Source organism: Diabrotica virgifera, chromosome 9, assembly GCF_917563875.1.
Source record: "Diabrotica virgifera virgifera chromosome 9, PGI_DIABVI_V3a".
Taxonomy (NCBI): Eukaryota; Metazoa; Arthropoda; class Insecta; order Coleoptera; family Chrysomelidae; genus Diabrotica; species Diabrotica virgifera.
In genome coordinates, this window is record NC_065451.1 from 162,912,466 (window position 1) to 162,984,554 (window position 72,089).

The 72,089-nt window shown below is 34.1% G+C and overlaps 1 protein-coding gene across 1 annotated transcript; it reads left to right on the plus strand.

The window, feature by feature from the left end:
* Positions 1 to 27,468: 27,468 nt before the first annotated feature.
* On the plus strand, positions 27,469 to 44,061 carry LOC126891565 (uncharacterized). The gene is made up of 3 exons (XM_050660741.1): positions 27,469 to 27,601; positions 28,980 to 30,364; positions 43,939 to 44,061. Exons 1-3 carry the CDS (start codon positions 27,469 to 27,471, stop codon positions 44,059 to 44,061), a joined length of 1,641 nt encoding a protein of 546 aa, XP_050516698.1.
* Positions 44,062 to 72,089: the final 28,028 nt, after the last annotated feature.

A 72,089-nucleotide genomic window follows, 5' to 3' on the forward strand; every position in this document is an offset into this window, starting at 1 on the left:
AACAATAAAAAAACAATGGCCAAATCACACATCGGCCAATATCTCTTTTTATATAATAATAAATATCTCTTTTTTTGAAATTTGAAGGTTTTTTAACATTTTACCGTGCGCGAATGGGCTATACATGGTAGCCAGGCATTATCTTATCTAGTAAAAGATTTTGTTTGGCCGATTGATCTAATATCTAATTGCACACCCTGCAAAAAGTAGGACGTTTAGTCTTTACGATATGGATAAGGAAAAACAATTGAGTGGTTGTCCGTAACAGTGAATATGGTATTCGTATTATATTTTTATCACCTTATAGGCGACATACTTCTTTAAAAGTTTCAATGCGATATTGTTATACACACAACACAAGAAGATTATTTTATGAAAGGTTGCTATTCTCAAAATCTAGACAATTGCTCAATTGTAATTAATTTCGGAGCGAAGGCGTCGTCTAATATTAGGAAAGAATGAAATATTTTATTTTTACATTGTATAATAATTTATTATGACCTCTGAGTACGTATCCAATAAATAAGTGTTCATATTTTTAATTCGGTATGTATGTTCATCGTATTGTTCATAATGCGGATAAATCCATTTTTCCAAATTTTTGTTACATATTTTTTTGTATCTCATAGTCTCTAAGCATATACCCGAACTAATATACAGGGTGTAACAAAAATACAGGTCCTAAATTAAATGACCTATTCTAGGACCAAAAATAGTTCTAATGAACCTAACTTACCTTAGTACAAATATGCATATAAAAAAGTTACAGCCCTTTGAAGTTACAAAATGAAAATCGATTTTTTCCAATATATCGAAAACTATTAGAGATTCTTTATTGCAAATGGACATGTGGCATTTTTATGGCAGGAATATCTTAAAGAAAAATTATAGTGAACTTTGTGCACCCCATAAAAATGTTATGGGGGTTTTATTCCCTTAAACCCACCCAAACTTTTGTGTACGTTCCAATTAAATTATTATTGTGATACCATTAGTTAAATTCAATATTTTTAAAACTTTTTTGGTTCTTAGTATTTTTTCGACAAGGCAGTTTTTATCGAGTGGCGGCTTCTTTTCTACTATGTTTACGTAGAGATTTTATGGGGGTTTGGTTCCTTTAAACCTCCCAAATGGTTGTGTACGTTCCAATTAAACTATTACTGCGATACCATTAGTTAAACACAGTGTTTTTAAAAATTTTTGCTTCTGTGTATTTTTTCGATAAGGCACATTTTATCGAGATGTGACTTCTTTTTTAATATGGTTTAAAATATACCTAAATATGTAAATCATAAATAAATTTTCCTATTATTATCAAGTCTCCATAATCGTACTTTAGCCATATCACAGATGAACATAACATATATGTGGCCATATACAAATGTGTAGTGGATTTGACAAATAATATGCAAAATATTTCGACAAAATACTGACTTTTCGAAAAAGTACCAAGAGGCAAAGAAGTTTTTAAAGCATTGTGTTTAACTAATGGTACTACAATTATAATCAAATTGAAACGTACAAAAAATTTTGGGGGGGGGTTAAAGGAACCAAACCCCCATAAAATTTTTATCGGGTGTCTAAATTTCACTATAATTTTTTCTTAAGATACTACTGCCTTAAGAATGCCACATGTTCATTTTCAATAAAAAATCTCCACTAGTTTTCGATATATTGGAAAAAATCAATTTTCATTTTGTAACTTCAAAGGGCTGTAACTTTTTTTATGTGCACATTTGTACTAAGGTAAGTTAGGTTAAATCGAACTATTTTTGATCCCAAAATATGTGATTAAATTTATGACCTGTATTTTTGTTACACCCTGTATTATTCCATAAAACGACACTCAAACTGCAAGACGCAAGAGTCTCGCAGGCTTGGTCTTGTTCTTGCTCAAGTCTTGCACGGTCAGTCTTGGTCTTGGTCTTGCTAAAATAAGGCGGTCTTGGTCTTGGTCTTGGTCTTGCTAAAACGCAAGAACAAGACCAAGACTGCAAGACCAAGACTGATATTGGGCAATACTAAATAAAACTATCTACAGAACTTTGATTAGACCCTTAGTAACCTATGGTTGTGTGTGAAATATGGGTAATTACGAAAAGGGATAAAGCTCAACTTAGGATACTAGAGAGAAAAATACTGAGAAAAGTATATGGTCCGGTGTAAGAGGAAGACGGCACATGGAGAATCAGGAGAAACAACGAGGTTAATGAATTTAATGAAAGTTAAGATATTGTACGATTTGTGAAAAGTCAAAGACTGTTAAGGCGAAAAAAAGGAAAGCCTAGAATGAGATGGTTAAATGACGTAGAAGATGACCTGAAAACCATGAACATAAGACAATGGAGCAAAAGGGCACAAGAGAGATCTGAATGATGAAAGAACATAGCCAGACAGACGACATCCAGGGTTATGATGCCAAAAGAAGAAGAAGAAGAATACCACATTTATAATATATTGTTGCAAGAAGTATATGAACGCGCCTTAAAATAATAAGTGAGAGTTCGGTCATAACACATAACTTACAGTGACTTGTATTTTACTTTACCGCTTATTCGGCTGTAATCCTGTATTTTCTTTTATTGTCAGTGCTCATTTGTTAATTATTACAACATCAATAGATCTAACAATAAAAAACTGAAAACGTTTGTTTTCTATACTTCCACAAAATTTATTATAACTAAGTGACTACAGCTGTTTTGGCGGAGTGCCTTTCTCAAGTAATCTCCGCCGAAACAGCTGTAGTCACTTAGATATAATAAATTTTGTGGAAGTATAGAAAACAAACGTTTTCAGTTTTTTATTGTTAGATAAAATGAACTTCCATCAAGTAACGGTCGAATCCATCAATTACATCAATAGATCTTAGAATCAGTCTACTTTAATGTTAATATATTTTGGTATACTTCCCATTATCTTAAAATATATATTTTCAATTATTTATTATGCTATATTATGAGAAATGCTCACATTTGGAATATTTATGTGTTTGATCCTCCCTCTACAAGTAATATCCTATGACGTAGCAGGACCCTATCTCCTCCCTGCCATATTTTCCTTTATAGCAAAAGACCCTTTTACATACAAGACAAATTCCTAGCGAGAACTTTAGCCATTTATTGATTTTTTGTAACAAATTCCATGGCGCCACGGCGTTGAAACGATCGCATCGAATTATGGGAGAGACGCCGAGCGTCCCCACCTCACCATCACGACGCCTACTGAGATGTGGTCGGAAAGTCAATTTAGTTTTTTTTTCTCTCTGGCATGCTCTTGTTTGAATGCGGCATTTGGGTCAATGCTGAGTGATATCGTTTACACTTTAGGTGCTTGTATATATAAATTGTGAGATGCAATTATCTACAACGAGAAAATGTGCACATTTTCTATGTTTGAGTGAGTTTTCTTGCTGTAATATTAAACACTAACAAAAAAAAACAAATTTCGCCGTTAAAGCATCACTCAATTTACATCACACCTTCTTAGTAGTCTACAAAAATATATATTAAGCTATATTCTCTGCTAAAAACGAAGGGGGTAGACACAAACATAAGGAAAATGCTATGAAAAAGAAACAGATTGCTAGAGAACAAGCAAATTAATTTACGTTATAGAAATGGATGAATTACTTTGAACACCTTCTGTACAATAGAGTCATATTCATATAGGGAGTTATTCATATAGGCAGGCGCAATTCAAAATAGGGGGGGGGGGCAGACTTACCTCAAACAAATATTATATTTAAGATTTAGCCATACGACTCACACTTACTCTAAGGATAAAATACACTATATAATCCCAGATACTTACGGTATCAAAAGGATTGATAGACAATTCACGACTATTAATCTCACTGGTCGTTCTTTACCATAAAGATTAACCTTTCTACCATCAATGGGTAGGTACGCATAAATTATCTAGTAAAATTCAAATTTTTATATCTTTATTGTATCGCAAATTTGAAACGTGACTGTTCATGAGATAAGGTTTATACCCATTGTAATGTATATGCATTTTAAAATATCAGTTTTGTTATTCTTTGAATTGAGAAAAATATTTCCGTTGTTTATGGTTCCACCGGTACCCAAACAAATGCGCCTGCAGATTGTGTTTCAGAGAAGGGTGATTTATTAGATTTTATGGCTTCTTTCAATTCTTTGGAAGCGGTTGTGGTGTAATTTAGGGTGGTACTGATGGCTTAAAGCTTAGAGTTAACAGAAAAAAATAATAAATAATAAAAAAATACTTATAGACTAAATACAATAGGGGGTCCATGGACCCGTTGACCCCCCTGTATACGCGCCTGAATATAGGTAATGTCAGTTATATGGACTGTATGTCTTTAAGTTGCTGATTCAAGTGGATTTTAGAGAGGAAGTATGAAAATACAGACAACATTATAAGTTCGTAAAAATTTTACCCAAAATCACTGTTTGGTCACTGTTCACTCTGGTCTCGATCCAACACATATGCCGGTTTCACACGCGGTTTAACTGTTTTTAGCGAATTAACGGTTTGTCTATATCGGATTAGCGTCTTATAAAGGAGAGATGTATCGCTAACGAAAGCTAACACAAGAGAGAGATATTTGTACTTTTTGCATTTGCTGGTCAACAGTGTAAGAGTAACAATAGAGGAAGAGATAGAATCGGGCGTTGCGATATCTAAGCATATTGTCTGTACATAGGTTTGGAGTCGGGCGTAGTCAGTAGTAGAATATTAGTAAGGGTTGTATTAAGATATAGTTTAAAATTGTAGATGAAAAGTATTGAAATCATACAACGAAATATCAATGCTTGAAAAGTATTATGGAAGGCAATCATCGAGCTCGCCGTACCCAAGAAACTATCTGCGGTAACACAAATGTATGTAAGTAACTCCTTTGCACAAATTAAAATAGGGGGAAAATATCAAATGCCTGCGTAAATTCTGAATTGAGACAGGGAGATCCGTTGTCCCCATTGCTGTTTAACCTGGCCTTAAAATATGTCATGCGAAAAATATATCCAAAAATCAAACCAGACATAAAATAAATGAAGACAAAACAAAATACATGATCGTCTCAAAACAAGAACGACGGCGAATAAGGCAAAACATTGCTCTAAACAGTCTAAACGATCACAACTTCGAAGTGGTTAAACAAATTAAATATCTAGGAACAACAATCACAAATGACAACAAATTAGAGCGATAAGTTGAAACGAGAATAATGGCACGAAACAGATCTTTCTTTGCAATGCAACATCTAATGAAGTCAAAACTTCTTTCACGGGGTGCAAAAATCCAGATATATAAGACCATACTACGACCAGCAGTCGCGTATGGAAGCGAAACATGAACGCTAACAAAAAGAGAAGTAAATATATTGCTGGTGTGGGAACGTAAAATCCTTTGAATGATATATCGCCCTTGCAGAGACAGCGTGATAAACGAATGGAGGCGCAGATACAATAACGGGCTAGAGTCTCTATCCCGAAAAGAAAATCTAGTCAGATATATAAAGGCCAATAGACTCAGATGGGCAGGGCATGTGATACGCAGTAACGACAATCGCCTTATAAACAATGTGTTCTGGGACAGGCCAGATGGAAAAAGGTCTGTAGGGCGGCCTAGAAAAAGTTGGAAAGATACAGTCAAAGAAGATCTAAATGGGAGTGCGACCATGGGAATTAGTGGCACAGGACCCACAAACATAGAAGGCAATAGTAAACGCGGCAAAGACTCACGAAGAGTTGTAGCGCCATTGATGATAGTGATGATGATGAAATATCAAGTATCAGAAAATATTATATATAAGCAAATCAACATCAGAGAACCGCGCGCGCTTCGATACCAGCGCAACCCCACTCATTTCCACTTGTACTCCGAGACATCCAAGTAGGGCAGCTGTGAGTGTATTTAAGGAGAGAACCGAAGAAGAACAATCAGTCTTAAGTAAGACGATAAAGGCATAGAGCGCATCACGCTGAGCCTAAGATTTTTGCATTCGATTAGGGTACCACATGGAATCTTATTACCCAGGATTCCATTGTAAAGAGCATTTGGCTACGATAGTTGTGCCCTCATCGCGCATCAGCGTGCTATGGGGGGGGGGGAAGGGATGGCCTGGGGCATTGGGGCGAGGTGGGGTGATCCCTGTTTATACTCCGGTCAAAATACCTCGCCCCAATGAATTGTTACACCCGAATGTACTCTTTCGAGAGGGTGGACATTCCCACAGGTCGGGTTGAATCAAATTGCTTGCTTGCTTGAACAATCAGTCTCGTGGCGATCAAGTTCTAGACTCCCTGGCTAACCAGTGTAGTGAGCAGGTAGGCCAATCTTTAGTGAAGAGATGAGCTGCTCGTAATTCAACAGGATCCGTGTAAGCGTGGAGTGAACCATTACAGCCATCTCCGATTCGGGGTTGTAGGTTTGTCTATATGTTTATTTTGATATTGGGAGTATTTGTACTTACACTGGTCCCCACCTCACCATCACGACGACCAGGCTCGGGTACAGGGGGGTCAACGGGTCCATGGACCGCCCTATTGTATTTAGTATATAAGTATTTTTTTATTATTTATTATTTTTTCTGTTAACTCTAAACTTTAAGCCATCAGTACAACACTAAATTACACGACAACAGCTTCCAAAGAATTGAAAGAAGCAATAAAATCTAATAAAACACCCTTCTCTTGTTTGGGTACCGGTAGAACCATAAACAACGGACATATTTTCTCAATTCAAAGAATAACAAAAATGATATTTTAAAATGCAAATACATTACACTGGGTATAAACCTTATCTCATGAAAAGTCACGTTTCAAATTTGCCATACAATCAAGATAAAAATTTGTATTTTACTAGATAATCAATGCGTACCTACCCATTGATGGTAGAAAGGTTATTCTTTATGGTAAAGAGCGACCAGTGAGATTAATAGTCGTGAATTGTCTATCAATCCTTTTGAAACCGTAGGTATCTGGGATTATATAGTGTATTTTATCCTTAGAGTAAGTGTGAGTCGTATGGCTAAATCTGGAAAATATAATATTTGAACAGTGTTGCCACTCACAGGTCTTGGACAAAATTTCGGGAGACTGCCCCTATTTTTTCGGTAGAAATCGTCAAATTTCTGTAGATTTCATTTTTTGCTTCTTTTGCTATCACATTGCAAAAAAATGATACCTTAGGTACGAGTATTCAAAAATAAACTACATTCATCAACATATAATGATCAATAATCACCATTCATCATAAAAATAATTTAAAGTTCAACATCGGTATACCTTAAAAAAAATGTATTTTCTCGGCTTTATAGGTATTATTGACCAATTTTCTTCACTTTTTTTTTAATCGAGTAACTCGAGTAGATCCGTCTAACTAACGCAATACTAAATATCAAGGATGCTTTAGTTTTGTTTTAAGGAATTAATTTATTTATAATAAAATAAAACTACATGTTTTTTTCTGTTGTAGACTTTTTAAAAAAACTTACCACACGTGTACCTATTGACGTTCAAAATACAAATATTCTTATTTGGGGCCGTTCAAGTATTACGTAACGCAGGTTGGGGGGTCAAAAATATTCAAAAGTCGCGTTACGTAATACTTGAACGCTGTATAATTGTTTAAACAAGTTAAAAATTTTTGTTATAATAAATAATAGTTATAAGTTATTAACATTTATAAATTACTGTATTTCAAATTAGAAACTATTAACATCTAAAATATTTATTTGAAACATTTTTCTCTAAAATCTACAAGGAATGTTTTATAGACAAAAACATGATTTTTTACACTTTATAATCGTTTAAATATTTAAAAACAAAACAATATCGGACATTGAAGCAATTGACAACGAGAAAAAATTTTTAATGCTCTTTAGTTATGTCGAAATACTGTAAGTTAAAAAGGTGCAAAATAAATTTCTTTTTTTTTTAGATTTTAATATAAATTTAGTTTGGAATTATCTTCTATATCAAAATAAGCCACAATCCTTCAGTATTCACTATTCAGATTCAGGTAGATACATTTTACTCTGGTCATAAAATTGATATCGGTAAATCCGTATCTGCTGGTTCGCACATTGTGTCACCAGCTAGTAAAAAAGCAATTCAAGAATTCTTGAAAATTGACTAAACTCTGTTGCCAAATCTATCCGGTAATATCATAATATATTAATAATTCTAAAAAATTTACGCGGGTTCAAAAGTCACCAAATATAGTTTTTAGCGATTTTCAGTGAAACGGTAGGTTTTATCATAAAATTAGTGTTAACAAAGAATGTAGATTAGATAGTTATCTATAAAAAATGTCTTATTACTTTTTTTCCTAAGAGCCACCGTTTTTAAGATACAACGATGCAAAAAGTTGTAATCGTCCTAATATGCGCACACGTTTCCACACCACCTTTGAGGTAGTGTACTTAGCGCGATTTTTAACGTGATTTCCCCAGTAGACCTATTCCACGGATCTGTTATGATTCTAAAAATAAAATAAAAATTTTATTTTTAATTCAGTTGCAATGCGAAAGCAAAACAATCTTACTTTTCAATTAGAATACGGAGCGCACTCCAGTCCCTTGAATCGCTATTTTCGGCTTTTATTGGAGCCTCATTGGAAAGAACGTAGGCTTGTTCTCCAGTCATCTTTTTTCATCTTTTTTGATCTGTTATGATTCTGTTTAATTTGAAGCTATTGGATAATTGATATTGGCAAGGGTTAAAAATGCTAAAAGTTATAAACAGCGGTATAAATTAAAAAAAAAAAGGGAAATTTATCCAACTGGTTCATAATTTTCTAATACTTCTACTTCCTCTTCTCCTTGTTCTTCTTCTTCTTCCTAGCCTTCTAGTTCTTCTTCTTGTTCATCCTGAGTGCAAGTAAATTGCCCCAATAATGACACATCGCATGGCTTCTCGATAGAATCAAATGAATCCTCAATTGTTGGTGATTCAACATTGGAGCACGACCGATTTTGACAATTAGTGCATGCTACCGAACAAAATAGTCCAACTTTTTTGCAACCACATTTAGCGCTACTTACATCCCTTTTTACAGTTGCAAAAAATTGTGTTCAGGAGTTTTTCCGGCGCAGGTGGGAGTAAAGTTTGAATTGGTTCTAATGAACTGTCGACTAATTTCCATCCCCAGCCTTTTGGATCTGCCTGATAACCAAGCCACACTTGAACTTGGTAATATAGCCGAAAAATATGGTGATGAGCCGCCGCTGAGGTTGGAGGAAGACAGGAGCGTCATTTGAAATTTTGATTGGGGGGGGGGGTGGTAAGCATTATATAGGGTGAGGCAGATAAAGGGCCTATTAGAAATATCTCGAGAACTAAAGGTAACTGAATTATGAAAATTGGAATAATGAGGTTTTGAAGACTGATCTATTTAATGAAAATATTTTCATCTACTTGGTACTTCCGGTTATACCGGAAGTTGCTTATAACTTCGCTTTTTTAAATGGGACACCCTGTATATTTTGACATTTTTGGATTTTCCTCGATTTCTCCTTTCTTAAAATATAATGTTTTGTAACATTATACAGGGTAGGTTAAAAGTTAATTACGTTTGCTTATTAATTTTGTAGCAAAATTCACACCCTGTAGGATTGTAGTAGTTTGACATAATATACTCTATTTACGTTCAAATGATTTTTAATATAGTCTACTATTGTTAACAATTATTAGTATAGCTAAATTTTTAATTTTAGTATACAGGGTGGATCTAAACTCGGCTAAACTGTGGATCTAAACTGTGCTTAATTGTTAATCGCACCAACAATCTTAACTTCGATGGTATTTTGACAGTTCAACCATTATTGTCAATTTTAAGTATCAGTCTAGATTAATATGTATTTATTTCCAAAAAATTATTTGTGATTGAATATTTTCATGGCCAACCTAATACAATTTCACATATTTTGTGTTGCAATTAATGTTTTGCTTGAATTACCAATAACTCACAAATTAAAGCAGTTAGGTATAGGGAGTGCTTAAGTAATTAATATGTACCATAAAAGAACATTTCATTACAATGCTAAAATACAGGGTGTTCTATTTAAGAAAACTCAGAAAATACTCATTCCGAGTTTCGACCAACCCTGTATACTAAAACGAAAAATTTAACTATACCAAAAATTCCTAACAATAGTAGACTATATTAGAAATCATTTGAACATCAATAGAGTTTATTATGTCAAACTACAGGGTGTGAATGTTGCTACGAAATTAATAAGAAAACGTAATTATCTTTTATCCTACCTTGTATAATATTATAAAAACCTTATATTTAAAGAAAGAAAAAATCGAGGAAATCCAAAAATGTAAAAATACACAGGGTGTCCCATTTAAAAAAACGAAGTTACAATCAACTTCCGGTATAACCGGAAGTAGCAAAGAGACCAAAATATTTTCATTACATAGTTCACACCTCAAAACCCCTGTAAAACAATTTTCATAAATTTCTTATCTTTAGTTCTCGAGATATTTCTAATAGGCACTTTATCTGCCTCACCCTGTATATACAATACATTATGTACGATGAAATGATGAACATTGATGTATTTTTTGTAAATTCCAGTCATTTTCAGGGTCAGGGGGGGCAAATGCCCCCTGACCCTGTCAAATGACGCCCATGGAGGAAGACAAAATAATTGCAATTGTTTTTATTTCGAGTATTTTTAAAGAAACATGCATATCGAAACTTATCTAAGCACGTAGTTTTTTTAGTCGCTCCATACATAGAGAGAAGAAAGCTAATTCCGTTGGAAATAACTTCTTGTGGAGTGGAATTAGTTTTTTTTTAAACTTCAGCACATTCAAGTAATATAATTGGCTTAACACGTATTTTTACTCCGGAGTAGTACTCAAGACTAATTAATACCTCGATGGTGTCATCTACCTGAAGGATTTCGCCACCCAGGAAGATAACGGTGTAATTTGCGTAATAGTAAACAAACTAAATTTGCATAAAGTTTATTGTATATTGAAATGTTTATTAGTACTTAGCAATAAACATTTTGCCTAGAAAGTTGCCATTTCATTATTATGTTCAAACCCTCCTGAGAAAAGAATAGGTAGGTTGATTAGATTAGCAGACGTACCGATAGAACGTGTTTATTCCGACAAAACTCATCTTTACAAATTGAATAAGACGCATAAGTAAGAAGAATTATTATAAGTTAATAGTTTGGCATATCATTTTACTATTTTTGTTGGGAATAAGCCGTAAAATTGAAATAATTATTCTTATTATTTTCGCGTTTTCACTTTGTAAAGATTTTTTTGTTGGCACTGTAATATAATACAGCTTATACATTGCATCACTCGGTAGACCGCAAGCTGTATTGTAGAAACATTATCATATTTATGATATGTTATATCATTATGTGTAATATAAGTTAAGTTGGTCGATATAATATTATGTTTAATTGTATTACAGCTTCAGTGATGTATATGTTACAGTTCAAGTTGATTCTCAGTTAGAGTTGACTCCAACTAGTTGGAGTCAACTCCAACTGAAACGAGCAGTAAAAGTTGATTTTAAAAATTTAAATCAACTTTTACTAGTTGGAGTTGACTCTTCCTGGATCGATTCAGTAAATGTTGATTATACGAGAATCTCAAGTGCATTTTTGATGAGTGTGCGTTTCTTTGTTTGGACCGTTTCAACTACTTATTAGTATAGTCTATAACGTCGCCCCCGTTAGGTAAATTATTCTGATTCGATTTTTTGCACAAACTTACACAGGGTGTCACGCGGTACCGCGGTCGAAAAATTGTTTAACCAATTTCAGTAAAGTCAGTCAGTAAAGGGACTCTTTATCGAACGAGTCTGATATTACGAGCAGAGGAACAGACGCGTTCGATAAAGAGTATTGAGGTGGTGCGTACAAAATTGTATCGTCAATCATAAAAAACATTAACACTTACTTACAACTTTGAGGAAATTTTTTTAATTTTAGACGAAATAAAAAATTCGTATGACAGTAATGACAGATGACTTTTGCATGATGGCCGGTTTTGATGTTTAATCGATAGTTATCAATATTGTATACCTACCTAATTACTAAATCTGTAAAGTTTTGATTGATTTTGTATGAATATAATTGCGAAACACTACAGAATTTTACTTTTTGACATAAATTTTATTAATAATAAGATAAATTTTGTACAATATTTTTAATAATTAAAGTAAATAAATTTTAATTTCACTCAAATAAATAATCGATTGCTGCCATTGACCACTTACATTCAATCTCGGTTAATTTGATTAATTATCGCGGCAGGTAAAGTAACATTCTTCTTTCAATACAACAAAGTCTTACTTTACTGCCGAAAATGAGGACAAATGAGTACAATAAGGAATGATTTTAGTGACGTTTGGCGATAAACAATGATTTTAAACAAATTCGCAAAAATACACACACCGACAAAATTAGCCGAACACCTTAAAAATGGGACATGTTTGATGTCTCGAGTTTCCTAAATCACTGATCCGATTTGAGTGATTCTTTTAGTAGGTTATAGCCTCATTATTTAAGAATATCGTTGTAGTAATATTGTTGCTAGACAGGTAAATATCATTTTATACCGGGTGTACAAATCATGCTGTGTTTTTTTCTTAAAGTTTGGAACACCCTGTGGAATATTCTAGCACGTGTAAAATATTAAAATTAATACTCGACTGTAGATTTAGGCTTTCTTAACATTTTTCTTTTTGATTCATTTACTTATGTGAGATAATAAAAAGTTATGTGCGTTAACAACTATCCATGTTTTTCAGCAATAAACCTCATAGTAGGGGAGGAAACTATACTAAATTTGCAGTTACTCGAGCTTTATGGGAACCTATTGGATTGTGAAGAGTATGTGCTAAAATCAGAAAAAGGTTAAGTTACATTTTCCATAAAGTGGGGGACTTTTCATTTTTTAATTTAATTTTCCATTTGAAACAATCATTTTTCTCCGATTATAGCGCTATCTATCCATAATTAGAAAAAATGTGTCGAATAAAAGTTGCTTATTTTTACGGAAAGAATCCAAATCTGCAATAAAAATTGGGGGCTCCTATTTAGGATTTTAAATTAAATCCCCCACCCCACCTCCGTAGAGTTTCGTGACAACCCACGGAGAGGGGAGGGGGGTAAATTAAAAATTTTAAATACGAACCCTGCGATATTTCGCGAAATGATATCAGATCGTAAAACTGCAAAATACACCTATTCAATATTTTTCAAAAATCTACCGAATGGCACCAAACAAGACCCCGACGGAGGTGGGCTGGGGAGTTACTTTAAAATCTTAAATAGGAAACATCTTTACAAACTGCAAATTTAGCATACTTTCCTCCCCTACTATGAGGATTTATTGATAAAAAACATGGCTAGTTGTTAAAGCACATAACTTTTTTATATTCCAACATAAGCAAATGAATCAAAAAAGAAAATGTTAAGAAAGCCCAAGTCTACAATCGATTTTTAATTTATTTTAAAATATTATATATACTAGAATATTCCACAGGGTGTTCCGAACTTTAAGAAAAAAAAAACAGTATGATTGTAACACCCGGTATAAAATGACATGTACCTGTCTAGCAACAATATTATTACACCGATATTCTTCACTAATAAGGCTATAACTTACTAAAAGAATCACTCAAATCGGACAACAGGTTTAGGAAATTCGAGACATCAAACATGTCCCATTTTTAAGGTGTTCGGCTAATTTTGCCGGTGTGTGTAATTTTTTCACTTCGTACAATTTTTTTTTAGATCCGTTGGGCCTATTTTTCTCTAAAATTGACTGTTATCGAGTTATTAGCCACTTAAAATTTGAAAAACGCCAAAATAAGCATTTTCAAGGTTTGATAACTCGGTTAAAGATAATTATTGTGAAAGTCGAGCGAGCGGCCGTGGAGTAACGGCATAATCGCTGGCCTCATACGCCAGTGCACGTGGGTTCGAGCCCTGCTAAAGTCATAAAGTCATTTTCATTTCCAATAATGGAAATGGGCTAGTGTACATCGACACTAGTTACTTGAAACATTGTTAAAGATGTAATTGGCGCCGGAACTGTCCGAAAGGCAAAAATGCCATACGATACTATATATTATAAAAATTAGAAACTAAAAAAAATCAAAGATTAAACCTATCTCTATAAGATCCTGAAGAAATTTTTGTCATTATTTCATTAATAAGATATTAGTTTTAATTATCAACAATGAGCGCTAACCGTGTATCGAGGCGGCCGTCAATGTGAGTGCGAGTGAGATTCACCATTGGACGGCTGGAATGGTGCATCTCTTTAGCACTCACCATTGACGGCCGCCTAATACGCACTTAGCGCTCATTGTTAATAATTAAAGATAAAGCTTAGTAATAAAATAGTGACAAAAAGTTCTGCTGGATCTTGTAGAGGGGGCTATAAACTTTGATTTGGTCACTTTCTGACTTTCATAATAATGGATTTTAACCCAGTTATTAAGCCTTGAAAATGGCTATTTTCGCATTTTTCAAATTTTAAATCGCGTATAACTCGACAACAATCAATTTTAGAGAAAATCACAAAATACCTTTTTTTTGCTCAGAATAACCCAAATGATCTAAAAAAATTGTTCGAAGTAAAAAAATTATTTTTGTGAATTTGTCTAAAAAAAATTGTTTAAACAATTTATCGATCAAGGTACTGCCTGGCACCCAGTAGATTTGTTATAAGGACCTCTTTTTGAGTAAGTTTGTGCAGAAAATTCGAATCGGAGTAATTTACCCAACGATGGCGACGCTACAGCCTAGACTAATTTGAACATAGAATCGGCTGTTTGTGTGAAGTAGAATCAACTTTTACTAAATGGCATTGGGAAGAGTATACTTTTCCTAGTTGGAGTCTACTTTTACTAGTAAATGTTGAATATAAATCTTCATTTTATATTTATAATCAACTTTTACTGAAACCAGACGTTAGAGTCGACTCCAACTAGTTGGAGTCAACTCCAACTGGATAATCAACTTGAACTGTAACATATATACGTGGTGTACTAATACATATTATGACGATTAGCACTCTTTCAACCCTTTGAATCATTGTATCTCAAAAGCGGTGTCTCTTACGAAAAAAAAGTATTAAGATATTTTTTATAGATAATTATCTAAACTACATTTTTTGTTAGAACTAATTTTATGATAAAACTTACCGTTTCGCTGAAAATCGCTAGAAACCATATTTGGTGACCTTTGACCCCGCGTAAATTTTTTAGCTCGGGTCGGATTTATGAGGACTTTTTAGATTTCATTTATGATGGCATTTTGAACAATCCTGCCAATTTTCAGCTTGATGGTAATTATTGTAACCTCACTCCTATTTTTGAGTCTAACTAGACCGGTCTAATTATCAGAGACGATATAAGAAATTACACAAGAAAATGCATAGTGTCATACGGCCTTTATGTTCTTCATCAGACTATGTACTTCGTCATTTCTATAGTTTGTTTCTGTGCATAGTCGACTGTCTTTTACCGTCATAATTTATGGATTGGCACATTTCATTGATTGACTTTCGTTGTTTTAGACAACAATGGCACTTCATACCATAAAGATTGTCTGTAAAATATATTAAAAGAAAGCAAGTTTTATGGTTATGTACTGTTAACAATAAAACGATCCTGCCAATAGTGCCAATTGTACCGCAACAAAACAGTATTATAAAGTGCGTCCTTCCTCGATAATTTATAGCCATTGTGAATTGTCACCATTCATAAAAGCAAAGCGTCTCTGACAATAAATATTACTGGGAGTTAAAAATAAAATGAGAAAAAAACTATTAACGTTTAGTGGGTCGGTGACACATTGTGATCCAATGTTATGGGTCAGAGACCCCTAATATTTTTCAATATTTCAACGATCACGGACAATTAGCCGCGGCACTCGAGCTAATTAGATCAATTCTTCTTTATCAAAAAGAGATACAAACAATATGATCGGCGACGCCATGCTGCACTAGGCCTCACCTTCCATGCATGCAGTCATAGGCGTATAAGACAGATTTTATTACGTGTATATTGTGTCTACATAACAATGATATAATGAATGTTAAAAACTCTAAAAAAAGAATGTGTGTGTACTTTGTACGCACGTAAGAAGTTATACTTCTCTTATATAATTTCAAAGAAATAAATATACTTAACAGGTTATTTGTACTTTATTTAAATATTAAACTAACTTTCTTACCTACCACTTTTAAAAAATATATGAGTCGTCCGGGATTTGAAACCGGGACCCCTCGATCTTCGATCACACGCTCGACCACTGAGCTATATGCCCTTTGCTTTGACAGGTTACAAGATTTCTCATACATACTGACAAATTTAATGGACCAAGTGAAGTATACAAAAATACTTTAAATATACTTACTATTATTATAAAATATTTTATTCCCGAGGAAGACAAATCCAAAGACACAAAAATTATAATAAATAATACATTTACTAAAAACACTAATATATCCTTTTAATGACTTATTTGAGCTGACAGCGCTGATACATACATATCTTGAAAGATTAGCAATGAACTACATACTGTCTGTGTGCGCATGCGTCCGGCATTATAAAATTTCACTCTCGATCGTAAAGAAGTATAACTTCAATAAGCAAAAAGTTAAGCTTAAGGATAGATATTAATCCCTGGTGTTTATTTTGAGCTCACTTTCTGTACGTACTAAGAGTAAAACTAGAATTTTATTTTCCATCAAAACGAAAATACATTTTTGCGCCACGTAATATTCATATCAGCTCTTCTGTAACTGGAATATTGTGTGCCCCACACATGTCTACCAAGTTTAGCTGTTTTTCCTCTACTCTCGTTAGAAAGACAAGAGGTAAATTTATGTAAGTAAGTGAAATTAGTACATAATTGAAAGTCAGTACTTAAATTGGCACTTGGAAATAATGGTTAAACAATTTTTAAAAAGAATTATGTTTTTGATAATAATGAAGGTTTTTCGTTTTTATTCAATACTAGCTGAACCGGCGAACCTCGTACCTCCTTAGAAATATATAATGTATCAAAATTCAATAACAAAGTATAACAGAAAACCAAAAAAAATTGCCTAAAAATATTACGTATTGTAGCAAAAGAATGAGTCACTGGCCGCAAGTAGCAGCTCCGAACGGTTTGATCTCGAGAATTTTCTGGTAGAATAACGATATATGTGGAATCGGAGGAGAAAGACGCGCGGTGGTTGGAAGGTCACACGATAGCCAGAGAGCTGGCTTAGCCTGGAATGATCGAGAATAACGGCTAGAGTATATAACGATACGAATTTTGTAAATAGAGTTAGTTGATAATATAAATTCGATCTGTAACTTGTATAAATAAATTCTTATAAACGAACCGAGAGTATTATTTTAAACAGTAATTACGCTACAGTATAAAGGATGAGTTTTATTCTTTCTGCTAAGTAATATTTTTTTGCAGTGCGCAAATATTGGCGGTGTGCAAGTACTTGGAGGGGATATGAGAAACGATCGTGCGTAAATATCGGAGAAATCTTGAAACTTTCTGAAATAATTCATATTGTCAATTGGAATTGTCAAATTGACGTATATTTCATACCTAATGTCATTGAAGAAGAAAAATTATATGTTGCTCCACAATATTGATATGATATATTATATGCAAATTGTATTTTGCTTGCAGTACTGCATTAATAATTAATTTTATTTACTACATATAATTATTTACTTTTTAATAATATAACCTCAGTCTTAGTTTTTCTTCTTATAACTTTTTTGGGCTGTTGCCTTGACAATTATCCAGCAACCAGGACTAACGTAATTGGCCAATACAATTAAAAGGGCGAATAAAGTTGCTTAGCGTAGAAACCAGGTGTCGCTTTTCCGAACTTGCACGGTCCCAATACAACGATGGCGGTTTTCCAACGCACAATTAATTTTCCATGTAAGGTCATCATATCGCAGTGGCTGTAAGGTCATCATATCATAAAATGCATAATTTACGATTCTATAAGGTACATACAGACAAACATTCATTTTTATTGATACTTATAGAAGAGATAAGTATTTAGATTACTATTAAAAATGGGGGTTAGTGACAGAAAAGCGAAAATTTATGGTTGAATGTACATTCTGGTTTTACATCATATTTATAAAATTAAGAAAATACAGTTTGTCCAAAAAAAAATTTAAAAAAATGTCGGGGGGCAACCTCTTTTTCCACTTGGGTTGGTAGTGCCAACTCAGAAACCTTCCCGGATTCATGCACAGCAACCTTGCTTAAGGTCATCACATGATCAAATGCATAGTTTGTGAGTATATATAAGGTACATACAGACCAACATTCATTTTTATTTACATTCCGTCTAATTTACTTACCTTTGCACAATTGCACATCATTATCTATGCCAGAGATTTAGTTGGCATAGTTGCCAAAGTATAAAAAAATCCTGAATCCATTTTAAATCAAATAGATCACATAATTATTGTAAACGTGGATTATACAACAAAACAAATTAGTATTCAATGTAAATAAATAAAAACTTAAGAAATAGAGAACAAGAATTAAGTTGTAATCTTACGTTAAAGTAAATAATAAAAACAGTAAATATAATAAAACAAATACTATATAAACAAATATGAAGTGTCATCACCGCAACTGTCAAATAAATGTTACCAATTTATTCTAAAATGTCTTCTTCGTTCGATTACAGTTTCAGTGTGTTCCGAACAAATGTGCTTCATAAAAACGCTTTATAATCCATTTATACAAATTAAATGAAGCATATTATTGCGTATTTCTTTAGGTTAACATTAATAAAAATCTTCAAATATTATTTCTACGAGTATATAATAAAATATGTCTAGTGGCTGTTATTCCAGTGTACTCGGCAAAGTGATTCTAAAAAAGAACACACCTACCGCCTAAATATTTCGTGTTGGTATCATGTGAGATCACAGGCTATGACGTGGATGACGTGCAACGGTAAGTGAATAAGACGAAGTATATATAATGTTCTTTTCATGAGCATTTTTCAGTGCGTCACAGTTTTTCGATTTCTCTCTAACGCATTAAATTGTATGTGATAGAAAAAAAACGCACGTCTCTGATTACATTTCGTCGGTGACATTTATAACATTTAATCTAGTTGTCAATAGATGGCGCTAATAATATAATATTGAATAATATTATATTATTCTATATAAAAAAAATTTAATCTGTACAATTTATAAGACTACACAAATAAAAAAAAATACCATTTTATAAATGCAATAAACAAAATTGATTTGTTTTTATACCAAATTGCAAATAAAACGTGACAACTGTCAGATGTAACTAAAATGTCATGTCAGAATAAATGTCATAAATGTGTATTTATCACGGACTAACCTTTTTTTCTATCATTTGTGACGCACTGAAAAATGCTCATGAAAAGAACCATAGATTGCTAATGGTAGAAGAAATCAAGCAGGGATTTTTGCAGTTACTCGAGCGTCTAGCGTGTCATAAAATCAGATGCGGAGAAACCTTGTACCCTGCAAATGTACCCTACCATATATGGTCTCTTAATACAGGGAAGGTCGTTAAGGGGGGCCTGAAAAAATCGATCCTTAGAAAAAGTCAAAATCGTCAGATTAAGATAAGGTAAGTAAAGTACATGCAAAAGAGTGTAACTTTCAAAAATCTGACGGTTTGAGCGGGGCGTAAGGAAATGGGCGAGTCACAAAGTTTCACAAAAAAAGTGAATATTTCGCAAAATGAACGTCAAATCAAAAAACTGAAAAATACATGTTCAATATTTTTTAAAAATCTATCGAATGATACCAACCACGACCCCCACGGAGAAGGGTAACTTTAAAATTTTAAATAGGAACCTGATGATATGTCGTGAAATGAACATCAAATCAAAAAATGAAAAATACGTATTCAATATTTATCAAAAGTCTATCGAATGATACCAAACACGACCCACTACGGAGAAGGGTGGGGGGCAACTTTAAAATTTTTAATACGAACTCGGCTAAAAAATACGGTTCAAAAGTTTTTTAAAAATCTATCGAATGATATCAAATACAACCAACACGGTGGTTGGGTGGGACGGGGAGGGGGTTACTTTAGAATCTTAAATTAAAGCCCCCATTTTTTATTGCAGGTTAAAATTTTATTTAAAAATTAAATTAAAAAATGGAAAGTGCCCACTAAATTGAAAAACTTAGCTTAAGTTTTTTTGGTTTTAGGACCTAATCTTCACAACCCAATAGATCCCCATAACGCTCAAGTAACTGCAAATTTAGCATACTTGCCTCCCCTAAGTACTATAAAGTTTTTAATGGATTATTTTACGGGGGATTACAAATTGTGCCAGAAGTATTAAGGTCGATACTCACTATACCTTTCGTTTATTTTCCATATCCGTGGCATTTCGTTTCCATAAAATATTATTAAATACAAATCATATTATATCTCTTAACACCAGTGGCGTGCTGGCCATATACATGAATCGGTGCAATCACCGAGAGGCCGCGGCTCATTGAGGCCGGTCAAATAAGTTTTTTTCACAAAAAATTTTGGATGTAACAATTTTTTTTTTTTAATTCCAATCGAATGATATTAACAACAAAAATATTTTATAGTGTTCGAGCCATTTGAATAATATTGCATTAATTCCAGTTGTCTGTTTTATACACACCCTGTATTTCAAAACAGTTAAAATTAAGACGTTCAATTGAGCCATGAATGAGTATTATTCGGCTGATAATATAAACACAGACTTTTACACAAAATACGATTCAGCAATTGTATATATTTTTTTAGATTTGTGTTTCTAGGAAATGTTCATTAAGTATTTTTGGATGTTTTCGGTTTTGCTGAGTGGACAGAACCAGGCGATGTATAGCGGTTATCCTGAAATTAGCGAGGATGGATCCATTAGAAATATATTTATATTTAATATAGATTTTATAATATTTTATATTAATGGAAAAAGGAAAAACAACTTAAAACAATCTGCTATGCAGACGATGCAATATGTACTAATGTCTCACAGTGAAGATGATTTACAACGTATCTCTCTCTCTCTCTCTTGTTGTTTCCCCATTACTGATGATCGTGGTTTCTTCCAATATTCCTAACAATTTTATTCCATTGGTCTCTATCTTCAGCTGCTCTAAGAGCTTTGCAGAATGACTTTCCAGCTGAATTCTTAATTTGGTCGGACCATCTAGTTGGTGATCTTCTCCCGGAACGTTTCCAGATACAATTAATATCTCCAAACTAACGTCACCTCTGTGAACCACGTGACCGAATAATTGCAGAATTCGTTAAAAACATATTGTGGACAGACTTTTTTTTAATTTCGAGTTGGTTTAGAATGGAAACTTTTGTCCTATGAGCTGTCCAAGGTATGCGCAGCATTTTTCTCCAGCACCAGATCTCAAAGGCATCCGCTCTCAAAAGCACCACACTTAGACTCAAAGAGTTCAAGTCTCTGCCCCGTATAGAAATATTGAGAATACAAGGGCATTCACCAGTCTCAGCTTGATATTTTGAGAGGTAGATCTGTCTTTCCAAACTTTAGTTAGGCGACTCATCGCATTTTTTGCAATACCAATACGTCTCCTAACTTTTGCTTCACAACTTACTAGAGTCACATTGAAAAAACAGACAGAGTCATGTTTATGCAAATAGAAGAAGAAGAAGAAGAAGAAGAAGAAGAAGAAGAAGAAGAAGAAGAAGAAGAAGAAGAAGAAGAAGAAGTATTTTTGTCTTATAAATAAGAAATAAAAAATAATGTGTGTGTACTTTGTACGCACGTAAGAAGTTATACTTCTATTATATGATTTCAACGAAATTAATATACTTTAAACAGTTTATTTATATTTTATTTAAATATTAAACTACTTTTAATACTTACTACTTTTCAAAAATTTTTATTAAAACAGTACCAAAAATTAAAAAAATAAAAGAATAAAACACACACAAACACATTGAAAAATGCCACAAATGATTTCTGATCAATAATTGTCGGAAAATTTTTAAACTATTTATAAAAACAATTATATAATAAATATACTTACAATCATAAAATGTATAAAAAAACAAAAAAATAAAAGTTTCTTTTGGGGTTCGAACCCGCTTATGTTTGCGCAGTTAGTATTGGAATTCATTCATCTTACACTTCTACCCCGGAATGGGACGTTTCATCGCCGTCCGTTTCATCGCCAGTTAGTCAGTTGATTTTGTATTATGGGAGATGACGCGACAGGACGTTAAATTCAGTTCAAAACTTATGACAATTAAAAAGATAAAAAATATTATTATATTTACTGTTCTACTTTCCCTAAATTTTTGTACAGAAATTTTGGGCCCTTTTCGAATTTAAGAAACAGTTTCTCTTGGTTGGAAATGTTGACCGTGAAATTTAAAAGATTATCATCATAATATATTTTATATTATAAAAGTTTAAAAGTCTATTGAAAGATTAAGTATGGCAACGGGAATGGTCATATCTCGCATTTCCTTCTTCTTCTTAAGGTGCCGAGACCGCTTGTCGATCGTTGGCTCTCATGTTGCCCAGCATATTAACAATCATTGTCCTATTTACAGCCGCACGAAATAGTTCAGTGCTAGTTTTCCCAAACCATTGGCGTAGGTTTTTAAGCCAAGAAGTTGTACGGCGGCCCACACTTCTTTTTCCCATTATTTTACCTTGCATGACAAGGTGAAGTATGTCATATTTTTCTGGGTGACGCATTATATGACCAAAGTATTCCAATTTGCGCCTTTTAACCGTGTTCACTACTTCGCAACTTTTATTCAAACGTGGCAAAACCCTTTTGTTTGTGACTCTTTCTACCCAACTGATCTTCAGAATACGGCGGTAGACCCACATCTCAAATGCTTCTAGGTTTTTTAAAAGCGATTCTGTCAGGGTCCATGCTTCAACCCCGTAAAGTAGTACTGGGAATATATAACATCGAACCATTCTTATGCGAAGTTCCAAATTTAGATCATGACTGCACAGGATTTTCTTAAATTTCATAAAACTTGTTCTTGCTTTGGCAATTCTACTTTTTATTTCTGTACTAGGGTTCCAGCTTTCATTAATATGAGTACCCAGATATACAAGATTACTTACTCGTTCAATTGAGTCATTGCCGATTGTTATGTTATAGTTATTATTATTTACGGCTGCCTGTTTACTAATAACCATAAACTTTGTTTTTCTTGCGTTGAGTTTGAGTCCATATATCTCGCAGAATGCCACCATTCGGTTCAATAACGCTTGAAGATGTTCAATTGATCCAGTCAGCAACAAGGTGTCATCTGCGTATCTGATATTGTTCATAAGCATTAATGTGTTCCATTAATGAGTATTCCCTCTTTTGCGTTCTCCAACACTTCATTTAAGATTGTTTCAGTGTAAAGATTAAACAACATTGGTGACAATATACAGCCTTGTCGAACTCCACGCTTGATTTTTACTTCTTCAGAGCACTGAAGAGCAGTCTGGCCCCAATACAAATTTGCAATTATTCTAATGTCCCTACCGTCCAGACCGGTAGTTTTGAGAATATGTAGCATTTTTTCATGGCGAACTTTATCAAAGGCCTTTTCAAAATCAATCACGCACATGAAAACGTCATGATTTACATCTTGGGTTGCGAATAGTGCATCACGCGTTCCAAGGCCACAGCGAAAACCGAATTGAGTACTTGAGATTCTTTCCTCAATTTTTCTATATGTTCTTTGATGAATTATTCTGAGAAACGTTTTCAATACATGACTCATTATTAGGCTGATGGTGCGATAGTCGCTGCATTTTGTGGCTCTGTGTTTTTTTGGTATTACAACAAATGAGGATTTAAGCCAATCTTTAGGAATTTTTCCGCTTTCGTAGATTAAGTTGAATAATTTCGTAAGTATCTTAATGCCCTCGGCACCTAAAAGCTTTAGTGTTTCTACGTAAATCCCATCTGGTCCGATCATCTTGCCATTTTTTGCGTTCTTTATAGCGTATTGCACTTCTTTCTTAGTTATTGGAGGACCGCTTATGTCATTTAGCGTTTCTAGTTCGCTTCTTTCATCATCGAATAATTCCTTTATATATTATGTCCATCGTATTAGTTGACCTTCGATATCGATTATAATTTTTCCGTTTTTATCTTCGATTAGTGGAGGATTACATTTTTTATTCAGTCCTGCAACTTCTTTCAGTTTTTTGTGCATATTGAATGCGTCATAGATACGCTCGTAGTTCTCAATTTCTTTACATTGTTGTTTATGCCACTCTGATTTAGCTGATCTTATTTTTCTTCGAATCATACTGTTTAGCTTTTTGTATTCTGTCAGATTAGCATTCTTATATTTTCTTCTTGCATCCATTAAATTCAATATCTCCTCCGTCATCCACTGTTGCTTATTTCTACGTTGATTTTCCATTAGATGGTCTTCTTGGACAATTTCCAATGTTTCTTTGCATGACTCCCATAATTGTTCTTCTGAATTTTTATTTCCCAATTTCTGAAACTGATCTTCTAATTTATCGGTTACTATTTCTTTCACTTCCGCATTTGAAAGTTTATCTTTGCTGATCCTAGGAGATATTTTGGGTTTTTTAATCTTTTTAAATTTAAGTAATACTTTAGCTGCTAGTAAGTTGTGGTTGGAGGGTACATCCGCTCCTGGATATGTTTTGGAGGATAAGATAGCATTTCTATATCTTTTTGATATACAGATATAATCAATTTGATTTCTTACTATTCTTCCACAAGTGTCCATAGGAGATTTCCAGGTGTAGAGTCGTCGCTTAGGCAAGTCAAAAAAAGTGTTGGATATTACTAATTGCTTTTCTACGCAAAATCTAATCATTCTATCTCCACGGTCGTTTCTCGTTCGCATTTCCTGGAATTCCTAATTAATACTAAAAATAAATAATAAATGTACCTGTCGAAAATTCGGAAATATATCAGATAGCGATTAACTGACTGGCGATGAATCGGCCGGCGATGAACTGGCGGCATCGAAACGGCGGCGGTGAACTGGCGGCGATGAAACATCCTAGACCCCTTCTACCCACGGAGGCACATTCATTATGTGGGAAGATCGACGAACTAAACGGTTTAAACTTTTGACAGTACTGAATTTAACCAAATTATTTTGATTTTTGTAGAATATTGAAATATTAAAATACAACAAAACGTAGAGTAAGAAAACAATATATTAGGTGAATATTGACAGACATTTTAATGGTAATCAAATTATGTAACTCAAAGCATTACATGCTATTTTGATAGGTTCATTTTAAATTTTCCTAATAGGTAGGTACCTATGTAATTTTTATTAGGATACTGAAACATTTACAATTATTACGTACCTGTTGCTTTTAAAAACTATTTAAAAAGTCACTACAATTATAAACTTGCTTTTTTCTCTGCCATCACAACAATGAAAACTAATATACACAACATTTGTTGATCCATAATCTCCAACAATTATTGACAGATGATTTTAACACCCAATACGATCCCGTATAAGGTATGAGCGACTAAATAGACTGTCACATAACGATAATTGACTAATATACTGTCGTGTGCGCATGCGCCAGTGAATGTAAAAAATTCACCCTCGTCCCTAAAGAAGTATACACATAGTTTCAAAAGTTATGTATCACCCCTCGTATTCACGATGTTTGCGCTTTTATAAATCCGTATCTTTATCACATATTTAATGGGCCTTTTTTTTATAAAAAATATACCTTTTTTGGCTTTTTATTTTATTTGAATACCCATTTAATTGACCTGGTTTTGCCAAGGTGTAAAAATTTGAAAAATTTATTCTGGTGACATTTTTGAAAACGTGATCAAAAATGAATCGTACTTTAATTTCTGAGGTGGACCGTATACCAATTATCGATTTTGTTGAAGAAGGCCATTCACAGCGGTTCGTGGCAGAAATAGTGAGTGTTTCTCAGAGTGATGTCTCACGGATATGAAATAGGCTCCTGGAGACAAACTCGATACGGAATAGAGCTCAGTGTGGTAGACCCCGAGTTACCAATGATCGACAGAATAAATATATCAGAATTTCCATCTGTAGAAATTCTACGGATGAAAATTCTTCTATGTCTCTACCAGCCCTCCAAAGAGAATTCAGACATTCTACAGGAGTCGGAGTATTGTTGGCTACAATAAGAAGAAGAATTTAAGACTTAGGTTTGAGGAGTCGTCGACCAATAAGAGTTCCTCAGCTACAACCTAGACATGCTTTGGACCGCCTCCAGTGGGCTCAAGAACACATACAGCTCCCCCAACAGTTTTGGAGTTTTGTGCTTTTTTCAGACGAGACCAGAATCTGTTTAAATAGTGATAACCGGCGAATTCGTGTGTGGCGAGAGTCAACAAGAGCTGCACAACTAGCCACACACGAATTCGACGGTTATCACTATTTAAACAGATTCTGGTCTCGTCTGAAAAAAGCACAAAATTCCAAAACTGTTGGGGGAGCTGTATGTGTTCTTGAGCCCACTGGAGGCGGTCCAAAACATGTCTAGGTTGTAGCTGAGGAACTCTTATTGGTCGACGACTCCTCAAACCTGAGTCTAAAATTCTTCTTCTTGTTGTAGCCAACGATACTCCGACTCCTGTAGCGTGCCTGAATTCTCTTTGGAGGGCTGGTACAGACATAGAAGAATTTCTACGGATGTAAATTCTAATATATCTATTCTGTCGATCATTGGTAACTCGGGGTCTACCAGACCGAGTTCTATTCCGTATCGAGTTTGTCTCCAGGAACCTATTCCATATCCGTGAGACATCACTCTGAGAAACACCCACTCTTTCCGACACGAACCGCTGTGAATGGCCTTTTTCAACTAAATCGATAATTCTTATACGGTTCAACTCAGAAATTAAAGCACGATTCATTTTTAATCACGTTTTCAAAAATTTCACCAGAATAAACTTTTCAAATGTTTACACCTTGGCAAAACCAGGTCAATTAAATGAGTATTCAAATAAAATAAAAAATCAAAAAAGGTATATTTTTTATAAGAAAGGCCCATTAAATATGTGATAAAGATACGGATTTATAAAAGCGTAAACATCGTGAACACGAGGGGTGATGCATAACTTTTGAAACTATGTGTAACTTCAATAAAAATTCTGATAATAGAAAATAAAATAAGGATGGGAGGCCGCTTTTCTATAAAATCACCGGGCCGCTTGCAAAGTTTCAGCACGCCACTGCTTAACACACACACACACACAGACTTGCCGTTCCGTTTACCTACCACTCCCGAAGCCTTGCGTTCAATATCGACCACGTATTCGGCGAGGTCTCGGGTACCCTTTTCGCGGTTCAGGGTTCAGTCCCGTATTTTTTCTGCGACCAGCTGTGACTTGTCGGGTAGGGTATGGATAGTGGGAATACTGTTACATAGCGGTTCAGTCGAAGTTGTTGAGATAGATATGAACGACGAAAAATTGATTAAACTTGTCAGGCAGAATAATGCCTTATATGATTCCGAAAGTAAAAAATATTGTGACAATTCATTTAAAGACAATATTTGGTCGGCTATTGCCAAGGAACTTGATGCCACTGGTAAGTAAATTTTAAATTATTTGCTTGTTTGTTTATATTTCTAACGCAAAATCTCAATAGAGTGCGGCAGATTCGTGCAAATATTATAAGAATTGTGCATTTAATGATAGAAGCATATAATTTGGACCACACATATTACACATATCAAGGTTCAAAATTAGATTCGAGGCCATCTCAGATTTTACCTTTTACAAAATTGGCGGGCATTCAAAATGGCGACGATACATATGTGACTAAAAGCACGATACCTTTTGAACGAAAAGTCCAACTTCAACCAAATTTGGTATACGGGTTCTATTTTTTGGTGTATAAGATTGAGCTCTTGAACCGGAAGAATCGGTGTACCAGAAGGTGTGTTTTTCCTGATTTTTTATGTAAAAATATGTTGTTCTTTTGTCAATTTTTTCACCCTGTATATGTTAATTCTTCAAAAAGTTAATACCGCCATTGAAAAAAGCGTAAAAATATTTTTTAGGAAATATTTTGAACTTTTTAGTTATGTTAATTACCATTTAATAAATGCATAACTTATCTTAACATGTAGCTATGTGCGGCAGATTCGGGCAAATATTATAAGAATTATTGTGAATTTAATAGTAGAAGCATATAATTTGGACCGCATATGCTACACATACAAATGTTCAAATTTAGATATGAGGACACTTCAGATTTTGCCTTTTACAAAAATGGCGGGCGTTCAAAATGGCGTCTATACATATGTGACTAATAGCACGATAACTTTTGAACTAAAAGTCCGATTTCAACTAAAGGTATTGTTATGACAGTTCCGTAGATTGTTCCTACATAGAAAGAGTCCCTCGACGTGAAAGAAGAAGTAGTCACGTACGAGAATGTTCTGGATGTCATGGAATAACCCAGAAATATCTGGTGACGTCTAGAACGTCAGAAAACTATATAAACATTGTGTTTGACATTTGATAGTTCAGTTGTATTTTGAGATTTTGAGTATTTAAAGTTGTCAGTTTGTTCAAGTTGTTAACGTATTGTAATATTGTATTGGAGTTTAAATAAAGTATTGTAAAGAACTTGTAACATTGGTGACAGCGGTGGGATAAGAAGACATTAAGTAATTTGTATATGGTCAATACAAGATCTACTAAATTCGAGAAACAAATGGATACATCCGGACCACCAGAATGGTTTTTAAAAATGGAAGAGTTGAAAGAGAAACGTAGGCAAGCAGAGAAAGAAAATGAAGAGAAACGTAGGCAAGAAGAGAAAGAAAATGAAGAGAAACGTAGGCAAGCAGAGAAAGAAAATGAAGAGAAACGTAGGCAAGAAGAGGAGGAGAGGCGTAGACAAGTAGAGGTAGAAATAATAAATAGTTTGTCACAAATTCAAGAAAATTTTACATTAGAGGTAAGTCAAATTAATAGTAGAATTGACACATTACAAGAAAAACAAAACTATTTAGATAATAAACTAGAACAGCAACAAAATGATTTAAAGCAACAACAAGATAATTTAAAATCTAGTTTAGAAAGACAAATAGTTATGTTAGAACGAAAAATTGATGCCCAAGCTTCTTTATCTCGTATTGTTTCAGTAACGAATGTCGAATCTGAAACAGCCCCTTCATCTTCACATCCCCTAAATCTTCTTGAATCAGGCACAATCAGAAATAGCAAAATTTTGAAACCACCCACCTTCGATGGCCAAACAGCATGGGAAACGTATCGTTTCCAATTTGAAGCTGCAGCAAGAGCAAATGGCTGGACTGAGAGAGAAATGGCAGCTTCCTTGGTGGTGTCGCTTCGAGGCCAGGCAGCAACCGTCCTTCAATTTCTTCCTCAGGATTCACCTAGTTATGACTCACTTGTTCAAGCTTTAGAAACAAGATATGGCCAACAACATCTGAAGCAGGTTTTTCAAAGTCAGCTGAAAGTTCGATATCAAAAACATAATGAGAGCCTGCAAGAATTTGAAGCCGATATTAAAAGATTATTACATTTGGCATATCCTCAGGCACCAAGAGATTTTCTGGAACAAATCGGTATACAGGCTTTTATAGATGGACTGCATGATATCGAAATGCAACAGGCTCTGCGATTACAACACCACAAAATGCTAGATAAAGCACTAATCTCAGCTCAGGAGTACGAAGCGGCGAAAAATATTTCTAGATCTCTTCCACAATTAAAAGAAATAAGATTTACAGAAAATAAGCAAGTCACTACCACAGATAATGAACAACTAGTTTTATCCCAGATATTAAGCTTACTACAAAATATCCAACAAAAACCTCGAAATGAAAACAGAAGATGTTTTAACTGCGGAAGAATGGGACATCTAAAATCCAATTGCAGAAGCCGATCCCAAGCACGAAAAGAAGAATACAAGAATGAGATCAGAAGGTCGCCAAGTTCGACATCCAGAAGCCTGTCGCAAAGTCTCACTAGAAATGATGGTAGATGGTCACTAAGAAACAGATTTCCTACAACTGACCATAGAAAGGAAGAAAATACACTGGAATTTGAAGTTAGCCATTTGAAGGAACAACTAGCGATTAGTAAAAATAAAATAGATAGATTAAGAGAACAGGTGACAATATTGCAAGAAGAGTGTAAGGTAATTCAAAATAATGCAAAAACTACACAGTCCAATCTAGAAAACGAATGTCAAAAACTGATGAAAGAGAAGAATGTGTTAAATAAACAATTGCAAGAATACCAAAATGCATTAAATGAATTACAAGTTCAAAGCCAACGTCAGCTAGCACAAAAAGAGAATGTAACCGAAGAAGTTAGTCTGCGGATGACCACAGTTGAACAGCAAGAAGATAATGACCAGATTTCTCTGGAAAACATTAAGAAGAGTCAAAAGAAAGATAACGAATTAAGAGTTATACGAGATTGGCTTAAAAATGGAGTAAGACCTCTTTGGCAGGAAATATCTAAATATAGTCGAACTATAAAGGCGTACTGGGCTCAATGGGAATCCTTGCATCTTTCGAATGGTTTGTTATATCGGAAGTGGGAAAGTTCCGATGGAGTACGTATAGTTCAACAGGTGGTACTGCCAAAATCACACATTAAAAGTGTGTTGGAAGATCTTCATAGCAGCCTGTCTGGAGGACAGTTTGGAGTAAAAAGAACACTGGCCAGAGTTCGAGACAGATTTTATTGGATCAATTGTCGCCCAGATGTAGAAGAATGGTGTAAGAAATGCGATTTATGTAACGGAAGAAAAGGCCCTAGAACAAGAAGTCGTGGTAAAATGGCACAATATCTTTCCGGAGAGCCTTTTGAACGACTTGCAGTAGATATTCTCGGTCCACTCCCGCTGACAGAGAGAGGAAACAAGTACTTAATGGTTGCAATGGATTATGTTTCAAAATGGCCTGAAATTGCACCTCTTCGTAATCAAGAAGCGACGACTGTAGCGGAAGCATTCATAACACACGTCGTATCAAGACATGGAGTTCCTTTAGAGTTGCATTCTGATCAGGGACGAAATTTTGAATCCGAATTATGGCAAGAACTAATGAAAATCTTGGGTATTAAGAAAACTCGAACTACGCCTCTCCACCCACAATCAGACGGAATGATCGAAAGACATAATAGAACTATTTGTCAATACCTCTCAATGTTTGTTGCTGATAATCAAAAAGATTGGGATACCCTAATACCTCTATTCCTGTTAGCCTACAGAAGTTCTGAACATGAAGCAACCGGTTATTCTCCATCAATGATGATCACCGGAAGAGAAATGAAGCTTCCTCAAGATCTTATTTTCGGAAAATTGCCTACCTGTGAAGAAGAACCTTCATCCCTGACGTACCTAGAAAGCTCAAGAGAAAAACTGGAAAAAGTCCACGAATTTGCTCGTAAAAGTTTGAAGCTTCAAAGTGATAAAGCCAAGTCCAGGTTCGATGTGCAAGCTACTGGGACAATTTTCGAAAGGGGTGACCCAGTATGGCTATACAATCCCACACGCAAGAAAGGACTTTGTCCGAAACTTCAACGAAACTGGGAAGGCCCGTACACCGTCTTAAAGAAAATAAATGATCTAGTCTACCGCATCCAGTTTTCAGCGAGAAGTAAACCCAAGGTAGTTCACATTGAGAGATTAGCCCCATATCATGGAACTGATCCACCCTGTTGGCTTCAACCAGACCCTGATAGACCAGTTATTCGAGGCGAATAACTATAAAGGAGGGAGCAGTGTTATGACAGTTCCGTAGATTGTTCCTACATAGAAAGAGTCCCTCGACGTGAAAGAAGAAGTAGTCACGTACGAGAATGTTCTGGATGTCATGGAATAACCCAGAAATGTCTGGTGACGTCTAAAACGTCAGAAAACTATATAAACATTGTGTTTGACATTTGATAGTTCAGTTGTATTTTGAGATTTTGAGTATTTAAAGTTGTCAGTTTGTTCAAGTTGTTAACGTATTGTAATATTGTATTGGAGTTTAAATAAAGTATTGTAAAGAACTTGTAACAGTATATAGGTTTCTTTTTTGACGTAAAAGATCAAGGTCTTAGACCGGAAGAATCGGTTTACCAGAAGTTGTGTTTTTCGTGTTTTTTTTTTATGTAAAAATATGTTGTTTATTTTTTTAATTCTTTCGCCCTGTATATATTAATTTTTCAAAAAGGTAATACCGGCGTTGAAAAGAGCGTAAAAATATTTTTTAGGAAATATTTCAAACTCTTTAGTAATGTTAATTACCAATTAATAAATGCATAACGTATCTTCAGATGTATGGTATGTTAAACAGTAAATGGTTAAGTTCAATTAGTTACCACTATAAACAGCCCGGATTAACCGATAATAGTATAAAAGGTCCGGTTTCAGGTAAAATTTATTTTAGGCTTTATTATGGGGGTACCGTCTAGTCAGTGTTAATTGCAAAAGACAAACTCTGTCTACCTCGGTGGCTTATCTCTCCGGGTGGGTCTTAACAATGTGCCAGGTCAGATAAATTTAATAATATTTACGACCGCGCTAATTGAACTCAAACCATTTACTGTTGAACAAACCATACCTATGAACCTATGTGCGGCAGATTCGTGCAAATAATATAAGATTTATTGTGCATTTAATGGTAGAATCATATAATTTGGACAACACACACTACATATACAAAGATTCAAATTTAGATATGAGGCCATCTCATATTTTGTCTTTTACAAAAATGGCGGGCATTCAAATGAATCTGCTGCACATAGGTACATGTGAAGATACGTTATGCATTTATTAAATGGTAATTAACATAACTAAAAAGTTCAAAATATTTCCTTAAAAATATTTTTACTCTCTTTTCAATTTCGGTATTATTTTTTGAAAAATTAATATATACAGGGTGAAAGAATTGAAACAAAAACAACATATTTTTAAATAAAAAAACAGTAAACACACAACTTCTGGTAAGCCGATTCTTCCGGTTCAAGACCTCGATATTATTCATCAAAAAAGAACATTGATGCCAAATTTTTGGCTGATGCAGACTTTTCGTTTAAAAGTTATCGCGCTATTAATCACATATATATAGTCGCCATTTTGAATGCTCGTCATTTCTGTAAAGGGCAAAATCTGAGATGGTCTTATATCTAAATTCGAACCTTTATATGTGTAGTATATGTGGTCCAAATTATATGCTTCCACCATTAAATGCACAATAACTCTTATAATATTTGCACGAGTCTGTCGCACATAAGTACATGTGAAGATACGTTATGCATTTATTAAATGGTAATTAACATTACTAAAAAGTTCAAAATATTTCCTAAAAAATATTTTTATGCTCTTTTCATTGGCGTTATTACCTTTTTGAGGAATTAATATATACAGGGTGAAAGAATTAAAAAAACAACATATTTTTACATAAAAACCACGAAAAACACAACTTTTGGTAAACCGATTCTTCCGATTCAATACCTTGATCTTATACATCAAAAAAGAACCTATATACCAAATTTGGTTGAAATTGGACTATTCGTTCAAAAGTTATCGTGCTATTAGTCACATATGTATAGTCGCCATTTTGAATTTTTGCCATTTTTGTAAAAGGCAAAATCTGAGATGGCCTTGTATCTAAATTTGAACCTTTATATGTGTAGTATATGTGGTCCAAATCATATGCTTCTATCCAGGCCCGGCCCTAGGGATTTTGCCTCCCTGGACAAGATCGGCGACCGCCGCCCCTCCCCCTTGATATACCCAAAAACTCAAAAATTTCACCATGGCTCTTAACTTGCTGAAATCTATCACTTAACGCATTAACGGTTGTGTCTATTATTTTTAAATAGAATTCAACTTTATATCGTGTATCTGGATCTATATCCATACTTTCATCTTCAGCCTCCTTTTCGGATTCTCAATTTCTAACTTTGATGAGCCCTTTTGCGTCTGTCAAATAGCCCTGGAATTTTAAATCACTTCCGAGAGACTTCAAATGGATTTCCGATTTTTCTAATAAACTGATAGCTTGATACGCTCCCATATCAATACTCTGCATATGCGACTACGTTGATGTGAAGTTAAATGTCATGCCATATTACCACAGAGCAAATAAAAGTAAAATCACGGATTTGATTTGCCAAACAGCTTGCCTCATGAGCAACCATTTTATCGTTGTTTTTATTCACAGTGATTTCTACAAGAGCATCGTAAATTGCTTCAATTTGCTCTCCAATGGGAGTAATTGCATCAATTATTCTACTTTTCCATATCTACATGTAGTTTCGGACAAATGTTTCAATGTTAGGTTAGAAATATGATTTTTCAGCATAGTCCAATGATGACTATTAGATGCTGAGAAAAAGTTGTAAATTTTGTCACTAAGGAAAAGAAAGAAACTGGAAACTGTGAGGCTTTAGCAGCATCGTTCACGACTAAATCAAGTGAATGGCTAGAAAATGGGACAAACAGTGCTCTAGGATTCATTTTCAAAATTCTGTTTTGAGCTCCCAACTTCTTCTCTTCCATGCTTGCCCCATTATCATACCCTTGTCCTCTTATATCTTCCAAAGGTATTCTTAGTTCATTCTGGGACTCCGTAAGTCCCAAGCCAGTGGTTTCCACTACATGCACAAATCCAAGAAAATTTTCTTCAATTTTAACACTTTGTGAACAAGAACCCAATTCGACAAAATGTACAACAATAGTCATCTGTTTCACCCCAGTGATATCAGATATACAATCTAAAATTATACTTTAATGCTTTGCTGATTTCAAAAAGTTTAAAATTTTATTTTTGATTTGGTCATAGAGGAGCTGAATAATTTCGTTTTGAATACGTTTTCCCAAGTAGTGATGCTGCTTGTTACTCCCATTAGTTATTCTCCTAATGTGCTCTTGTAACACAGAATCAAAATTTTTAAAAAGTTCAAAAAGCTTAAAAAATTTACCATTGTTGTGATGAAAATGTTTATCAGAATCGCCCCTCATTTGGATGACACTGATGTGCTAAGAACTGTATTATTGATATAAGTCGTTTTATTACATTTTTCCGATGACCAGTTTCTGAATTTAGAACTTTTTGTGTTTCTTCATCTATGATTTTGCCCTATTCTAGTCTAATTGCTAGTTCTACCCACTGTCGCTGTGACTGTAGATGCTGGAGACTTAGCGTGGCTGGACAAAGCTTCAGCCATATGTTTCTAATTATTATACCAATTTTCAGTAAAGTTAATTTTAAGTGGATTTCAGTGAATTTAGTTTAGTTCTGATCCTACTATTCTGATACGATGAAGAAGAAGACGGTGTTGTCGATTTTCCGTCGAATTGCAATTCTGAACCTTGCAATTGTTATTATTTCACTTACTTAATTTTCGTTTTTACAGTTGCATTTTTGCCGCTCTTGTTCATAATATTGATTTTTTATAATATTAAAAACATAAGTTATTATTTGTTCAATTTCAAAAATTGGCTGTCATCTAAAATTTTCCGCCCCTGAATTTTCCGCCCTGGGCAGCCGCCCAGTTCGCCCACCCCTGGGGCCGGGCCTGCTTCTATCATTAAATGCACAATTGTTTCACATATCGGCTGCACTAGTAACTATGATAGGGTAAGGAAATGTATATTGGTGACACAAGTAATTTGGTGATAATTTTTAATCAGATTACCACGCAGTTTTCTATGCAAGCACATTCATGACAAAGCGCTAGTAAGTTGTTACGAGTGTAAAGGATCGTTTAAACACAGCGATAAATCAAACAACTTATCAAGGTCAATCGAGTTGTTGCAACTTATCATTGTGTGTAAACGGTGCATCGCACAACTTATCAAAGTTGGAGTTGGGTTGAAGGTGGTATCGCATTGAATCGCAGCGTCTAAACAGCGTTTCAACTTGTCATCACAACTAGTTGCTGTGACTTGTCGTTGTGTTTAAACGACGCTTAAAGCGTCGTTTAAACACAACGATAAGTCACAGCAACTAGTTGTGATGACAAGTTGAAACGCTGTTTAGACGCTGCGATTCAATGCGATACCACCTTCAACCCAACTCCAACTTTGATAAGTTGTGCGATGCACCGTTTACACACAATGATAAGTTGCAACAACTCGATTGACCTTGATAAGTTGTTTGATTTATCGCTGTGTTTAAACGACCCTTAAAAGCAGGACAAACATATTACGATTTCGTAATGCGGGCACTCGCTTTTAGTAAACAGACTGTTTTGACCGTTGCGTTGTGCGACAGTCGACAGTGGAGCCATTTCTTATTGAATATGAGAGACGGTTACATATTTATTGGAATAATTTCTGTTTTCTTTATAAAACTTTATAAAACCATTCAATAAACCAATTACCAATAAAAAAAAGCTTCATTGAATTCGTGATTTAGCCAAGGTAAGTTATATTCCTTAAATTGCTGTTGTTTCACCAAATTTTCTAACCACTATCACCAATATACCTTACCGTGTCACCAACTTACCTAACATAAGTTTGTATGTCAATGTGACATTTAATATCATTATTAATAATTTTTTGTTAAATTAACTCTTCTAAACATTTACTTCAAATAATAAGTAACATAATAAAGCAAAACTTATTTCTTGCTTAGTTGTCAAATTCCTATATTATTAGTATTTTTCAATTTTATCCCCAATATACCTTTCCTTGCCCTACTGGATGTCTCGGAAGAAGTTATTTTTGTCTACACAACTGAATATGAAAGTTGTTTCCACTCTAATTTAAAGTAGATTGAGAAAACCAGACTTATAGTAGGGGAGGCCAGTACATTAAATTTGCAGTTACTTGGGCGTTATGGGGACCTATTGGGTTGTGAAGCCTCAGAGAAGCTGCAAACGTGCCCAGATACGTCGCCGAACGGTTCTTATTTAGAGACCTAAAACAAATAAGAGTACTGGATATTATGGAAGAAAAAGCCAGAACAAAATTTGCTGAGCTAGAAGACCACCCAAACCGAATCTTGCAAGAGATATTAAGGTATGATGTGTACCATAGATGGAAACATAGGAGACCCAAATAACAAATATTAGTAAATATATAATAAAGGCTAGATAATCGTAGCTCTATCAAAAGAAGACAACTTGCTCACCTTTGGCATCTCATTATATTTATTAATGTTGATTTTTATAATTTTCAGACATCCCTCAAAAAAAATATACAAAAAACTTCAAAACGGCTTCAGCCACTAAACAAATCAATAAAATATTAACAATAGGCGAAAGCCACAAAAAAATATTAGTAACAAAACCCAAAAAACGGGCATGAGGGGCCCACATCCTCGAGCGCCGAGTCGCCGAACTGGACATAGCCCAGAGCGGGGACTCGGCGCCCGAGCAAGGATCGAAGATAAGTCACTAGAGATAGCGGGAATAGAGCGCCTCACGCTGGCCTGCATTGATCGGGGTAGGATTTCATATGGGAGTCCGTGTACCAAAGACTCCCATATGATAAGCACTTTGCTGATTGAGAGCCCCTATAGCGCATCAGAGTGCTATCGGGGGGTAAGTGGATGGTCTGGAGCATTGAAGCGGGGTGGAGTGATTCCTGCTTACGGGAGTTAATCCTCCTCGCCCCAATGAATTGTATCACCCGAATGTCATTCTCTAGGGGTGAGCAAGTCTCTCAGGCTGGGTTAAATCACTATGCTTGCTTGCTTGCTTGGGTTGTGAAGATTAGGTCCTAAAACCAAAGAAAGTTAAGTTTTCCAATTTAGTGGGACCTTTCCATTTTTTAATTTAATTTTTCATTTGAAAAAAGTCTCGAATAAAAGTTACTTCTTTTCACGTAAGGAATCCAAATCTGCAATAAAATATGAGGGCTCCTATTTAAGATTTTAAAGTAATCCCCCACTCTACCTCCGTGGGTGGTCGTGTTTGATGTCCTTCGATAGATTTTTAATAGTTATTTATGATATGCGTGTTTATTCGATTTTTTTGCCGGTGCGGCGCGCTCTGTGCCGCATTTTCGGATAAAGTGCCAACAAACGCATTTTCGGATTTTAAATCGCTTATAACTTTAAAACTATCAACTTTTGAGAAAAATGTCAAGAAACTTATTTTATTTACAATGTCCCAAAGAATCTAGAAAAAATATTTTTCGGAGGAAAATAGGAGATTTTTGAAATAGAGCGAGCCGCACCGGTAAAAAAATCGGATGAACATGCATAATTTAACAATTACAAAACAACGGTTTAAATTAAGGTTAGACGCGATCACTCTTCAGAATCTTGAAGCTGAATGTTTAAACTTCAATTTAAGTATCTGGCAACCTCAAAAATATTAATTTAAATATGTTTTTAAGCCTCGAAAATGCATATTTTCGCATTTTTCAGATTTTAAATGGCCTATAACTCGAAAACTATCAATTTTTGAGAAAATTTACAAGATACCTTTCTTGTTTAGAATGACCCACAAAACTTAAAAATATATCTTCCGGAGCAAAAAAAGTGATCTTTTGTATTTGTTTAAAAAAATTGTTTAAACAATTTCTGCCCAAAAATTCCGACCGGCACCCTTCAGATTTATTTAAAGGGGACATTTTTGAATAGGAATCCACAAAGAAACCGAATCAGAAATTTTTCCAGACGGGAGCGGTCTCACCACATGGACTAATGCAGTAATGGGTTAAGAGACAATATATGGTAGCGGTACATTTACAGGGTACAAGGTTTCTCCCCATGTGATTTTCTGACACGTTCGAGTAACTGCAAAAATCCCCGCTTGTTCCCCTAGAATTACTCTACGCTTAAGTATTATGTTTATATGGGATTGAGCCACAAATATTGGTGTAATAAAATTTAAATTTCTTAATTATGTTTGACGTTTCGACTTCCACTCCGCAAGTAGTTCCCAAAAATAAAAAAGAAATTATCTAAGTTTGAAAATTCTAGGAAAGATTTTCATACCGTGATTTTTTTAGATCTCCGGAATTTTCAAACTTAATTAATTTTTCATTTTTGAAAACGATTTCAGGAGTGAAAATCGAAACGTTAAATAAATTTCAGGATTTTTATTTTTAAATTATGATTTTTTGACATAATATGTCAAAATATCCTTGGACTATCCACTAGTTATTCTCAAATTTTCAAGCAAATCGATCCATTCTGTAAAAATTGCGAGGTTTTGTCCTATTTTAAGCTTCATTACTTGGACTAATTGTCATTTCTGATAATATAAAATACAAGTTGTGGTAGGGGAGCCCAAGCTGGGATTTTTGCAGTTACTCGAGCACGTCAGATTATCATATGGGGAGACACATGGTACCCTGCATATGTACCTCTACCATATATTGACTCTTAACACAAGGAACTTCGTTAAGGGGGGCCCGAAAAAAAACTATATCCTTAAAAATACTCGAAATTGTCAGATTAAGATAAGGTTAGGTAATTACATGCAAAAGAGAGTAAATTTAAAAAATCTGAAGATTTGAGCGGGGCGTACGGAAATGGGTGAGTCACAAAGTTTCACAAGAAAAAAGCGAGTATTTCGCGAAATGAACGTCAGAGCGAAAAACTAAAAGATTCGTGTTCAGTATTTTTCAAAAATTTATCGAATGGTACTAAACATAATCCCCCACGGAGAGGAGTGGTGGTAAATTTAAAATTTTAATCAAAAATGAATAACCATTTTCAATTTCGTTGCAAAAAGAAAATACAGCCGCATCATATTCTAGTCCAATCAGAGAGTGCATCAAGCACCTCTACCGGTTTCTAAACTTATTAGTCTTTCATCAGGAGGCACATAATATGCTGCTCTCTCTGATCCAACCAAAACAAGCCCCGGCGTGCAGTCACGGATTGCAACGAACGAAATGGCATAGATGCCCTAGCGGCAACTGCTAGTAAAAAACTAAGTTTTCAATCTAATGGCATATAAATGGCATGTTTTTTTTTTAATTTTAAATACAAACCCCGAGATATTTCGCAAAATGAACATCAGATCGAAAAACTGCAAAATACACTTTCAAGATGCTTTTGAAAAATCTTTCGAATGGTACCAAACACGACCCCCACGGAGGTCGGGTGGGTGGTTACTTTACAATCTTAAATGGAACCCCCAAATTTTTGTTACAGACTTGGATTCTTTACTTAAAAATAAGCAACTTTTATTCGAGTCATTTTTTAGAATTATGGATAGATGGCGCTATAATCGGAAAAAACGATTGTTGGAAATGGAAAATTAAATTAAAAAATGGAAAGGTCCCACTAAAATGGAAAATTTTACTAAACTTTTTTTGGTTTTAGGACCTAATAATCACAACCCAATAGGTCCCCATAACGCTCGAGTGACTGCAAATTTAGCATACGTTGCCCACCTACCCTACCATTGTGAGAACAATTATTTTGTCAGCATAATATTGTGATTCAGCATTCATTCTCTTATTATAAATTTGAAATTTTTGTATACCCACCGAAAGCATTTTCAGAACATTTTCGATCACGTGACAATCTATAATTAAAGATTTTTTTCGTTACATCATCTCTTTGCTGAACCGAAGAATATGGTCTTAATAAATTTGGTTTTAAAGGAAACGCCTCATCTCCTACTATGACAGAGGGCATGAGCTGATCTGAGCCTGGAAACTTTTTTAGGTCAGGAATATTAAAATCACCTTTTTCTATCTTCTTCTTCTTTAAGTGCCATCTCCGCGACGGAGGTCGCCAATCATCATAGCTATTCGTATTTTAAAGACGGCTGCTCTGAAAAGTTCATTTTTTGATGTACATCCGTACCACTCTCTCAGGTTGCGCAGCCACGATATTCTGCGTCTCCCTATGCTTCTCTTTCCTTGAATCTTTCCCTGCATAATCAATTGGAGCAAGCTGTATCTCTCTCCACGTGTAATATGTCCGAGATATTCCAATTTTCTTATTTTGATGGTATTTAGGATTTCCATTTCTTTATTCATCTTTCTCAGAACCTCTTTGTTTGTGACGTGTTCTCTCCACGATATTTTCAGAATTCTTCTGTACACCCACAGCTCGAATGATTCTAGTTTTTTCATTGATGCAGCATTCAAGGTCCAAGCTTCCATTCCATAAAACAAAGTCGAGAAAACGTAGCACCTAGCCAACCTAACTCTTAGCTCCAACTTCCAATCTCTTGTGCAGAGCACTTTTCTCATTTTGTTAAAATTTGCTCTAGCCTTTTCTATTCTGACTTTGATTTCCTGTAAGTAATCTCCTGTGAAGTTGATCGTTGTTCCAAGGTATGCATATTGGTCGACTTGTTCGAAATTGGCTCTGTTTATGAAGAGATTTTCGTTATTTCTTTGAGTTTTCGATATTCTCATAAACTTAGTCTTCTTGTCATTCATTGTTAGCCCGTATTCTTGTCCAAACTCTGCTATTCTGGTCACCAGCCTCTGAAGATCCCCAATATTTTCAGCTAAGATAACAGTGTCATCCGCATATCTAATGTTGTTAATGGGACCTCCATTTACCTTTATTCTAGCTGTTTCACCCTCAAGAGCATTTTTCAAGATCTCCTCTGAGTAGGCATTAAAAAGAATTGGCGACAACACGCATCCCTGTGTTACTCCACGTCTGATTTCAATTTCCTCTTTCTATAGACTTTCCTAAATTAGAATGAGCGAAAATCCTCCGTCACTCTTTGTCTATTTTTATCATACGATCCGATATCAACAATCGAACAAGTTTTTTTATAATTAAAAAACTGGGAGCCGGAATTAGCAGGAGCTTTTATTACAACGTGTTTCCCATCAATTGTCCATTAGGAAAATTCCAAATATTCCAATAGTCGTTTGCACTCTTCTTCTGCTTCTCCAGTCATCAGTTGTTAGTGGTGGAATTGTTTTCCGTAACATAGTTTGGACTATTGCTTCACAAACGTCTTTAACGATTGAACATACTGTTGAATGTCCCAATATATTGCTGAATGCTATTGTTCGAAAGGAATCTCCAGTTGCTAAAAACCTGAAATAAAAAGTATATACTAAAACGCTCATAAATAAGAAACACTAAATGTTGTCTAACAATAAAACACTAAAAACGTTTATTTTCTATACTTCCACAAAATTTATTACAACTATGTGACTACAGCTGTTTCGGCAGAGTGCCTTTCTCAAGTGATTTAGATTACTATGGGTTTGTCTTTTTAAAGTCTTTAACTGAAGAGATTGAAGAGCTGTTTGTCTCGAGTTGGTCATTCAGAATTATATCTTTATTTTCATTTTATTAATTTCCATAGATTCTAATAAAGATAGTTTAAGGCCTTTATTTTGAATATGCAGAATTTGAAACTGTTCATTAAAGGAATGATTATGATCTAGAAGGTGAAGTGCGTATGTTGAAGTGTCTGTTTTTCTATTGTTGAAAGCCCTTTTGTGTTCTGCTATCCGTTTGTCAAAGGTTCTGCCAGTTTGACCGATGTAAGTTTTCGGACAGTTTATACACCACAAGTTAGTTTATAAACACCACTCTGTAGTTGTTTTCTCTTTCGGCTCTTATTGTTCTTAATATATTTGCTTAAGTTGTTGTTAGTTTTGAAAGCTGGTGTTATTTCTTTCTTTTTTATGTATCTGGCTATTTTTGTTGTTATCTTGCCAGTATATGTGATGGAGCAGAAAGTACTGGGTTCTTTCTGTGGTGGTGAATAGACTAATTTCAGGGCTTTCTTATGGAGTTTTTGGTTTAAAATTTTATTAATTGTTTGTTCGTTATAGTCATTGTTTACTGCTATTTGTTTAATGATGTTCAGTTTTATTTCGGAGTTATTTTTTGACATGGGAATTTCTGTCAGTCTATTTATCATGTTATGGTAGGCGGCTAATTTGTGTTATGTATAGTTGTGTCAGTATTGGTAGGTTTATGATATACGGAGAACTCATGTTTGTTGTGTAGTCTGGTAATTGTTACATCTAGAAAGTTTATGGACTTATTCTGTTCTGTTTCTATTGTAAACTCAATATTACTATGAAGTGAATGAATGTAGGTATGATAGAAATTGGTCAAGTTGCCTGTTAGTTCCTATAAAGCATACTAGTATATCATCCACGTATCTCCACCAATATAAAAACTGTTTAAATACGGGATGTTTAGAAATTGTTGTTTCAAGCTAGTGCATAAATATATCTGATAGCTATGGGCTTAGAGGATTACCCATAATAAATCCTGCACTGTTTTTGTGTGAGTTTGTGTATATTTGATTATTGAATTCAAAATAGTCTTGATTTATGCAAATTTCAAGAAGGTGTAAAATTTTAGATGCAATGATCGGATTTCTACTATTATGGTCTAAAAGATTTTTAACTATACCAAAAGTTTCTGTAGGAGGAACACTAGGAAAAAGATTTTTTACGTTAAATGAGATTAGTCTTGAAAATGCTGTATTTTATTAACTAGTTCTAGTGTATTTTTTACGGTGAATTTAGGTGAAAATTTAGTGTATTCTGTAATAATATCTGACAGTTTTTTTGAAAGTTTATATGATGGAGCTGTATAAAAAGAAACTACAGGCCTTATTGCGTAATACAGGCGTATATAAACATACGCACTTCACCTTCTAGATCATAATCATTCTTTTAATGAACAGTTTCAAATTCTGCATATTCAAAATAAAGGCCTTAAACTATCTTTATTAGAATCTATGGGAATTAATAAATTGTAAAATACAGATATAATTCTGAATGACTAACTCGAGACAAACAGCTCTCCACTCCTCAACCTCTTCAGTTAAAGACTTTAAAAAGCCAAACCCATAGTAATCTAAATCACTTGAGAAAGGCACTCTTCCGAAACACCTGTAGTCACATAGTTGTAATAAATTTTGTGGAAGTATAGAAAACAAACGTTTTCAATGTTTTATTGTTAGATAAAATGAACTTCCATCAAGTAACGGTCGAATCTATCAATTACTAAATGTTGTCATTTGTAGGGTCTGCATGTAAAGCAAGATGGTATCAGCTTCGAGATCAATGGAGAAAAAGTAAAAACAAAACTACAAAATCTGGGAAAGCTAGTCAACAAACAAAAAAATGGCGATATGACGTTGAAATGAGTTTTTTGGAACCATACGTACGTCAAAGAGACAAAGTCAGTAATATCGAAGATTCTTCAGATGGTACAAGTCGAATGAATTCTTCGCTCCAAACATTATCATCCATAAGTGAAACTGAATCGACTCCAATAAAGAAGCCAAATATAATTTCCAACAAAAAAGCTTCAAAAGTAACAAACCAGGAGGCTTCTGCAAATTCAGAACAGATAAAATATTTTATTCGAAAACAAGAAACTGAAGATAATCGTGGGGTTTCAACACCGGAGGCAACTGATGCATTTTTTCAGAGCATTGCTGCCAAAGTCAAAATGTTTACTCCATATCATCGGAATATCGCAGAAAGCAAAATTTTCAACCTAGTTCAACGACTAGAATTAGAACAAATTTTGGAAACGCAAAGTCAACCATTACCTCTATCATTTTTACATCAAAATGATAGTGGAGAGTGTGCTACCCTAATGATGCCATCATCACCTTCACCATCAATTTCGGTAGGGTCTTATCCCCCAACATTTTCTCATGATGATGATAACTCATGTTAATTGTTGTTTATAGTTATAATAATAATATGTGAAAATATTTTTATAAAAATAATATACTTACCTTTAACACGCACAGTTTCTGCTTTAATCGATTCCCTGAATCTAGTATCCCTTCCTGTTATTAGTTTTTCAATAGACGAAAGTCTACAGTATTTATAGTACCAAAATATACAGCAACTCGAAAGAAGCCAAAGACATCTAAACTTGAAGAAACGTATTCGAATGTATCAATTTTCTCCATGATAAAACCTGCCAAAACCTTCATCGACAATCACGAACCACCATTTCCGCTGAACAGTGATCAATTATTCCTCCTCCTAGAAAACATAGCTGGCTTATCGAACCCCATAATCCCAATCAATGATTCATTTCTGATTTTAGAGGTCTCAGTAACATGTTAAAGGAAATCCGTCTCTACTTAAAAGAAAGATCGATAAAAACAAGGCTGACTAACTTGAATAAAAAAATACTTGCTCATCTTGGAGAGGTGGGCTCCGGTATAGAAAGTGATGCATCACAGTCATCATAGATCAGCAGCTGGTTTCTATCCATTGTTATATTCTTTTTTTTTACATTCAACTCGTCCAGTGAAGGTATTGGTTGTGCATTTGTAACTCCAACGTCTACTTTTCAATTTAAACTACCGCCTAGTTCAAGCGTTTTCACCGTTGAACTATTTGCTCTGTATCGCGCCCTAAAACATGCAAACCTTTCAAATATTTCAAAGCCTCTGTTTCTCACCGACTTGCTCAGCTCTCTTCTCGCAATCCAGCATCTGTATCCTAAATAGAGAAACTAATATAAATTGAACTAAAAATTGCCCAAGAGAACAACACAACTCCGAAATTTATACGGATCCCATCACATATAGCAGTGGTGCTCAGAATTATACTGCGTGGGATCTACCACATCAACTGCAAGCGTCCATCGATCGACTGCTAGTAAAAAAAAAACAATTTTGAAAAGAAAAAACTTCATTGCACATTTCTATTTGATAAAAAGTTGTAACTTCAGAGAGTTGTAATTTTAAAGTCATGTTTTTCATCTTAATTTTATTTGAATGTTAATACATGGCACAGCATATCGTCCACAAGTTTTTCATATGATAGTACGTAACTACCGAGGGCCAAACCAAGCATAATGAGAGATGTTCGTCAGTTAGCTGATTACGATACTTTAATTTCACTACAACCTACATTTGGGAAAATGGAGACTCATACAAGTACGTTGATGCAAAGAATGCTGTGAGCTGTAGAGGTACTTGCCTCAAAGATGGATATTTGTAAGACGATATGAAAGATCAAAATGTATCGGTCGCTCTGACCTTAAGGTGTATATCCGAAATTATTTTCAGTACCTCATTTTGTTCGGAAGTGATCTCCGTATTGAGAGTAATGGATACTTCAATGACAAATAATTGTTCCACGTATTCACAAGAAAATGGATTAGACAAGAATGTTGCAATATCTGTCACTTTTTGTAATCAGCGAAGCATCTTTCAAACTCGCTATGAACTAACTACTTGCAGCTCCGCGATCGACTTCAAACCCTTTGGCGATCGACAGGTCGATCGCGATCGACTCTTTGAGCACCGCTGACATAAAGGTACTATCGGCAATGAAGGGACAGACAGAAGTTCTCGTAATGCAGCAACAAGTGCGAAATCCGAATTAGTGCGCGAGTGTGTATCTAAAGATCTCAAAAAGTTTTTTTAAACAAAAGTGATCAGTCAGTGGCAACGCGAATGGTTTCTATCACAATCTCAACTAAAATCGATAAAACCAGATACACGACAGAGGAAAACAAGTGCTAGTTCGAGGATTATTCAAACGGTTCTAACGCGCCTACGTATAGGGACGCCAAGATTAGAACACTCATAGTATTTACTTTCGGCCAGTGAACGTCCCATGTGCGACCTATGTGCTACGCCTCTTACCGTCACCCATCTGTTAATTGATTATCCATAATATCAAAGTGAACGTTCAATGAAAAATCTACCAAACACTCTACCAGCTTTATTAGGAGAAAACTGTCCAGTAAAAGAATTACTCAACTATCTAATTTCAATCAATATTTTGTATCAAATCTAGTTATTTTTTTTATTTGTTAAAAATCATTGGTAACTTTTGTTTATCAAGTAATGCCGCTAATAACCTGTTGGTGGATGCGGTAATTTTTTCTTTAATAAAAAAATAGACGAAAGTAATTCGAAGAACTTGTATTTTGGCATTCGAAAATATTCAAAGAATTTAGTATCGTCGTCCATAAGCTCTTTAAACAAAGTAATGTATTATCCTTAAGTATTTCTATGTTTTAACATTCTATGTATCCGGACACGCGCCAACTCGTAACTTTTAATGACAAAAATTTTCAAATCAAAATGTACACCGGCCAATTCGTAACTTTTCTATTATCTGATCTGCCAACTCGAAACTTTCTTCAGGTGAATTCGAAACCATTGATTAAGTCTAATACATACCTTAAATCTAAACCGAATGTTTCTTGGTTTGCTTAAAAACATTATATTTGTACTATATGTACCTATAAAAAATAGCAAAAATTGAAATATCTTAATAAAATAATTGATACAATATTATAGTGTTTCATTAACACGTGTTATAAATATTATTTCCATCAAGTATAGAAGTATAGCTCTACACGAGCTTGGTTTTTATCAAGTAATTGTAAATTCAATATGCAGATGTTTAGCAATGATAAATTATTTAAATCCATCTGATAATTTAAAAGCAAACATATTTTCCATATGTTTATTTCAAGTCTAAAAGACTATACCTTTATTTAGTTACGAGTTCATTGTAGTTGATTGGTTACCGAAAAATTACCTGAGGGCCAGAGTTACCAATTGGCCTGTAATTAGGATGGGGGATTAAAATAGTTACGAATTCACCGGGACCCATGTATCCAATATTTCCGTTTCTTTTTTTTATTTAAATTATTTTCTTCGTCCAATAGGTATAATGCTGTTATTATTAAATTTTCTTCAGTCCACATTTTATCAAGCCGGATAAAACACGTGTCAAAAACTTAGGCCTGATCCCGCGTACCAAAAAAAAGAATGTGTGTGTACTTGGTACACACGTACCAAGTTATACTTCTATTATAATATAATCTAACTTCATATTATGATTTCAACGAAATCAATATACCTATCTACTTTAAACAGTTTCTTGTATTGTATTTAAATATTAAACTAAATTTTAGAAAGAACAAAAAGAATACCAAAAATTAAAAAAAAACAAGGATATGACTTTGTCCGGATTTGAACAGGGGACCTCTCGATCCCTAGGTGAATGCTCTACCGATCAGCTACCTCCGTTTTTGTATTCAGTCGATCATTTCTCGGACATAATTACAATTGCGGTGACAGATACATTAATTGAAAATAAACATTTTCAATAATACTTATTAGGAAGAAGACAAATCCACAGATATAAAAATTATAATGAATATATTTACTAAAAACACTAATAATATATTCTTTTCACGCACACCTTATTTGCGCTACATAACTTAAAATATGTAGCGACTAATACCATACTGTCGGTGTGCGCATGCGCAAGGGAATGTAAAAATTCACTCTCGTGCCTAAAGAAGTATAACTCCAAAAAGTTTATTAATAGGAAGCTGAAAATTTGTTAATAGCTTAACGGTGTCTAGTCGGACAAACTCTGATGTATGGGAACACTGGAACAGGGGAAGTTTTAGTTGTGGAACGTGTCATCCTGACAAGTATATAATTGTGAGAACTAGCAGGTTAAGTTTATTCAATAGCAAAATTTATATAATATATGAAAAAAATGTTTGTCCGAAAAATATTTTGGGCATTTCAATAAGTCCGACACGTAGAACACGTCAAATGACAGGATTTATATTGGTGGTAAATAGCAGTCTGATTTTTGCATGAGAGTTTATTGAAAGAGTAAGAAATCAATTGAAAGTTCTGTTCCACAATTAAAACTTCCACTGTTTCAGTGTTCCCGTATATCAAAGTGTATTAAATAGTGTGTTGTTACTGCCTTCTGGTTCTAATTAATTAAAAAGACTAAACACGTCTTACTATACACTATATTTTATTCACTGGTATCCAATATCTAAACAATAACATTAATGATTCATAGCGCCTCGCCTTACTACATACTAACTTCTAATAATTATTTGTATATCTATATCCATACTGATTGCTCAGCGTGTTTTTATACCTATCTGAACCATAACAAATATAGTTCAAGTTCACTCGTAATAAACATGTGATACAAACTATAAGCTATTGTTTTTATGTATGTTCAATACCGTAAAGGTTAATAACATCATATTTAAATTATGATTTATACAGAGGGTTCATAATATACCACAAAAGTTAGTCCGACTAGACACCGTTAAGCTATTAACAAATTTTCAGCTTGCTATTACAAACTTTGATGTACGGGAACACTGGAACAGGGAAAGTTTTAATTGTGGAACGTCAAATTACGAAAAAGTCCCATGTATTTTATCGGACAGAACATCCAATTGATTTGTTACCCTTTCATTAAACTCTCATGCATAAATCAGACTGCTATTACTGACCAACATGATTTCTGTCATTTGACAGGTTCTTCGTGTTCCACTCATTAAAATGTCCAGTTGGTGATAAACCCCAGTCTGATTTTTGCATGAGAGTTTAATGAAATGGTAAATCAATTGTAAGTTCTGTCCGACAAAATACATGGAACGTTTTCGTAGTCTGATGTTCCAAATTTTAACCTGTTCCACAATTAAAACTTCCCCTGTTCTAGTGTTACCATACATCAAAGTTTGTCTGACTAGACACCCTTAAGCTATTAACAAATTTTCAGCTTGCTATTAATCAACTTTTTTTGGTACGCGGGATCCAGGTCTATTAGATATTATTTTGTGTATTACCTTAATACCTTATTTTTTGTCAATAAACAATATTATTCATGATCAATTACCGATTCTTTGAGGTAATTTGCTGGAGATTACTTTAAAAGGAATAATTTCTAATTTACATATACAAATGGGCTGTTATTGATTATACAATGTAACAGTTAACAGTTTCTAGATTCCATTTAAGAATATCATAAATATCTTGCGATCACTTTTATAATAATTGAACGGCAACGATAGTAATTTATATATAATTTATATGGGGCAACCATAGTAATTTAATATTTTAGTTTAAGAAAGGGTTTTGTAGTGGACTGGTAATGAAAAAAACAAAGGAAGAGATAGATTTTAATCTTTTTTGAAAGTATTTGTTACGACGCATGTACTGTTACCTTTCTAGCTGAAGTAGCGGAAAGGGAATGGTGATATACCATCTTCAAAATATACAACAATTCGTCAATCTGTGGTGTTTGAATTGATAATCAACAGTGTTATCAGGACATTTCGGCTTCGCATGGACCATCAGATATACTCCAGTGAATTAAGCTAGAAATAGACCATGTTCGGGACACTCAAAGATACAGGTAGATGACTACTTTTTTTAGTTCTTGTAGACCTATTATGGGAAGAAAACCTACCTGTTTCCTGCCTAGAGTTCGCGTCCGTTTTTTAATTATTAACAATACAGTTAGTGTTGCCCAAATGCAAGACCAAGACGAGACTTAGACAGTCTTGGTCTTGCGCCAGTACACCTGGTCTTGGTCTTGGTATTGCGCTCCCGGTCGCATCTAAACATTCCGTATATGTATTTGGACCACAGGAGTTTTCTATTGGTTCGTTGCAGCACGCGGTAATATTTTAACCAATAGGCGGCGAGGTTCCAGATGCATATACGGAATGTTAGTCGGTCCCAAATTCATATACGGAATGTTAAATATCGTACACCGAAAAAGATAAGTTTTTTTAGAGTCTTTTAAAAGGAGATTGATTTTAAAATACTTGTTAGTGTATTATTAAATAAAAATAAAACAATTATAGTATTTCGAATGTTATTTGGTGCGAAATTCATATGCGGAATGTTAATTATTCGTAGACCAAAATAAATATTATAAACCAGAATAAATAATATTTAAAACACAACCGCAAACGTTATAACCAAGTTAACATTTATTTTCGTCTGATAGCACACAGCCCTAAACTTCAACAGAATTGAATTGAATAGCTGAAACAGATCTAAACATACTTAACAACACGTGCAAGTCATTAAAAATTCTGAGAAAGCGAAACCTTAGTCAAATAAAGAAATATGTATCTCAAATCTATACCATCCCATTTATGAATTTCGCACCAAATAGGTACCTAATCATTGTTTTATTTTTCTTTAATAATACATCAATAAAATAGGTATTCTAAAATCAGTCTCCTTTAACTGATTAATAAAAAGTCCCATTTTTGGTCTACGAATAATTAACATTCCGCATATGAATTTCGCACCAAATAACATTCGAAATACTATAATTGTTTTATTTTTATTTAATAATACAGTAACAAGTATTTTAAAATCAATCTCCTTTTAAAAGACTCTAAAAAAACTTATCTTTTTCGGTGTACGATATTTAACATTCCGTATATGAATTTGGGACCGATTAACATTCCGTATATGCATCTGGAACCTCGCCGCCTATTGGTTAAAATATTACCGCGTGCTGCAACGAACCAATAGAAAACTCCTATGGTCCAAATACATATACGGAATGTTTAGATGCCTCCCGGTCTTGGTCTTGGTCTTGGTCTTGCAGCAAGAGGCTCGCAAGTCTCGCAGTTGCCCATTAGCCTTTTGCATATCTTAGAACAACGTAACAGAAATGTACATTTTAAGCTTGAATATCGTAGCCATAGTAAAGACTAGCCAAATTAATAAATATCGAAACAACTGACACCGGGTGGGGTTTGAACATACGATCTAAGTGATCCCTGCCTATGTTCTATCTAACTAAAGTTAAAACTACCTCTTAAAACCCACAAAATTTCATTTGCATATCTCAACCGGTTTTAGATTTTAGAGCAATAAATAAATCGTCAGTTTGTAAGAAAAATTTCAACCCCCCCTATTTGGTAAACAAAGCATTTATAAAGTAAACATTTATGAAGCAAACTGTCATTATTTTTCGTGCAGAATTGCCCATTAAAGTTTGCCATACTTATTTAAAAACATTCTGTATTGATGAAAAACATGGCTAGTTAAAAAAGTACCTAACTTTTTTATTATCCAATATAAGTGAATGAATAAAAAAAATGAGAGAAAATATGAGGCTATAGTTGGGCTTTAATTTCAGTATGCTATTGCATGCTAGAATAATAAGTTAGCATAATGCTACAATATTCCACAGAGTGAGAAAAAACACAGTTTAATTGGTACACCCGGTATACACTGACACAAAATATTTAAAAAATCACTTAAATTGGAGAACAGGTTTAGGAAATTTGAGACATTAAAAATGACCCGTTTTTATTTCCTCCAATTTCTTGGAGAAGTGTATATGGTTAAAATAATATTTCGATATTATGTTTACACGATATTCGGCATTATCTCTATAGTTTTGTCTGGTTTTGATACTTACAAATAATAGCCGCGCTGTTTCGGCAAATTTTGTTTAGCCGAGTGACCTCATAACACAGGACACAGTCAGCAGAAACAATACATAATAGTCTTACTATAATAATGTATACTGATAAGATTTCTGCTGTTTAGATTCCTAGAAAACTCATAATGAAAAAAATTATTTATGTTAATTTATATAAGTGCTAAGGTGACATATTTTTAAAAAGTTTGGATACGATATTCGATATTACTGTAGGCGTCGCAACGCATGAATGTTGTGTTATATGAATATGATTAGAAGACGACTATTCTCAAAACCAGGACCATTAATTTCAGAGCAAAGAAGTCGGCTGCTGAGAAAGAATGTACTAAAAATTTTTATTTTTACATTATAATAATGACCTCTGAGTACATGTCAAATGTGTCGAGTGTTCTTTTAATGGATATTTTGATTCGCTATGTATGTTTATGGTAATGTTCGCACAATTGTTGTTACAATTTTTTTTGTTTCTCATAGAGTATCTAAGAATATAGCCGAACTTATATACTCCCTAAAACGATCCTCAGTTCTAACTGCAAGACGCAAGAGTCTCGCAGGCTTAGTCTTGTTCTTGCTCAGCCCCAGTCTGGAGTGAGGCGGTAGGGATACGGGCCTACAGGGGGCTCATTACACGAGTGGACAGAACAAGTCTGCTGCGAGTGGCATGCGCCTACAGGACTGTGTCTGCCGCAGCCTTGTGGGCCATCACTGGATGTGTTCCGCTGCATGTGTTGGTAGTAGAAAGAAAAGAACTGTATGAGAGAAGAGACCTTGAGCTTACTACGGCCGAGAGAAGACAGGAAAGAGAAAGGTCAATGGAAAGATGGCAGCAAGAATGGAACAACATGGAGCACGTGGCACAGTGGACAAAGATGCTGCTTCCTAACTTAAAGGATTGGATGCACTGTGGTCACAGGCGATTGGACTATTTCCTGACGCAGGTGCTCACAGGACACGGGTGTTTTAGAGCCTACCTCTCTAGGTTTGGAAAGGCTGACACTGACGAATGTCTATACTGCAGACACCCGGACACTGTTACACATACCATGCTAGAGTGCAACAGATGGGTAGTAGAAAGAAATAGAATGGAAAGAGAGACAGGTGTGAATTTTTTGACAGTGCGAGAAATGATTGAGAGAATGATTGAAAATAAAACTGGTTGGACTAGCATACACAACTATATCCGTGTAGTGATCAAGAAGAAAGAAGAGGAGGAAAAACAGCTGTACCAACGATAGGGGTGAAATATATGGCGAGTAGAAGGCAGAGGGAATAAGTTTTGACGAGAGGCGAATAAGTGAGATATATTGTATGCGACAGACTGTGGAAAAGAAGCTCAAAAAAAAAAACCCCAATCTTGGGACCAAAAAAAGGGGGAACTGGGAAAATGAAGGGCCTCCTTGCTTACAGTCTGTGGATAAATGAAGGTAAAGTGCTTCGGAAGCGATGTCGACCTTGCAGCGGCCATTCCGTTTTCGGAGCGCTGGATGACAGAGGAGGGTCTGGTTTAGCAGGTAGGCATTCGGCGTAGCCTCGGCGACAAGAGAGCGTTTTAAAGCACTTCGGGAACTATCGCTGGTACTACGAAGAATGAATCCTGCACTAAGGTCAGTCAGGCGGCGTTCTGGACTGAGGTGTCTTTTGAAGATTCCAGACCCCCCCTCTTTAAAGACGAAAAAAAAAATGTCTTGTTCTTGCTCAAGTCTTGCACGGTAAATCTTGGTCTTGGTCTTGGTCTTGCTAAAATTAGACGATATTGGTCTTGGTGTTGTGAAAACGCAAGAACAAGACCAAGACTGCAAGACCAAGACCGATTTTGGGCAACACTAAATACAGTGCAAAAAACGCGATTTTTCGATTTTTTGCACTCCATTAAAAAGCTAAACAGTTGACATAAAATTACGGAATGTAATTTTTTAGAACATTGAAAACCCTTCAAAATGTCGATTTTTTTAATTTAAAAAAGGTAATCAGTTGCATCGCAAACTGCAAAATAAGTGAAAATCGTTATTTTTTAATAACTTTTACTAAAACTAACTTAAAACTTTAGTGTTGTACCCAAAGTTGGGTATTAACAAACACTTAAAATTTGAGACCGATCCATTAATTAGTTTAAAAGTTATTCTATTTGTTTTTGCCACACATCTTTATTTTGCAATAACATAAGACAGAAAATAATGAAGATAGGGCAATTATTGCGTAAGCTAAATGAAAGTAGAAAATAATACTATCAAAATGTAATAAAAAAGAAAAAAAAAATTATCTAATACAGTCAAAAATCCGAATGACAAATTTTTGAAATTTTGTAGTTTATAAACATTTAGAATAACTTTAAAAATATTGTCCGTAGAAAACATCATTTTAAATATTCGAAAAGCTGGTATTTTACACGAATTTTTAAACATGTACATAGTTCAAATGGTGACTATTCGTGGTAAGTGAAGGGGGAGCTGAAAGCCAACAAATGCACGAGTTCAAAAACTAAAAAAGCAACTAAAAACTACTATAATTTTCTATATCTCGCTATCTAGTCAATGGATTTTGATCTTTCTTTTTTAATTTGTATATAATTTGTGTGTACATTACAAATATGCAATTTGTCTAGACATTTATTAATTAATAAACAGTCTAATTTGTTTAAACAATTTTTGAAAAAATAATTTTTCCCAAAAATCCCTGTTTTTAATCATACTCTCATTACTAATCATAGAAAAAGTTAAGGTATACTCTTATAAATAAATTATCTTCAATAAATAATTATCTAATAAAAATAATTTATTTATTAAAGTGTCCTTTAACTTTTTCTATGATCATTAATGATACTATGATTTATAAAATGGATTTTCGGAAAAAAAATATTTTTTCAAGAATTGTTCATCCCATGCAAATTCCATTATTTAAAATGGCATCAATGAGATTCCTTAATTATTATCAACAAATTAGCTGTAAAAATTAAAATCAAAATTAAAAAAAAACACATGGCTAACTTTGTTACAAATAAACCCAGGTTAATTTTTTTATTTGAAAATTTGTGTTAAAATACTAACTTTTCGAACGTATAAAAAGATTTTTTCTACGGACAATATTTTTAAAGTAATTCTAAATGTTTATAAATTATAAAATTTCAAAAATTTGACATTAGGATTTTTAACTATATTAATTAATTTTTTTATCTTTTTTTAATACATTTTTATACTACCAATCTTCTACTTTTATTTGGCATACACAGAATTACCCTATATTCATTATTTTATGTCTTATCTTATTGCAAAATAAAGGTCTCTGGGAAAAACAAGTACTATTTTAAACTAATTAATGGATCGGTCTGAAATTTTGAGGGTTTGTTAAGTACCAAAACAACCAACTGAGGGTAAAACCTTAAAAGTCTAAGTTAAATTTACTAAAAGGTATTAACAAATATCGATTTTCATTTATTTTGCAATTTTGAGAAGCAACAAATTGACATTTAACGTTCAAAAATTGGTATTTTGAAGCTTTTTGAATGTTCTAAAAAATTCAACTTTTTAATTTTATGTCAAATATTTAGCTTTTGAATGAGGTGCAAAAAATCGATAAAATCGCGTATTTTGCACTAAATTGTTAATACTTAAAAAACGGATGCGAACTCTAGGCTCAAAATATATAGATTTTCTTCCTACAGGTCTACAAGAACTAAAAAAGTAGTCAGCCGCCTGGTGTGTCCTTGCTCTTAAATGTGCCGTACCTGCCGCTTGATGCCTACGGAGGGAATGTATGTTCGCTTGCTCAACGACTTGTTATTTCGTGAGTTTTAACGTGTAAATCGTCAAGCTACGGATGAGTTGGGTACAGCTAGCCGAAAAGTCAGATGAATGGCTCGGATCATTCATTTTTTGAGAAGTCTGTTATGCGCAGGGATCACTTAACGCTCGGATTGATCAAATCCTTTTAAAAACCATGAATAAAATTTAGGTTGTATTATCTGACAGATTTTTTTACTTCACAGATACAAATATTAAAAAAATCTATATCTATAAATGTGTGGGTCGGCACTTGCCGACCCGGACCGGCCGCCACTGTTAAATTGTTTTAAAATTATGTGAGGAGTCTTCGGTCTGGGTTTGTCAGGAGAGTTTCTGGACCCCCTGTATAAATGCAAAAATGCGCATCCATGACACACTCCTGAAATATTCCCTCATTTCGAAATAGTATTAATAGCGACACGCCCCGAGTACCATTATTTTGGTCGCGAAGTGCATGCATGCAAATTGTCAAAGCAGCTGCTTTTCAAACAACACACCCTCGCTTTTACCGGCTGTAATCGCTCACCGCAAACCACAAATGTATGAAAATTGTGGTCGATCTCCGGTTCATTTCACACTTTGTGCATTTTCCCAATTACTGTTCTCTTTCGTAATAATGATATGCCTTGCCGTTGCTCAAATGACTGGCTAGTTGATCGTTCATCGCAGTCAGGTAATAGCGAAGTGCCAATTTCGCTTTTAGTGCAGTCTATGGGCTGTTTCATATTATAAGAATTTTGAACGTGCGAGAGTTTTCTCGTGCGATAGTTTTGACGCACTTGTCCTTTTCACACAATAAGAATTGAGTCGCACCAAGATATTTTGCTGTGTTGTTTGGTATATTATTTTTATTTACACTATATTATTATATAGAAATCTATAAAGATAGAAACTTGACGAGAAATGCTGGGAATGGTGTATACCGTGCACTGTGAATTTGACGAATTAGGTGATGAAGAAAAAACACATTTGGTAAGCACAGAAAAATTAATTATATGTTACTGATAACAACAGTAATTAAAACTGCTAAGTATATTATAATAAACTTTAATTTACGTAGTTGCAATTAACGTTGAGTATAGAGGGTGTTCCATCAATATGTGTGAATATAAAAATCTATAAATTGCATCTTTTTTCGTTCATATGATGGACCCAATGCATTCTGTTCCTCTTATTTCTCTTTCTTCGACAATAAAGTAACCACAACGCTATAATTTGATTTCGCTCCATATAATATAACTATACCTTTCATTTTACGAAATTATATTTAGTTTTATAGGGTAAACGACTCGGAAGACTGGAGTAGGGCCGCCGCCGTCGCGTGTTGTGTGAAATTATCTAAAAACAACATTTAAAACGAGGGGAACAACATTTAAAAACGAGTGGATGACGGAGGGACTTTTAAATTCTGTACATGAAAAACATAGATATGTTATTCTGAAGCTATTTCCTTGTGGCATTTTTGTAATAAACTAGTCTAAATGGGAAATAAGCCAGAATTTAACTACAAAATGATTTTATTAACATCGGATGTCGAAACGTTAATAATAGTACATTGTTTACCGGGTAGGAAAAGCTTAACATTCCTGGACGACTGTGAAGATTGCTAAGTCGAGGCGCAAGCCGAGACTTAGCAACACAGAGTCCAGGAATGTGGCTTTTCCTACGAGGTAAACATACTATTTTTCCGCAAATCGTTTAAAATTCGACAGATATTGATTGATTTAAAAAAAACGCGATAATTTTATTCCCAAATAAATGGTGCTTTGAAATTCCTAATAAAATTACTTGGGTTACTATGGAAACGTATTGTATTATATAAATCTTGGTAAATCCGACAGAATATACTGGTCACTGCTTTCGTCGGTCTTTATGTAGAACACTAACAACTGTACGGAAATATCATTTCCTTACAGTAAGGAAATGACATTTCCTTACAGTAAGGAAGTCCTGACTTTTTCTTCAAGAAATTTTGACAGGAATGTCAAAATTTCCTGACGATTTGCGGAAAAATAATTTGTTTAGTTAAATTGTAGCTTATTTTCCACATAGAATAGTTTATTACATATATTGTATGAGCTAATTAGATGAGTTAATCCAAGATCTCACAAATATCTTGGTAGAACAACGATTATAAAACCAAATTAAGACTTTTAATTAAAAACATAAGAAATAATAACTGACAAAATAGAAATTGCAAATGAATTAAATACGCATTGCAGTACATTTAGTCGAGGAAATGAAGCATTTTGCCTCGCAATTTTTTCGTCCAGCATGGTTTTACTTGAAATTTCCACAATAGGTGGAGAATAGTCCAAGGATCATTTTCTATATCATGCCGCTGTACGCTAAAACCTTGGGGGTGGTTGCCACCCCATCTCGGGGGCGGGAATTTTTTATTACATTTTAATTATGTAAGTCGGTGTAAACAGTAATTATAAGAGAAAAATGTTTTTTACATTTTCTTCGTAAAACTGATATTTTTCGAGTTATTCGCGCTTGAAAGTAACAGTTTTTCGATGAAAAAATCGACTTTTTTAGAGGGTGGTCTGAGAATACCTCGAAAAATATGCATTTAATCACACAAACTGTAGATATCAAAATTGTATCTTTTAGTAATACAAACCAAATTATTTTTCTGTAATATCGCTAAAACCAATACAAATCGAGATACGGCATGTTAAAAGTTAACTTTTTTCGTCAAATGCATAATTTAAAATATTCAAAGTAAAATAACGGAAAAACTTTGTATTTTTCGAGGAAAACTTAAATAACCTTTTCTCAAGTATACACTTAGGCCTTTTAAAAAATAATAATAAAAGTTTCTAGTCTGAAAAGTAAGCTACTTATGACCAAAAAAAGGTCGGTACCTGCTTTTCTCTATGAAAAAATCAGTGAAAACAACCCCCTAACTACCCTCCTGATTAAAAATTGGTCTTCATCTTTCTGTAATTCCTTTTATATTTATATTATCAATACACCCAAGAAGTTTGACCTATTTAAAAGGCCTAATTTTAGAAAAATTGGAGTTTAAAGAAAAATTAATTTTTTGGAATTTCCCATTTTTTACCATTTACTTCAAGATATCTCCCAAAATACGGAATATACGAAAAAAATGATAGACTACTAAATTGTAGCTTCTTTAATAACTAAAATTTCCTTGTACATAGATTCTCATTATAGTGAACAGTTAGCGAGATATAGCTGTTTAAAACCTCTGTTTACGAGCAGACACCCCCTTATTCGAGCCCTTTAAACCCACCCTAATTAAAAACTGAGGGATCTTACCGTATTTAGTTTACACAATCCTATAACTCTTCAAAAATCCTACAAACTCATTTTTGAAAAACTTTTTACCGCCAAAAATGAAGGAGCTATGTTTATAAAACGACTTTTTTTTTCGAAAAATTCGGATAGTCCGCTTATGGATAATTTTCAATGTATGTATAATACCACAGAACCGGTTCGTATACTGGAAGATGACTAAAAAAACTATTTGTATTTGTACATATTTGTAAATTCGTATTTTTGTGTAAATAAACGTTTTTGTAATTCTTTAATTCTACTTTTTTTTTCTGTATAGGCCTATTAAAATATCTGCTTATAAAAACTGTAATGTTATTAAGGGTGGTTTTTAAGGGTTGAAATATTATGACATTATATCCTAAAGTATAAAACAAGCATTATTTAACCAATCAAAACCAAATTTTACCCATATTAATGTTTACAATGTTTTTATATAATTTTTGACAATAAGGGGTTGTTAACACTCCTAAAAATAATCAACGTCCTTAAGCATGATATAGAATATGAATTACAGGGTGAGATGGTCCTAATCTCAAATTTTTATGTAAATCGATGCAAGCCGAAATTGTTCTTTTAGGATAAGTAAATTTTTTATATATAGCTCCAACAAGGGTGGTTTTAAGGGTTGAAATATTATGATAGTATATCTTAAAGCATAAAACATTTATTATGTAACTAATAAGAACCAAATGTTGACAATATTAAAGTTTAAAATGTTATTTTATAATTTTTTACAAGTAGGGGTAGTTTTCACCCTTACAAAACCAAATGCGTACAGCGGCTCAATATAGAAAATGAACTAGAGGGTATAATGAGCCTAATCCCAAATTTTTGTACAAATCGATGCTGGACGAAAAAATTGCGAGGTTTTGCCATTTTTTCAGCTTTATTTTCTCGACTAATTAGGACAGAAGTATGGACAAAAAATACCCATTTGTAATGATACATCGTAATGATACATATCAGACATCGTATCATGTACCGACCACAGTCACAAAGTGTAAATAAAACTAATATACCAAACACCACAGCAAAATATCTTCGTGCGACTCAATTCTTATTGTGTGAAAAGGACAAGTGCGTCAAAATTACGGCACGAGAAAACCCTCGCACGTTCAAAATTCTTATAATGTGAAACAGGGCTATGGGGTATTTACTTACGGAAAAAATCACACAAGATAAAAGTTTTTATAATTTGTTTAAGAAATGTATAATAAACAACATATCAAAAAGTTCTACTCCAAAAGTGGGTGCTTCACTTTTTATTAAACAAATGAACTGCAAAATTAGTTGTTTTCTAAAACATCTTTTTCTCTTCTTCAGATGCAAATCCACTAGTGGATGTTAGCGATCACATTTTCCATTAACTCTCTGTTTCTTGCAATGTGTATCAGAAGATATTGTTATGTCGTTAATCCCTGTCTGTTGCTTTTAGCCCGATCAAAGAACACAAAACTTTACGAAAACCTCAAAAAAATTAAAGGAAGGATGAAAATTTGGGAATAGGTAGTTGAAATTGTCTATTATTATATAAGAATAAGTTTACAATTCTAAACCGTCTCCATTTTACAAAAATAGGGAAATAAGGGTTGGTTTTTCATTAAAAGTGCTGTATTTTAAAAATAATGAAATAATAAAAAAAATTAATCAGTAAAAAATAAAATAGTCATCAAACCTTAAAGATTGGTCTTAAAATTTTTTTAGATCTCGAATATTTTATGACATATAGTCTATTTTTAATAAGGGTTGAAAACCAAAATTTTTTAAAACGGTCTTATTCGGTTAGTTTTGTATCAATTAATCTGAAAATTTTAACTCCGCCTGTGGTGACAAATGGGTGAATCGAGTAGCTCAGGAGTCACCACTGCCGGTCCTAAGCCCGGATAAAGGAGGAAGGTTGGGCAGTGGGCTGACAACCCACTCCCGGAAAAAACACACTGTTACGAAACCTGAACATTTGCCTCGGAATACAGGACGGAACTTTCGGAAACGACTCAAGCTACGAAACATGGACTATGCATTTGGAAACTGGAATGTGAGGACGCTAAATAGACCAGGAGCTCAAACCGCACTTCTGCAAGAACTAAAAAGATATAAGATCATGATTACTGCTCTTCAAGAGACGAGATGGCTGGGGAAAGGTGTCAGGGACACTAAAACGCACACAATTCTATATAGTGGGAAGGAACAAGGAAGCAAAGAATGTGGAGTCGCATTTGTGGTGGATAATGATTTTAAGTCAAAAATCATCGACTTCCAGGCAGTCAGTGAAAGGATATGTAAGTTGAGAATTCGCACCCACTTCTTCAACCTAACAATGATAAACATTCACTGTCCAACAGAAGATCAAGAGCAACATACAAAGGAAAGCTTTTACCAACAGCTGGAGATAGTATATGATAATGCGCCAAAAAATGACATCAAGATTATAATGCGTGATATGAATGCTAAAATAGGCAAGGAACCGCAGTTCTATGGCACAATAGGAAAACACTCTCTGCACAATGAAACAAGCGAGAATGGGGAGTTTTTGATAAATTTTGCCACCAGTAAAAACATGGTTATAAGTTCCACATGCTTCCCACATAAAGGCATACACAAAATGACATGGATTTCACCAGATGGAACCACAACCAATCAAATTGACCATGTGCTGATAGACAAAAGGGCAGCCAGTAGTATCTCCGATGTGAGAACACGACGAGGAGCATGCTGTGGATCAGACCATCTTTTAGTACAAACCAAATTTAGATGCAGAGTTAACAGCAAAAGAAACGAAAGACAACAAAGAACAAACAAACTGGACCTGGAAAAACTGAAGATTCAGGAATGTAAAGAGAAGTTCGAACAAGAAGTCGCAAATGAGTTAAGGACGCTAGAACTGCACTCCATAGAGGGCAAATGGACTAATATCAAAACAGCAGTACTGACAGCAGCAGCGTCCACCCTGGGAAACAAGAAAAAGGAGAGAAGAGCAGCATGGTTTGATGACGAGTGCAGACAAGCAATCGAGGAAAGAAATGAAGCACACAAAATGTACATAACAAGAAGAACACGGGAAAGACGAACATTATTTGAAGTCGCAAGACGGAAAGCAGACAAGACATGTAGAAATAAAAAGAGAGCCTATGAAAATGGACAAATAGAAAAAATGGAAGAACATTTCAAAAATAACGAAATTAGAGGGGCTTACGAATACCTAAAAAAGATAAAAAGTGGGTATAAACCTCAAACAAGTCTATGTAAAGATGAAAGTGGGCAAATAATCAGTGACCAACAGAAAGTCACAGAAACCTGGAAGCATTATTTTCAGACACTACTTGGAACTCAAGTAGACATGGAAGATGAAATGGGTATGATCTACGTAGAAGAGAATGGAGTAGAAGCTCCAACCATAGAGGAAGTTTTCGAAGCCATTAAGGCCCAGAAAAACAATAAAGCTCCGGGAGTTGATGAAATACCAGCAGAACTATATAAGGTAGGTGGCGACCACCTAGCAAGTCACATCCACGCGCTCATCAGAGACGTATGGCAAGAAGAGAAAATACCCGACGACTGGAAGAAAAGTATAGTATGCCCGATCTATAAAAAAGGAGACAAACTCCAGTGCAAAAACTACCGTGGAATCTCTCTACTATGTACAGCATATAAAGTCCTCACGTATATTATAAACCAGCGGCTCCAACCACTAGCAGAAAATATTATTGGAGAGTATCAGACGGGCTTCCGACGGGGAAGATCGACACTGGATCAAATATATATTTATTAAGCTCAACAGGCCGTGAAGGCCTAGGGCTGAAAGATTTAATTTTTCCTTACAATTACTATTACATATTTATATATAATGCTATATCCTATACTACTATAATATATACAATATTACATTTGTTTGTATAAAACACTTAATACTACACTTAACATTATAGTCTTTCCATACATTTCTTCACCACTTCCTTCCATTGTTTTCTGTCCAAAGCTTTTTCTTTCCAGTTTACAATATTACTTTGTTTTAAGTCTTCATATACGCTGTCCTTCCATCTCCTTCTTGGTCTTCCTATTCTTCTTTTTTGTATTGGCTTACGTAATAGAACCATTTTTGGCATTCTCGCCTTTCCCATTCTTTCTATGTGTCCTAAGTATCGGATTCTCTGTGCTTTGATTGCCGTCGTTATTTTTGGTTCATTATATAGTTCTTCAAGTTCCTTATTATTTCTTCTTCTCCATTGACCGTCTATTTTCACGCCTCCATATATTGCTCGTTGTATTTTCCTCTCCCATCTTTCTAAAAGGTCTATTTCTGATTTTTTAAGCACCCATGTTTCACATGCATATGTAGCTGTAGGTCTGATAACTGTTTTGTAGATTCTTATTTTTGTTTTTCTTGACACATCTTTGGATTTCATTAATGGACGCAATGCTCCATACTTTTTGTTTGCTTTTGCTATTCTTGCTTTTATTTCCCCTTCCCCATGTCCCTTTTCATCTACTTTTACACCCAGGTATGTAAATTCTGAAACTCTTTTAAATGCGCATACATTTTCTCCTTCTATCTCCAATGTGAAATTGTCTTCATTTTCTTTATCTGTTTCTCCCATTATCATGTATTTTGTCTTTTCCTTATTTATGAGAAGACCAAAAGGTTTGGCTTGTTTTATTATATTGCTCATTAATTTTGTTAGCTCTTTCTTACTTGTCGATAATAATGTTAGATCATCTGCGAATGCAATACATTGGTGGCCATTTTTAAAAATCGTTTCCTGTGTGCTTATTTTACTTTTCCTGATTATTCCTTCCAGTATTACATTAAAAAGAGTCGTTGATAGTGGGTCTCCTTGTCTTAATCCTTCCTTTGTTTCAAAATTATTTGATTTATGTCCCTTCCATGCTATTTCGTTTGTGGAGTTATCCATAGTCATCTTTACCATCCTGACGATTTTACTTGGTATGCCCATTTCTTTCATTAGTGCGTACATCTGTTGCCGCTTTACCGTATCATAGGCCTGTTTAAAGTCGACGAACAGGACGTATACTGCTATTTTATGTTCGTAGCACGTAGTTTGGATTTCTTTTAACGCAAATATTTGGTCTGTCGTCGACCTATTACTTCTGAATCCTGCCTGATATTCGCCCAATATCTTTTCCGTGTATTGATTCAGCTTTTTTCTTAAGATGTTTGTCAATATTTTGTACACGACTTCTAGCAACGCGATACCTCTATAATTTTCACATCTCATTTTATCACCTTTTTTATGTATGGGGCATATCCTTGCCCTGGTCCATTCTCCTGGCATTCTTTCTGTTTCCCATATACTTTTTATCAGGCTATGTATCTCCTTGTGTAGTCTTTTTCCTCCTGCCTTTATCATTTCCGCCGATATTTCCGTTATTCCTGGGCTTTTATTGTTTTTTAGCCCTCTTATTTCATTTTCTATTTCTTCCCTCGTAGGTGTTTCTATTACTATATGGTCATCTTCAATTTCCTGGATTGTTCCCCTTTCTTCTTCGTTTTTGTTTAAAAGTTGTGTAAAATAAGTTTGCCAATTTCTCATTATTTCCCCGGGTTCATTTATTAATATTCCTTCCTCATTTTTCATATATGGGTTATGTTTCTGATATCCCCTTTCCATTTTTCTTGTTTCCTGGTAAAAGGATCTTATTTCCTTTTTTTGGAATTTTTCCTCTATCACTTTGAGTTTTTCTTCGTTGTATTTTCTTTTTTTATTTCTGCATGTTCTCTTCATAATTCTCTTCAATTCTCTATATTCTTGTGTGCTAATGTCACTATTATTTCTTAAGTTTTTTATTCTTATTTTTCTAATTTCTTCTGCTATTTTTTGACATTCCTCATCATACCATTCTTTTGCTTTTTGTTTTCTATTACCTTTAATTAATATTTCTTTACTGGTGTTTAAAACTGCTTCTTTTATGCTTTCCCACTTTTCTTCCGGGTCTAGTGTTTCTGGTTCTTCGTTTAGTCTGCTGGTTATTTGTTGTTCGTACTTCTTCTGTGTCATATTATCTTTTAGTATTGCTGTGTTGAATTGTTTTTTGATTTCTTTGTCCCTTTGATTGTCTTTCTTTATATTAGCATTTATTCTATAGGCTGCTCTTACCAAAAAGTGATCTGAGTCACATTCCGCTCCTCTCATACTTTTTATATTTATTATATTATGGGCGTGCTTCTTCTCTATTAATATGTGGTCTATTTGATTTATTGTCCTTTTGTCAGGGGAAATCCACGTTCCTTTATGTATATCTTTTCTGCGTTGGTATGTGCTTTTTATTACCATTTGTCTTTCTGTGGCAAAACCTATAATTCGTTGACCATTATCATTTGATACATCGTGTTTACTGTATTTTCCTGTTATATTTTCATATATATCCTCTTTTCCCACTTTAGCATTGCAGTCTCCCATTACTATTTTGATATCAAATGCTGGTAATCTGTCATATTCTCTCTCTAGTTGCTCATAGTATGCATCTTTGTCTTCTTCGGTGGCGTCTTCTATTGGTGCATGTACATTTATTATGCTTATGTTTCGTTGATTCCCTTTTAACCTGATTGTGCACATTCTATCTGATATCGGCTTGAAATTCATCACTCTGGTTTTCCATCTTTTCTGTATGATAAAGCCTGTTCCTAGCAATCTGTTATTCCCCCCACTTTTAAAAAATACTATATCATCTATTTCTACTATTTCTGTGTCTAATTGTTTTGTTTCTTGTAAAGCTAATATATCTATTTCATATCTTTTTGTTTCTCTAATTAATTCTTTAAGTTTTCCCGTTTCATAAGTGCCTCTTACGTTCCATGTTCCCAAATTAGTTTTCATTTTCTTGTTTTTAATCCCAATCGTCTCCTTGTCCATTGCCGTTGTTGCTACCGTTTCATTTACGTCGTTTAGTTTTTTTGGTTTCTGTTTTGGTTTTCTATTTTTAAGAGTTGTTGCTGATGTTTATTCCATGTCCATACCTCCTCATTTATTTTTATTTTTTGAAATCCTACCTTGACGTTTTTTCCTTCCAATTTAGCCTCTTTTGCCTTCGTTCTGATTTTACCCTGTATCATCCGTTCATTTTTGTCCATGTCGTCATTAATATATATTTCTTTTCCCTTTATGTCTCTCAATTTGCCTTTATTTTTCATAATTTCTTCTTTGTCCGTTGCATTTTCGAGCTCAATCAAGCAGGATTTACTTCCCATTTTTCTTGCGCTTTTTATTTTTGTCTCAACTTTTAGTGCATTGCATAAAAAATCTTGGACGTTATCTTTTGTTATGTTTTGATCGTAGGTATCCATATCTACTCCCTGCAGTATTATATTATTTCGTCTTTTGTCCTTTTCCATTCTGTCTATTTTATTTTCCAATTCTTCCACTTTTTGTTGGGTTTCTCTGTTTTCCTGTTTCAGCTTTTCATTTTCTTGTCTGAGTTCCTTCATTTCCGCTCTGTACTCTTTTTGCTCTTCTCTTAGTTCCCTTATTTCCATTGTGATAATATTTAGGCTCTCCAATATTTTTTCTAGTTGCCTATCATTCCCAGGCGACCGATGTACTTTTTTACTTCTGCTATCGTCTGCCTCATCTTCCGATTCATCTCCTCTTTTTCTTGTCTTTTCGTCCACACTATACTCGTTCTCAGCCATTTTGTACGTAGCGTTAACTGGGCACACCCGTTTCAACCACGCGGAGGTATGCCCAATTTTCCACGCACCAAAATTGCTTTTGTTTTTCGGCAGGTGTTTCTATTTTTTTTAAATCCGGCAACACCGCTTGAAATTTGACCAGCGTTCGCCAGTGTTTATAAGCTTATCTGTTAGCTGTTAACCTCACTTTTATTTGTCCGTTTAGTATTTTATACTATTTCAAATGGATCAAATATTCACAGTAAAACAGATCTTGAGCAAAGCATGGGAACACGATATTGATGTTCACAACGTGTTTGTAGACTTCAAACAGGCATACGACTTAGTCAAAAGGAACAAACTATACTATATATTGGCTGAATTGGCAATACCACACAAGTTAATAAGACTCATTAAAGCCACAATGGATGAAACTCAGGCATGTGTACGAATACAAAACCACCGGACAGACTTTTTTAACATTTCGCAGGGACTAAAACAGGGAGATGGGCTGGCCCCAACATTGTTTAACCTGGCACTGGAGTATGCGGTTAGGCAAATGCAAACTGGACGAGGAAATCTACTGACCAACCGAACGGTTCAACTGGCCGCTTATGCTGATGATATTAATATTATGAGTAGAACATCAACAGGAGCACAGGAAACATATGCAGAGTTAAAAACACAAACAAAAATGCTAGGTCTGGAAATTAACACAGAAAAAACAAAAATAATGACTCAGACGAGAAGAAATATAGTCCCAGAAAACATTATACATGAAGATGACATTGAAACGGTTGAAAGGTTTACATACCTGGGAGTAGAAATATATGCCGACGGATCAGAAGATGGAGAAATAAGGAAGAGAATAACACAGGCAAACAGAGCTTATTTTGCCCTCTCCCATATATTTCGGTCAAAAAGTGTCCACCGAAATACAAAGATGAGAATCTATAAAACCTTAATTCGACCAATAACATGCTATGGCAGTGAAGTCTGGGTGCTGAAAGAAACATCCAAAAACAAACTCGACAGATCCGAAAGGAAAGTACTTAGGAGAATACTAGGACCTGTGAGGGAAAACGGAATCTTCAGAAGTCGATACAACAACGAGCTTTATCAACTTTATAAGGAAACGCCCCTGTCAGACTTCATTAGATTACAAAGATTGCAATGGGCCGGACATGTGATAAGAATGGGAGAGGATAGGCTACCAAAACGAGCACTGAATGCTAGAATGCAAGGAAAGAGACCGGTTGGGAAGCCACGAAAGCGCTGGGAAGACACAGTAAACAGCGACGCACAAGCCCTTTTAGGAGTCCGTGTATGGAGAAGAGCAGCCACAGACAGGCAAGGGTGGAGGCAAAAAATAAAGGAGGCCAAGGCTCAATTTGGGCTGTAGTGCCGTAGAAGAAGAAGAATCTGAAAATTGGTTAACACATATTTTACAGATCTATTAAGGGCTTAAGGTTAAGATTTTCCAAAAATTTAAAAAAAAAATTTACGGCCAGTGGAAAATTTTTTTTTTGAATTTTTGGAAAAAGAACTGAAAACTTTGGTTTTTCTTGTATGTACTTACCTGAACGAATTATATGCGCGTGCACGTATCCTATATTATTTTCTTTTTGAATTAAGTTAATAATTTGAAAAACTATAATTTTAAAGTACATACTTGTATTTTTAAGTTAATTATTTCAATATAAACATATAAAATGAAAATATATCAAAATTCCTCAAAAAAATATTTCTTTTACTAAATATCTATTAGGTTTTCTAAAGTTCATTTAAAAATTAAATTAACTTAATTAAAAATAAATGTACTCTATTAAGAGGCTACATCAGCGTATCATCAATATTTTTTTTCGATAGTTCTCAGAACTTTCAACAGTGCGGCAACAGTGTGTCGGCAGTACTACAGTGTCAGTGACACTATACACTATACTATCAGAAACAAGGGCACAGTAATGTGATAACAATAATTATTATACTCATAGGCGCGCTAAATGTTGCCATGTCAGTCAAGTTCGATTTCTTGTTATAGATAATCGTTTTTTAGTAATTCCATTGTGACACAAAATCTAGACATGGGATAAAAAAGTTTGTTTGAAGAAAGTGTATTTTTTTGTTCTTCTTAAAGCGGCACAGACTCGTTTTTTATATTTAATTTAATTTTAGAGTAATTTCTTAATATGATACTAACATGTTTCTTAAATTGAGCTCTGTACCACAATTCTTTACTATATTGCGAATACGTGTGCCAGATATCTCGACAGAATATTCAAAATTAAAGTTACAATCTTGGAACGCGTTTTTCACGCGCGGGATGTTGCCTCCTAAGTTATAAAGGATCAAATGAGTATGAAGTACTAAAATGATAAAAGGTGCAATGAAAAATCGTTTATTGTGTATCGAACTGGATCTTCGTTGTTTACATTTAATTAATTAATCTAAATTATTCAAAGTTCATTTTTATCTTCGTCTGATGTAAAATTTGTATCTGAATCAACTTCATTTATAATAGAATCAACTGTAAAATCATAATTTTGGGTCTCTTGGCAGCTACCATCTAAACTATTATCATCTTAATCATCAGAAACTATGTCTTCCTTTTTATGATTTGTACAATTACCAGTTTGACAAGTTCCGCATGCAGCATGAAAACGTTTCTCCTCTTTTTAATACATATTTTTGTCTACATTCTAATTTCATCACAGTCCAAAAGCATTTTGTGTCTATCATTTTTTCTTTCTAAACTTACACTTTTTAATGTTTCAATTCCAGGTTTGACATTTACAATTTGTTCGTTATCACATTCTAAATGTTTTTCAAAAATAAAACAAGAATTATTATTATTTGTTTCACTGTTCACACTCATTGTAAATATTTACACAATTATTTTATAACAAACAGATCACTTTTATTTATAGTAAGTTATAAATTCAAAAACTTTGACAGCCGAAAACGATAACAAAACATTGCAGCGTGAACATTGCTCCAAATTTTTAGGTTATGTTCGTCTACTGTGTTTAGGAAGCGCGCCGTTTTCTCTTTTAAGCAACTTTTTCACCTGTGTTTACGTGCCCCATATATTTTTACCTTTGCCATAGGCCTGTTGTATATATACGTAATATGTTATTCAAGCCTTTTTTAATATGTTCCCATATTTTCATTAAAAAAAAAGGCTTTCAGAAAAGAATGGCATCGATTTTATTAAAACATGACATTTTTTTGTAGTTGTTTAAAATAAGTGAGCCTTATTTAAAAAGTATTCTATGCATAAGAAAAATAGATACCGCTTTCGAAAGAGTACATTTCCAAGTACCTACAAGCATATTTTGTTTTTTATGAATTTTGAACAAAGATATTATTGATTGAAATCTTGAAAATTGACTTAAAATAAAAATCAAAAAAATATCCATTTTTTATCGCCATAGAAATTTTTATCCTTTAAAGTAACGTTGTGCAATTTTAAATCTAAATGTTAATTAGCCATTTTAAAACGTAAATCTAAAAGGAATTTTAATTTAAATGATTATGTAAATTTTTGTGACAAAAAATATGTGTTGCGCTCAAAGCTTGTATTAGTATATTTTAAAACATATTTTTCTAAATTAAATAATTTGTAATTCACAATGAAAATATATTCACGTTAAAATTAATATTTTTCTAAAGGTATTGTGTTTTTTTCGTACATTTTAATGTTTGATAAATGCCCCAAATTATCGATTTAAAAGTTAGTTAATTTTAAAATGTGACATTTTTGTTGCGCGTGCAATTCAAATAAGCGCCCCTGTTAAGTACTTTAAAAAGGGCTATAGGTTAGAAAAGAATCAAGATGCAAACAAAGTTTTTATTCAAAAAGTTAGGATAAAAGTACCTTGATGATTTTTAAATATAATTTTTTGTTATTATTGCCTTATTTTCCGAAATACAGCACTTTTAATGAAAAACCAACCCTTATTTCCCTATTTTTGTAAAATGGAGGGGGTGTAGAATTGTAAACTTTTTTTTTTATAAAATAATAGACAATTTCAACTACCTGTTCCCAAATTTTCATCCTTCCTTTATTTTTTTTGAGGTCAGATTGTTCTTTGATCGGGCTATTTAGCTCAAAAATACCTACGAAAATATAAATTTTAGAATAAAACTGACTGACCATTGAAAAATGGGAATAGTTTTCCTGTACGCTCTAGTCTGTCGTTGAAATTGTCTGTCATTGATTACTGTTCCCAGGATATATTTTTTTGCTTTATATTTTGTTGATGTATCACCAATTCTATTAGGTCATCGGTGTGTTTTTCTTTGTTTTTATTATCTGTGTCTTCTCTTTACAAGAATAAAAAACCGCTGAACGCCGTAAAAATGAGTGGCGCATACAATATTCCAGCTACAAAAGAGCTGATATGAGTATTACGTGGCGCAAAAATCTATTTTCATTTTGATGCAAAACAAAATTCTAGTTTTATCTTAAAAGATTTTTCCATAATATTTGCTCAATTTGAAGTAAAACGCGCCACAAAAGAGTAACTTTAATACAGTTTGAATTTTGTAGCTTTTTGTGGCGCGTTTTGCTTCAAATTTAAAAGAATTATGGAAAAATATTTTAAAATAAAACTAGAATTTTGTTTTGCATCAAAATGAAAATACATTTTCGCGCCACGTAATATTCATATCAGATCTTTTGTAGCTGGAATATTGTATGCGCCACTCATTTTTACGGCGTTTAGCGGTTTTTTATTCTTGTATCAGGAGTTTTTCAAAGTTATTTATAAATTAAATGTATGAAGTTGAATGCAATGTTTCTCGATTACACGTGAGGCTTTATAAATGGTCGCCTTTGTCGCATTACCTCCCAAATAATCTAGTGTCCATCGAATGTACACTAGATTTTTTTTCTATTCGAAATAGATTGAAAAAATATTGGGATTGGGATCAAATTTAGCGTCGTACCCACTACAACTACATAAACCACTTCGGGAATAATCGTTAATTGGATTATACTTTCGTAGCTTAATAACTTCTAAACGCCTTAACCGATCCTTATATCGTGAGGTATACACCGTTAGATTCGTGTAGAATCCTTCTACAAACGCTCAGTTATTCGCGCAATAGGGAACTTTCATAAAATTTTAAATTCGAAAAAAATGGTATAAATCACAACAGAACATAATTTAGAACCTGTATCAAAAATAAAAAAGTTTTGTTTGTCTTTCGTTTGGCCCCT

Bases quoted from the DNA above. Each gene is read 5' to 3' on its own strand.
- LOC126891565 (XM_050660741.1), top strand. From the start codon at position 27,469: ATGAACGACGAAAAATTGATTAAACTTGTCAGGCAGAATAATGCCTTA. The intron at 27,602-28,979 runs GTAAGTAAATTT...ATTTTACATTAG, and splicing joins CAAGGAACTTGATGCCACTG to AGGTAAGTCAAATTAATAGT. The intron at 30,365-43,938 runs GTTAGTCTGCGG...TGTCATTTGTAG, and splicing joins AAGAGAATGTAACCGAAGAA to GGTCTGCATGTAAAGCAAGA.